Here is a 72,089-nt window from a genome sequence, read left to right as displayed (position 1 = left end):
GCCTAATAGTGGCGTGGGCTGTCGTTGGGTATAGTCGCTCAGAACTATAATGACTTCTATATCTTACTAAGTGATATTCCTTTAAATCACAAAAGCTGTTAATACGGACAATGTGTTCATTCTGCATTTTGTGTCAAAATTCTTCAAAGATGTTTCTGATCACGTTTAGTTCAAATCAAAGAAAATATGGTTGATCAGCACCCGGTTAAAGGGAATAACGAAATGAAATTTTTAGCATTTTCTGCTTATGTTTAAAAAGGAATAAATCCCAGAATCTGATACACCCTGGCCGCCCCTTGTTAGATTGGAAATATCGATTTGGCAAAAAAATAAAAAAGAAAAAGAATTTTTGAGACAGTAAGAAGGGCCGGTGACCATTCAACTCAAATTTTGGCGCAGGGCATAAAAGTGGGGTATAATTGACGGCCTTATGCATAGTCGCTGATGTGAGACCCAAACTTGCGTAATCTTCTCTAATCCTCACGTCCCTTGCGACGCTCTATGACGCACTGGTTTATCTGGAAAGTGGTCAGGCCCTGCTGACCCATACACCCACTTACTATGTGCCCCTTTGTTTTAGGCTACCGGGTAAACACTTGACCAGTACATTCCATTGTGTTGACAACCAATACAGCGGAATAGATCATAGTTCATTCATGAAATAATTATCATGACTGCTATAAAATCTACAAGAACTTTCCCCATTACCAAACTCTCATAAATGTCCAGCAAATGTGTTCGAAAATAACAATAAATCTTTTCACTTTATGTAAATAATCAAGATTATAAAATGTTCACAAAGTTCTTACAAGTTATATCCACGCGAAAGGGAGAGAGAGAAAGAGAGAGGGAGGGAGAGGCATATCCACCCCAAGACATATCCACGCGAGAGAGAGATAGAGAAAGAGAGAGGGAGGGAGAGGGCGGGGGGGGGGGAGGAGGAGTCTTGTCCACGGATATGATACATGTACTATAGCTTTGCCAGTCCCCTTGCCACCTGGCAAGGGGGTATCCATCTAATCATACTTCAGATCTTGTTCAGCCCAAATCTTCCTCGATGAATGCAGCTCCGATTGCGAGCAGATTAGGGAGTATCAAGTGTTCTTCGAGTATACCTCTATAATACTATATACGCATCTTTACATTCATCGTGTAAAATACATCCTGGCTAAGTTGGACTTTCCTTCGTGTCTTCGTAATCATTATTATCATTTTGTCTATGAAAACATCTATTATATCTCTGTGTAACATACAGTGTTACATTCTGGTTACAGCTTAGCACTCGCCTAAAATACACGCTCACCACAACAACAACGATTAAAATAAGAGTCTTACACTTAGAACTCAAATGACTTCTATGATCTATTTGTATCAAGTGATGCATTCCTTTAAATCATACGGACAATCTGTTCATTCTGTATTTCGTGTCAAATCGTTCAAAGATGTTTCTGATAATGTTTGGTTAAAATCAAACAAAGCATGTGTAATCGGCGCCGTTTAAAGGGATTAATCAGATGAAATTTCGGCATTTTTGTTTTGCATTTCTTTAATCGTTTCCTTTAAAGAAATATATCTTGTACTCTAATACCTCGTGGCTGCCCCTAGTTCTATTGGATAAACATGTACTTCAAAGATGATTTTGGGGGAAAAATGTGAAGATTAGAGAAAATATGAAAGGTTGGCGGCCACTCAAACTCAGAAATGAGTTTGGGTGCTGGGGCCAAAAGTGGCGTATATTCCCTTTCCGTGTAGAGAGCTCGAATGACTTCCCTATCTTACCAAGTGATAATTACCTTTAAATCATAAACGCTGTTAATACGGACAATATGTTCACTCTGTATTACGTGTTATATTCATGAGAGATTCTTCAGATAATATGGATCAAGTTAAAAAAGCATCAATAGTTGGTGTAAGGTTTAAAGGGATGAATCAAAATAAGTTTGGGCATTTATTGCGTTTGTTGATTTTTTCTCTTTAATAAATCTTACAAACTGATACAACATGGCCGCCTCTAGTTTTTGGGTGTTCTTGAAAGATGATTTTTGCAAAATATAGCGAAGATTGGGAAAATATGAAAGGTCGGCGGCTGGGACTTAAAGTGGTGTATGTTGGCCTTGCGTATAGTCGCTGAGAAGACGTTAATAAAATGATTTCTCTGTCTATACTGAGTGATACATTCTTTTAAATCATAAAAAAAAACGGACAACATTTTCACGTCAAAGATGATTTTGGCAAAAATTGTGCAGATTCGTAAAAATATATAGGGTCGGCGGCGATTCAAACTCCGAAATGGGTTTGCGCGCTGTTACAGAGAGTGACGTATAATAAGTCCAGCAAAGTCGCTTGGAATTAGCATGACTTCCTTAACTTTCAAAGTCATGTATTCCTTTAAATCTAAGAAGCAGTTACCGGGGACAACTTTTCCAACCTCTATTGCAGTGTGCTTTTTATGAGATTTTTTATTCTATCTTTCCAGAGACTAAGACATTTCATGATATTGTTGAATGCACACTATTTTGTATCATGCATATCATACGTGCGGTCACTCCAAAAATGTTTACACAGAGAATTTAAGTTTTCTTGGTTACACCCGCTCTGTGAATAATGGTGAATTGAATTGATGTTTGGCCGTTTTTAATTGGACAATACTTTGTTTTATCAATAATGATTGACAGTATATAACCTGAACCATATTAGAAAAAATAATCCGTTTTAATTTACTTACTACGGACAGTGTGAGTGTCTATGAGATAAATGGCGTTCATTAATTATATGAGTGAATATGTATGAATATGTAGATACATTTATATATTATCGTGCGTGTGTTTTTGTATATACACTCTCAATCTATACATTGCGGTCATGAATAATTACTATATTACTATAAAAGTATGAGCGCAGAGCTGTGTCCTTCTTTTATTGTTGCTTTTCCGCTGGTGTCACTAATCTCTTTGTTTGAGTGTCTGTGTGTGCGCGCGTGGGTGTGGAAGTTGCCAGTGTTATCACGCTATAAAGTCCCATGCCGTAATATATGCTGCACTGGGTAAGTGTATTTTTGATTTGATTTGATTTGATTTATTCTCTGTATGCCATTGTTCCAAATACATGTACAACAATTTTCTGCAATTTCATAAACACAGTACAAAATAACTGTAGTATACTTTCAACAATTATCATTTTGATCAGTTATACAATATATCTGTTATAATTACATGAGTAACATCTTAATTTGCATACAGAACGATTGCCAAGAATAAGCAAAGTTTAATTGTTTGGCAACCGATAACGAATATCATTACAATGAAGAAAAACAAGAGGGTCCAACAGGATGGTCGTGGAGTGAGGGTTAGACAGAGAGAGAGAGAGAGAGGGGGGGGGAAGGAGAGAAGAGTGGAAGGGGAGGAGATGATAAAGACCTCCCGATACTACTCTCGCCCGATCAACTCGACATAGTTTGATATTTTAGACACATACATACATGCACATATTTATACTAATAAGTTGCAGTGATGTATTCACATAATAAGTGTTGCTGGTGTCATGTTAAGGTAAGAAAGTAAGAAAACAAAAACAATCATCTACGAAGCTTCAAATTCTACGTGCCCTTTCAGGGCATGACGTTTACAGAATCATGCATATAAAAATATGATTCTTGATGAAATTACCTATTTAGGCTGTAATTGGCTGAAGGTCCAAGACGTGAAATAATCACTGCTATGGATGGCCCTAAAACGTCTGTGTTATTATTTCCTTTATTTCTCATACGATATTATAGGAGTTCAAAAATGGAGACAGGATGAATAACTGAGAAGCATTCTTTTACAAAGATCACCCTTTTATCACTTTGAATCTTTCGCACAAGCATTGCCTGTAGTATTATTTACAAAGATCACCCTTATTGCAATTCGCAACATATATATATATATATATATATATATATATATATATATATATATATGTTGCAAATTCACGTATTGGCTCCATATATATATATATATATATATATATATATATATATATATATATATATACAATTGGTGATTCTATCCTTCTATGAAGAGTGCTCGATATCCTCAAAGGAAGAGCTTTAGACAGAAGTATTGGAACAAGTTCACTCGGTTGACAGCAGGTTCATCCGTATTTTATTGCTACTCGGAGTTTCATGCCACCTTCAGTTAGGGGCAATCATCAAGCAATACTTCTATATATATATATATATATATATATATATATATATATAGGCGAAATATTGCATTACCGGTTTATTCTTCGTTGTGTATATATATATATATATATATATATATATATATATATATATATATATAGGCGAAATATTGCATTACCGGTTTATTCTTCGTTGTGTATATATATATATATATATATATAATATATACATATATATATGCATACATATACATATACACGAACCTCAATCACGTTTATTGTCTCCCTGACAAGAAAAAAAAAAAAAAACCCTCCACATCTTATGACTTCTTGGTAAATAATTGCAATGTAACATTTTTTTTTCTGCTCATTTTTCGCGGTATACACCGAGTTTTTTCCTATTGTTCTCTCTCGCACCTTCTTGACCTTGGTGATAGCATTGCACACGCTACCCTCATCGTCATGTGTCATCGTTGTGGATGCATCACCCTGCATCCTCCTTGATAACCTTTTATTTTAGGACCACTTTTTCACACTTTGTTTTGGATATCCCATTTCATATCCAAGTATCATAGAGTAAACTTTGAATTCCTCTTAGAGAAATTATTGTATAGTCATGAATATTTCATATAGGTGGTTTCTAATTATCTCATAAAAAGAAAAAAAAAAAACCTGAAAGCCCGTCACAGCCAAAACTTTACCATTATCTTTAGTGGAATATTTCTGTTTTAATTCAATTATAACATTGTTATTGCATATAGATACATCATATCAAGCTTCCTCTTGAAAGTTACTATGTGCGTTTGTGTATGTGTGTGTGTGGAGGGGGTTGATGTATAGGACAATAATTTTCTATTTAAACAGAATGGGTATCAATACAAAATGTAGTCTATCGGTATACTTGTATTTATGCAGTCGGTATGATGATGTTTTGAAATGTATGTAGCCCCTGTTTAGTGCAGCATAAAAGTATTATTTGTACCTTTAAGAATATGAAAGTAACTAACGTGTACTAATGTGTACAAGTGTGCCAGCTTTAGAGTGAAAGTCAGCTACTGAACAGTAAATGGACATTCCAGTGTGGCTACTCATGTTCTGGTCAGTCTCAGTGGACTATGCACATTAGAGTGCTCAGTGCGGTTCCCATGGCAATGCACAGATGATATATGCCTGACTGGACCATGGGATGGTGAGTCACTGCACCACTCCCCTTCTCTCTCTCTCTCTCTCTTTTCCCATTTCTCTCTTCATCTCAAGTAACTTTTTTGTCTGTTTCCTAGAAACAAAGAGAACAGAACAAAGCTTATCTCTTACTCTGAAGTTGGAATATTCCATTTTAACTAAAAGTTTGAAAGAACAATTTAATTCAGTTTTTTTTTTTTTATAGTAATAATGGTCTTAGGAAATTTATTCTGCTACGATTGATAGTAGATGAAGAATCATACATATCTATATGAGTTCGGTTGAATGACTGATTTGCTTTATCTCAACACCCAATAACCCCTCAGGCTACAGTATTAACCCCCATCGAACTAGCAAGATGGTACAGCCATCCCCATCTTGCATCAGCCAAGCCATTCCTCGTCATTTTTCTGCTTTTGCCTCTTGGAGGAAGAGGATGCTCTTTCAACTCGCTTAGAAAGTGTTTCTTCACCACCATCTATTTCAGGTAAGCAAATCGTATTGAATGAGATTGTCATGATATCCGAATTTAATACTATATATTCATATACCATATATATCAGATTATGTTGTATAAGATATAGGATATTTGGATGAATTTTGGTGATGTCAACCATCACAACGTGATAGTTAAGTATCTGTTGAGTAATATAACACTGGAATGCTATCTCTAGTATATCAAGCCAGGACTACATACTCCCATAGTCATTTTAATTTTGTACATTCTGTTCAGCTTGGCTATGATGCGGGTGATGCAATGATTTATACTGGAATTGCATGACTTTCAAATGAAAGTCACACAACTTTTTGGATAAGCCAAATCAAGTGGTATTTTGAGGTCAACCAGATAGCCAAGAGCTATCTATCTGCGGCAGCAATACTGCACAAAGCTCTCAATGCATTTCTCTAAAACTTTGCTGATCAGATTATACATTTTGTCATATCTACGTTTGCATGCTTTCCATGTTACAGAATGATTACTTAATGGATTCATTGATGAGAATTGATGATTTGATATATGACCTTTTTTTTTTGGGGGGGGGAGTACAATGAGTTATGATGTATTGCGTTAATAGGTTATAGTCTCTCTTTCTGCTTTTTCCTCTTGGAGGAAGAGAATGCTAGTCCAACCCACTTAGAAAAGTTTCTTCAGCCAATTGGACTACGAGGAGGATATAGCCCTCGTGAGATCGAATTGGCTGAAGCACAAATTAATCAAATACTGAAATCCTCAGAGTATGGAAAGTAATGGATTTATAGAAATAATTGTGTATTATATATTGTGTATGACACACAACAAGAATTCGGATATGTCGTTGAGATAATGCTTTGTAAATATTCTGTTTTATAATCAACGATAAAAGGATATTATATATTTCATATAAATTGATAGCTATTGGTTACATTATATTGAAGTAGACTTTATCTGGTATGATTGGTTCTGGTGCGTATGTGTGAATGTAGTGGTGTGTATGTGCAACTTTGAATGTGATGTGTATGTAAATTCTCTGTAGACCGAAATGTGGGTATATGGGGGTATTGAAATGTTTGTTCATAATAATAATTACGTACACACAAGTTTGCCCAAACAAGATCCTTCCACTATCTCTGTGCTTGATGAAAGATCCTCCAAAGATCCACCAATAAAGTTTCACTGCTACCATTACGATGTGGAGTTTGATAATGTAGAAATTTTAAAGATTCGTGTTTTTTCCCCTTTGTAATCACAAACCTAAAAACGATTTAATTTTGCAAAATTCACTTTGCGAGAATGCCCTCCGCATAGTTATGTCCCTCAAATTCATTTCTATGCATTCATCTTTAGAGAATATCGTCCAACGATCGAAATAGGTCTTTCAAGATTAAAAACCAGCCATTCAATTATATTCCGAGAAACGCGAATTGATTTCTCAGCATCGAAATATTTCTTTTGTAGAAAATCATGCCCATTTAGAGCATTCCGTTTTCTGTATCTGCATTCGACTTTTTTTTAGGTCATTTGAAGTAGCGACTGTCTTACAAAGTTTTTTTTTTAGTACCACACGTTTTCAAATTTTCGTGCATAAGATGTAAATATTCGTGCATTCAAAATAAGAAATTCCCTCAGATCGGACTGTCTGCACATTCAATTTCACTTCAGGGAATTTATTTCAAAATCATACATTCGTTCATCCACTTTTACGGATATCATTGATTTTATGTGCATAGAATCTGATATTCGTTTAGTCTCTTTGTCTCTGCATATAATTGTATTTCCCCTATCTAGCTATGCCGTTGTATTTTTACAGGTTATCCCTTTCAGGTAAAAAAAAATATATATATATATATATATATTTACAAAGGGGTTCTGCATAAAACAATAAAAAATGCATAAAGTTGCATACAAGAGTACAGTAGGTCCGAAACAATAGATGATTTGCCGGTGTGAGGATCCAAAGATCTAAAAATGGTATGTGCACCCCCCCCCCCTCCCCCATCCTGTCTGAGACGCCTGTGCAAGATACAAAGGCCTACTTGCCTTATTTTAGTCGTTTTTGTGTTTTTATTCAAGTTTTTTTTTTTTTTCACATGACACCACTGCTCTTATACATATCACATATACATATCTATACAGGTCAGTTTTTCTTCTTGAAATCGTAACGGCTGTATATATAATATTTATGAGACGTACTTCTCCTCTCAAAATACTTCGATTATGCGTTGCCTGTTCTCTTTCCAAGTGCGTCTACCACGTTAAGATCTGCCACGAATAGCGTTTGGTGTATATAGGGCTGTAGTTATTGACAGTTAAACTTGAATACTTGAAACATGTCTTGTATTCCTATATATTCATACACTCGGAATATCTGTGACTATTATAGGCACTCAGTTTTAATATGTATGCACGTGCATACTGCAAATTTCAATAACGAAACAAAGACAAAGGTAATTGGCTTCTGAATTAAAATGTCCACTGTAGCTTGCTCAGCATTATGCTTCTTATTTGAATTAGAATGATCTGTTGAATTTTGTTTTGCAGGAATAATAATTCGAAAGATTGAATTTTTTTTTTCGTATGTACTTTCCTTAAATCGCTTGCTATTAGTCTAACCTCAGGATGGCGCATTTGAAAAATTTCTTGCGGGAAAACAAATCAAATAGGCCTACAAGAACATGAACTCGAAAGCTCGTTTATGAAAGTGGACGTTCTTTAGCTTCGGTTGAGTCCTGTAAAGATATTTTTGCAAAGATAAGAAAATTTAATGAGATGAAATGAAATGAATGTTGAAACATTAAATCTAGTGCTCCTAAACTAAATATGCTTGATATCTTTAAAGACAAGTATAGGATTGAGTGAATGCAGCATTATCAGTAGATCACCTCATTGAACGTGTGAGGAAAATCAGAAAATTTGTTCGTAAGTAATGCATGATTGAAGTTTGACTGCTGCCACCTGTGGTTGAGAAGTCTTGCACACGTGTGTCACATGCGTACAACATGTACAACGACAAAAGAACTTTCAAAACGTTCAAAACTTTCAAACGTTTGCGAAATATTGCACCGGTTTATCTTCAACAGTTGATAGCTGAATACCTACCCTCCCGGAACTTGCGGTCTAACAACAAATCACTTTTGATAGCTCCTCCTGTAAATACACAATCTTATGGTTTCAGATCATTTTAGTCAGCATCTCCTAAAAGTTGTAACATTTTACCTGAATACATAAGACAAACAACTCGGTAGACACTAATCCAAATCCATGTTAAAGACTTATTTGTTTTTTGAGTATAGTTCTATGACTATGACTCATGTCTTACCATCTCTGAAACTGTACCTTCTTCTTCTTTCTTTCTTTCTCCTTCTTCCTTTCTATTTTTCCCATGTGCATATGCACATTTCATGTGATAATGCACTATATAGATGCTGTGAATTATTATTTTATTAACTTATTCTTATAACTGTAGAAACGGCAATAAATTCTGATGACAAATTTACGGGGCGATCTTTTAAATCGAAAATTTGAGCGCTTTTAGCCTTGAATTGAATGACAAAATTACGCAAAATTTAGCGAGAAAAGCTATCATTTTCTGTAATGGCTGATATCTCAGCTGCTGTCTGCACTGTAATAAGACCCAACTAAACCTCTCCTAAATAACTTATATGATGGAATTTTTTACTTTAAGTCCAGCCTTTGTGTATCACTATATATGGTGCTTGTAACGTCGATCTTCACTCAAAAAATAAAGCCGAGATGTCATGAATATGACAAATGAGAAATCATCCAGCAAACTCGAAACATCTATGTAAAGATTATTTCCAGCGCTCTAAGAGCTGAACTGTATCTGTATCATAGATATGTTTTATAGATTCAATGAGCTTTGCATTTTCGTCACCCGATGGAGTTGGTCAGTGTTCTTATTAATGGTAGGAACAACGTGAAACAGTAGGGAAATATTATGTAATTAATGGAATTTTACACTATTCAAAACAGACTTTTTAATTGCAAATTCAATTCAAAGTTTTGTTTTGTTATGTTTTGTTTTTTCAACAAGAACATAATGTAATACATAAGAATTACCTAAGATATACACCAAAAAGTGCTTTATTCTATTACGTTCTATGGCAGCGGGGAAAAAATAAGCAAAACTATGTAAAATGAAAAGAGGCTGAACAATACATACCTTTTAGTAATTGTGTGCATAAGAAAGTCTCGACAGTGCATATCGTCTGATTCTCTGAAGTGGCGAGTCCCCCATCCTATGTTATTTCTTCTATTCAACAACACTTTCACTTCATCACTATTCTGTTTTTTTTCTTTTTTTTTAATCTGATATTATCTAAAAAGTTTTCAGTAAAGTCTACCATCTTATTTGTGACGATGATTTAATTGATACATATAATTATTTTCCTACAAGTAAAAACGCACTTCCTCGATATATTTAATGCTTATAAAGAACATGGCGACTACCTGGATGATGAGCTCTGGTCAACGATGTGGAAGTGTCTCAGCGATTGGGGAACTTGATGCTAAGCGAGGGACTGGGAGGCTCAGCGAGGCAGAGTCTTGGACATTAGGTTTCAGCGGAAAACCAACCTTGGCAATCACACCAAAACCTGATTCCGACCAGCCAAGGCAGCCAGTATGCATTATTTTCATTCTTGATCGCTTAGTTCTACTCCTTGCTTTACAAATTGTTGTTTTATGTTTGGTGTCCTTCTCTTCAAAATTTGAACGCACAAAGGTCTAATGTGAAGAGCACGCATGTTCTTTATCAGAATGGATAACCTGCCTGTTTACTTGCTAATTTTCACCAGGTTGCTTTCATCTTCGGAGACAAGCAATTGAGACCCATCGTTCAGAAGCAAGTGAACCTGCCACAAGAGCCTATCCATACTGTTGTCAGTAGCACACCAAGTGGTACATGTCGGGACATCAATGATGAGCTCACCAATTTCTGCTGGCGTCGCTCTCCGGACATCATCGTCATCGCGGCCGGTACCAACAACATAGAAGAAAGGGAACCTTCGCTTGAAATAGCATGCCAGGAGTTCAGATGTCTTCTTTCGACAGCCAAATCTATAGCACCAAAGGTATGAGCTTTCTGATCTATTTGTAAAGAGAGCTGAGGCATTATCATATCACGGCTGATGTTAAATATCAGTCACCCCCTTACCCCCCCCCCCCCACAAACACACATGCACACACCTCCTTGTTTGTTTGTTTGTTTGTTTTTTTTGCGGCACAGAGCAAGGAATACAATTCCATGATATTAAACAGATAAAAGCACATTCGGATTTGGTTAATCAGGCATTGTCAGGTAAAAATATCAAGGGACACATTAACCGACCTAGAGAAGATTAATTTAAGTGAGCAATGTGACTAGATTTAATCACGACATGCATACTGTACTATTTTGAGTATCCTTGTGTTTTCAGTACTTCTTCGACACTACCTAGCTCATCGGTGCGGGGTGCATAGTTACCATTCTTCTTTTTCATCCATGACATATTTTTTTTTTACAACTCTAAATGGGTATTCCAAAATTTCTAGCAGAATTAGGCGTACTTTTCTTCCCCCTCCCTTTTTTACTACCAACACAGGTCCTGGCAACGAGCATTCCACCACGACTTGATAGAAGCAATCATCTGGTAGCCAGGTACAATGAAGCCTTTTCTACAATATGCCGCGAAGAAAGTGTTGCTTGGGTAGACATCACTCCTCGCTTCCCGCTAGAAAGGAAAGTTCTTTGGGCGTCGGACGGGGTGCAGCTGAGTGAATGTTCTGGTCTACCTCTGCTCATCAAAGTGGTATACCAGATGCTGATCAATTCTATGTGGCCCGAGCCATCGCAGAATACCCAACCATCGCTGATGAACATGCCGCCGTCAACGTCATTTTTATCATCGAAGGAATGGCCGAAACTGAATAGGTCATTACCAAAAGACCCGCATGCACAACCAACACGTACTTCTTCGACACTACCTAGCTCATCGTTGAGAACATGGCCAAAACCGATGAAGCCAAAACTGGCAACGGCAAAACTAGCATCGGTGAGGACGCAGCGGAAATCTGTATTACAAATTGCAATGTGCTTTCAGTACGAAAATATAATTATATTTTCTATGAAATATGTCACAGAAAAGGTATAACGTTCATATGTATTGAAATATTAAGGATTGTTGAAATCACAAGTATTAATATTTGTTTTCTGACCCATTCCACGCGTTCTACGTGTACACAGAAGATCGATATTTAATTGTGATCAAAATAAAAATGTTCTTTGATAGGAATGACACGCTTTGGACCTACTAATGTTACTTCATTCTTTTTTCCCCAATTTTTCTCTAATTATTCGGTGTAACAAAGACGGCCACTTATTGGTCCATGAGCTCTGGCCAACGATGTGGAAGTGTCTCAGCGATTGGGGAACTTGATGCTAAGCGAGGGACTGGGAGGCTCAGCGAGGCAGAGTCTTGGACATTAGGTTTCAGCGGAAAACCAACCTTGGCAATCACACCAAAACCTGATTCCGACCAGCCAAGGCAGCCAGTATGCATTATTTTCATTCTTGATCGCTTAGTTCTACTCCTTGCTTTACAAATTGTTGTTTTATGTTTGGTGTCCTTCTCTTCAAAATTTGAACGCACAAAGGTCTAATGTGAAGAGCACGCATGTTCTTTATCAGAATGGATAACCTGCCTGTTTACTTGCTAATTTTCACCAGGTTGCTTTCATCTTCGGAGACAAGCAATTGAGACCCATCGTTCAGAAGCAAGTGAACCTGCCACAAGAGCCTATCCATACTGTTGTCAGTAGCACACCAAGTGGTACATGTCGGGACATCAATGATGAGCTCACCAATTTCTGCTGGCGTCGCTCTCCGGACATCATCGTCATCGCGGCCGGTACCAACAACATAGAAGAAAGGGAACCTTCGCTTGAAATAGCATGCCAGGAGTTCAGATGTCTTCTTTCGACAGCCAAATCTACAGCACCAAAGGTATGAGCTTTCTGATCTATTTGTGAAGAGAGCTGAGGCATTATCATATCACGGCTGATGTTAAATATCAGGCACCCCCTTACCCCCCCCCCCCCCACACACACACACACACATGCACACACCTCCTTGTTTGTTTGTTTTTTTTGCGGCACAGAGCAAGGAATTCAATTCCATGATATTAAACAGATAAAAGCACATTCGGCATTGGTTAATCAGGCATTGTCAGGTAAAAATATCAAGGGACACATTAACCGACCTAGAGAAGATTAATTTAAGTGAGCAATGTGACTAGATTTAATCACGACATGCATACTGTACTATTTTGAGTATCCTTGTGTTTTCAGTTGCATTCTGTAGTATAGTTACCATTCTTCTTGTTCATCCATGACATATTTTTTTTTTACAGCTCTAAATGGGTATTCCAAAATTTCTACCAGAATTAGGCGTACTTTTCTTCCCCCTTCCCTTTTTTACTACCAACACAGGTCCTGGCAACGAGCATTCCACCACGACTTGATAGAAGCAATCATCTGGTAGCCAGGTACAATGAAGCCTTTTCTACAATATGCCGCAAAGAAAGTGTTGCTTGGGTAGACATCACTCCTCGCTTCCCGCTAGAAAGGAAAGTTCTTTGGGCGTCGGACGGGGTGCAGCTGAGTGAATGTTCTGGTCTACCTCTGCTCATCAAAGTGGTATACCAGATGCTGATCAATTCTATGTGGCCCGAGCCATCGCAGAATACCCAACCATCGCTGATGAACATGCCGCCGTCAACGTCATTTTTATCATCGAAGGAATGGCCGAAACTGAATAGGTCATTACCAAAAGACCCGCAGGCACAACCAACACGTACTTCTTCGACACTACCTAGCTCATCGGTGAGAACATGGCCAAAACCGATGAAGCCAAAACTGGCAACGGCAAAACTAGCATCGGTGAGGACGCAGCGGAAATCTGTATTACAAATTGCAATGTGGTTTCAGTACGAAAATATAATTATATTTTCTATGAAATATGTCACAGAAAAGGTATAACGTTCATATGTATTGAAATATTAAGGATTGTTGAAATCACAAGTATTAATATTTGTTTTCTGACCCATTCCACGCGTTCTACGTGTACACAGAAGATCGATATTTAATTGTGATCAAAATAAAAATGTTCTTTGATAGGAATGACACGCTTTGGACCTACTAATGTTACTTCATTCTTTTCCCCCAATTTTTTCTCTAATTATTCGGTGTAACAAAGACGACGACAAAGTGGTCCATGAGCTCTGGCCAACGATGTGGAAGTGTCTCAGCGATTGGGGAACTTGATGCTAAGCGAGGGACTGGGAGGCTCAGCGAGGCAGAGTCTTGGACATTAGGTTTCAGCGGAAAACCAACCTTGGCAATCACACCAAATCCTGATTCCGACCAGCCAAGGCAGCCAGTATGCATTATTTTCATTCTTGATCGCTTAGTTCTACTCCTTGCTTTACAAATTGTTGTTTTATGTTTAGTGTCCTTCTCTTCAAAATTTGAACGCACAAAGGTCTAATCTTCTGTGTTTTAATACTGTCATGGTATACCCTACTGTAAAGTTATGTAAAGTTGTTGTGTTTCTACTGTCTTGTTCTGTCCTGTCTTGTTCTCTCCTGTCTTTGTAAAAAAAAAAAAAAAGTTCAATGTATTCACAAGAATCCTTTGAGTGGTTCACAATTTACAAGCATGCTTTTCAGTGAACCTCTCAGTTCTTTCTTTCTTTTTTTCCCTCCAAACATAACTTTGTATTTTGCCGATATGCATGTATAATTTCGTATTTGTTAAACATTATCTACCACGTAAAGTCGAATACATGCCTATGTTATATCTTCTGATTCATTTCGTGTTATGTTTGACGAAAAAGAAAGAAGGAATGAAATAAATGAAATGAAATGAAAAATGTGAAGAGCACGCATGTTCTTTATCAGAATGGATAACCTGCCTGTTTACTTGCTAATTTTCACCAGGTTGCTTTCATCTTCGGAGACAAGCAATTGAGACCCATCGTTCAGAAGCAAGTGAACCTGCCACAAGAGCCTATCCATACTGTTGTCAGTAGCACACCAAGTGGTACATGTCGGGACATCAATGATGAGCTCACCAATTTCTGCTGGCGTCGCTCTCCGGACATCATCGTCATCGCGGCCGGTACCAACAACATAGAAGAAAGGGAACCTTCGCTTGAAATAGCATGCCAGGAGTTCAGATGTCTTCTTTCGACAGCCAAATCTACAGCACCAAAGGTATGAGCTTTCTGATCTATTTGTGAAGAGAGCTGAGGCATTATCATATCACGGCTGATGTTAAATATCAGGCACCCCCTTACCCCCCCCCCCCCCCCACACACACATGCACACACCTCCTTGTTTGTTTGTTTTTTTGCGGCACAGAGCAAGGAATACAATTCCATGATATTAAACAGATAAAAGCACATTCGGCATTGGTTAATCAGGCATTGTCAGGTAAAAATATCAAGGGACACATTAACCGACCTAGAGAAGATTAATTTAAGTGAGCAATGTGACTAGATTTAATCACGACATGCATACTGTACTATTTTGAGTATCCTTGTGTTTTCAGTTGCATTCTGTAGTATAGTTACCATTCTTCTTGTTCATCCATGACATATTTTTTTACAGCTCTACGTAAATGGGTATTCCAAAATTTCTAGCAGAATTAGGCGTACTTTTCTTCCCCCTTCCCTTTTTTTTACTACCAACACAGGTCCTGGCAACGAGCATTCCACCACGACTTGATAGAAGCAATCATCTGGTAGCCAGGTACAATGAAGCCTTTTCTACAATATGCCGCGAAGAAAGTGTTGCTTGGGTAGACATCACTCCTCGCTTCCCGCTAGAAAGGAAAGTTCTTTGGGCGTCGGACGGGGTGCAGCTGAGTGAATGTTCTGGTCTACCTCTGCTCATCAAAGTGGTATACCAGATGCTGATCAATTCTATGTGGCCCGAGCCATCGCAGAATACCCAACCATCGCTGATGAACATGCCGCCGTCAACGTCATTTTTATCATCGAAGGAATGGCCGAAACTGAATAGGTCATTACCAAAAGAACCGCATGCACAACCAACACGTACTTCTTCGACACTACCTAGCTCATCGGTGAGAACATGGCCAAAACCGATGAAGCCAAAACTGGCAACGGCAAAACTAGCATCGGTGAGGACGCAGCGGAAATCTGTATTACAAATTGCAATGTGCTTTCAGTACGAAAATATAATTAAATTTTCTATGAAATATGTCACAGAAAAGGTATAACGTTCATATGTATTGAAATATTAAGGATGGTTGAAATCACAAGTATAAATATTTGTTTTCTGACCCATTCCACGCGTTCTACGTGTACACAGAAGATCGATATTTAATTGTGATCAAAATAAAAATGTTCTTTGATAGGAATGACACGCTTTGGACCTACTAATGTTACTTCATTCTTTTCCCCCCATTTTTTCTCTAATTATTCGGTGTAACAAAGACGACGACAAAGTGGTCCATGAGCTCTGGCCAACGATGTGGAAGTGTCTCAGCGATTGGGGAACTTGATGCTAAGCGAGGGACTGGGAGGCTCAGCGAGGCAGAGTCTTGGACATTAGGTTTCAGCGGAAAACCAACCTTGGCAATCACACCAAAACCTGATTCCGACCAGCCAAGGCAGCCAGTATGCATTATTTTCATTCTTGATCGCTTAGTTCTACTCCTTTCTTTACAAATTGTTGTTTTATGTTTGGTGTCCTTCTCTTCAAAATTTGAACGCACAAAGGTCTAATGTGAAGAGCACGCATGTTCTTTATCAGAATGGATAACCTGCCTGTTTACTTGCTAATTTTCACCAGGTTGCTTTCATCTTCGGAGACAAGCAATTGAGACCCATCGTTCAGAAGCAAGTGAACCTGCCACAAGAGCCTATCCATACTGTTGTCAGTAGCACACCAAGTGGTACATGTCGGGACATCAATGATGAGCTCACCAATTTCTGCTGGCGTCGCTCTCCGGACATCATCGTCATCGCGGCCGGTACCAACAACATAGAAGAAAGGGAACCTTCGCTTGAAATAGCATGCCAGGAGTTCAGATGTCTTCTTTCGACAGCCAAATCTACAGCACCAAAGGTATGAGGTTTCTGATCTATTTGTGAAGAGAGCTGAGGCATTATCAAATCACGGCTGATGTTAAATATCAGTCAACCCCTTACCCCCCCCCCACACACACACACACATGCACACACCTCCTTGTTTGTTTGTTTTTTGCGGCACAGAGCAAGGAATACAATTCCATGATATTAAACAGATAAAAGCACATTCGGCATTGGTTAATCAGGCATTGTCAGGTAAAAATATCAAGGGACACATTAACCGACATAGAGAAGATTAATTTAAGTGAGCAATGTGACTAGATTTATTCACGACATGCATACTGTACTGTTTTGAGTATCCTTGTGTTTTCAGTTGCATTCTGTAGTATAGTTACCATTCTTCTTGTTCATCCGTGACATATTTTTTTTTTCACAGCTCTACGTAAATGGGTATTCCAAAATTTTTAACAGAATTAGGCGTACTTTTCTTCCCCCTTCCCTTTTTTTACTACCAACACAGGTCCTGGCAACGAGCATTCCACCACGACTTGATAGAAGCAATCATCTGGTAGCCAGGTACAATGAAGCCTTTTCTACAATATGCCGCGAAGAAAGTGTTGCTTGGGTAGACATCACTCCTCGCTTCCCGCTAGAAAGGAAAGTTCTTTGGGCGTCGGACGGGGTGCAGCTGAGTGAATGTTCTGGTCTACCTCTGCTCATCAAAGTGGTATACCAGATGCTGATCAATTCTATGTGGCCCGAGCCATCGCAGAATACCCAACCATCGCTGATGAACATGCCGCCGTCAACGTCATTTTTATCATCGAAGGAATGGCCGAAACTGAATAGGTCATTACCAAAAGAACCGCATGCACAACCAACACGTACTTCTTCGACACTACCTAGCTCATCGGTGAGAACATGGCCAAAACCGATGAAGCCAAAACTGGCGACGGCAAAACTAGCATCGGTGAGGACGCAGCGGAAATCTGTATTACAAATTGCAATGTGCTTTCAGTACGAAAATATAATTATATTTTCTATGAAATATGTCACAGAAAAGGTATAACGTTCATATGTATTGAAATATTAAGGATTGTTGAAATCACAAGTATTAATATTTGTTTTCTGACCCATTCCACGCGTTCTACGTGTACACAGAAGATCGATATTTAATTGTGATCAAAATAAAAATGTTCTTTGATAGGAATGACACGCTTTGGACCTACTAATGTTACTTCATTCTTTTCCCCCCATTTTTTCTCTAATTATTCGGTGTAACAAAGACGACGACAAAGTGGTCCATGAGCTCTGGCCAACGATGTGGAAGTGTCTCAGCGATTGGGGAACTTGATGCTAAGCGAGGGACTGGGAGGCTCAGCGAGGCAGAGTCTTGGACATTAGGTTTCAGCGGAAAACCAACCTTGGCAATCACACCAAAACCTGATTCCGACCAGCCAAGGCAGCCAGTATGCATTATTTTCATTCTTGATCGCTTAGTTCTACTCCTTGCTTTACAAATTGTTGTTTTATGTTTGGTGTCCTTCTCTTCAAAATTTGAACGCACAAAGGTCTAATGTGAAGAGCACGCATGTTCTTTATCAGAATGGATAACCTGCCTGTTTACTTGCTAATTTTCACCAGGTTGCTTTCATCTTCGGAGACAAGCAATTGAGACCCATCGTTCAGAAGCAAGTGAACCTGCCACAAGAGCCTATCCATACTGTTGTCAGTAGCACACCAAGTGGTACATGTCGGGACATCAATGATGAGCTCACCAATTTCTGCTGGCGTCGCTCTCCGGACATCATCGTCATCGCGGCCGGTACCAACAACATAGAAGAAAAGGAACCTTCGCTTGAAATAGCATGCCAGGAGTTCAGATGTCTTCTTTCGACAGCCAAGTCTACAGCACCAAAGGTATGAGCTTTCTGATCTATTTGTGAAGAGAACTGAGGCAGTATCTATCACGGCTGATGTTAAATATCAGTCACCCCCTTACCCCCCCCCCCCCACACACACACACACACATGCACACACCTCCTTGTTTTTTTGTTTTTTGCTTTTGTTTTGTTTTTTTTTTTGCGGCACAGAGCAAGGAATTCAATTCCATGATATTAAACAGATAAAAGCACATTCGGCATTGGTTAATCAGGCATTGCCAGGTAAAAATATCAAAGGACACATTAACCGACCTAGAGAACATTAATTTAAGTGAGCAATGTGACTAGATTTAATCACGACATGCATACTGTACTATTCTGAGTATCCTTGTGTTTTCAGTTGCATTCTGTAGTATAGTTACCATTCTTCTTGTTCATCCATGACATTTTTTTTTTACAGCTCTAAATGGGTATTCCAAAATTTCTAGCAGAATTAGGCGTACTTTTCTTCCCCCCTCCCTTTTTTACTACCAACACAGGTCCTGGCAACGAGCATTCCACCACGACTTGATAGAAGCAATCATCTGGTAGCCAGGTTCAATGAAGCCTTTTCTACAATATGCCGCGAAGAAAGTGTTGCTTGGGTAGACATCACTCCTCGCTTCCCGCTAGAAAGGAAAGTTCTTTGGGCGTCGGACGGGGTGCAGCTGAGTGAATGTTCTGGTCTACCTCTGCTCATCAAAGTGGTATACCAGATACTGATCAATTCTATGTGGACCGAGCCATCGCAGAGTACCCAACCATCGCCGATGAGCATGCCGCCGTCAACGTCATTTTTATCATCGAAGGAATGGCCGAAACTGAATAGGTCATTACCAAAAGAACCGCATGCACAACCAACACTTACATCTCCTACAATACCCCGTTCACTAGACAGGACATCTCCATCGCAGGTGAAGTTGCGGCACGCACGAAAGAAAGCGTCATCTTCAGTGAAACAACCAACGAGAAACTGCATCTCAACTCAATCTCAGGCGACAGCATCACCAAGAAATTACGATTCCACTGAAGTTAATTTTGTCCTGGACGAACTAATGTAAGTGCTAACAACTGATAAGATATTAGTAAAAAAAAATTAAATGGTTAAAACGTTTTCTTAATTCTCTATACAAATACTGTATCTCCGCTTCTCACTTCATTGATGAATATACAATTGGTTGACAAAACAATACGTCATGAGTTTTTTTTTTCGGGGGCGGGGATGCTTGGCTTGCCGAGTTATGTTCTGTAATTGCATCAAATTTTAGAGATGGTAAACATTAGAATAAACTTTGAGTGAATGATTCAAAGATGACGAATATTTGGCCCCTCTTCATAAAAAGTAAATTGATTCTAAAATTATTTTGTTCTTACTCCTGTTGCAGTCTATGTAGTTCAGAAGTTAATAAAATCTTGCCCCTGATAAGAATGGGCATTTAATAGATGAACGAATTTTCGGATTCTTTGGACTCCAGCCCTTCAATTGAATGATAACCCGTAAATCAAGAAATGCTAGGAGTGACATGACTTCAAAAACATTTGGCAATGTTACCTATGGCATGACAGTTTGTAAAATATGTGTGATCCTGTTAACACTTGTCAATAAAAATCAATGGTGCTATAACGGTTCGGTATTGTTAGGTGTAGTACTCTTTGGGAGAGTCCTCGAAACACACCACAGACTCTCTGTGTGTCTTGTTACCATCGGGGGTTTTACTTCTACGAGTTCCAACCCCTCCTTCCCCTCTCCTCATTCCCTCAAGCTTCTCTTACATTTTTCGACCCTAATTCTGTGTGGACATTCAAATGCAGGCTTTTGTTATTTTTCTGAGTGTTAAATGTTTTGATATCTAACAGTCACAACAATTTCATTTCAAGCTGTTAATAAAAGTCTGTCAAATGCAGTAGACCTATAATTAAGTGATGCACTCAACAAGATTCTAAAGTTTTATTCTAGAATAACTGATTGGTTACTGATTATTGTATCTTATAGCAACCATGAATTCCTCGTGGGACCAACAGCATGCGGGCATTCTTCCTGCTGGACGGCTCGGAGAATAAACAGTAGACAGGCAGGCTGGTACTACAGCGACAGGCTGCTAAATCTGAAATCCAACTGTATCCGTGGGGTATGTTCACTTTAGTAATGATTGTCATTAAAAAACAAAAAATCTTACATGTGGTTATTATAATACCATATCAGCAATCCTCGATCAATGCTTATCGTTGAGAAAGAGGGAGTGACTGTTTTCATCTTCCGAACGTTAAAGGGGATGGCTAGTAACTGACCAGTGGGAATCAATGTGAATGCTGTGGATGATCGTTCCAATCCTTAATTGTGCGATTCATTTAAGAGTACACTTATCTATTGTTATTTGAAAATTATTTGCGTCAGAATGGTCTCATATTCAAGTAATGTGCAGTTTAATGTTTCCAAGCTAGCATGCCTGTACAGTGACGGGGCATTAAACTGCCAATTACTTGAATATGAGACCGTTCTGAAGTAAATAATTTTCACACAACAATAGATACATATTGTACTCTTAAATGAATTCCGCAACGACTGGACAATCATCCCCCAGCATTCCCACTGATTACCACTGATTAGTTACTAGCCATCCCCTGTTAGTACATGACCTGGATTATAACCGTTAAATGCATATACAATATTCATAAGTAAAATATTTGAGGTATTTTAATTAGGTCGAATTTAAGAGTACAAGATTCTATAAAATTATAATTCCACGAGATTTGGTATCTTAACGAAACTTGTTTTTTGAGAGAAATATTAGAAGCACAGACTAAAGATGTTGTTTTTGTTAATATAGCTCATCGATTATACAGTAAATTTAGCACGCTGTGATTATATCACAATTCGAATTCAATTCTATTCAATTTTCTAGTTTAGATACTTAATTAGTAGCATGCATGATTATGATATTGGCCTTCTGTAGCATCATTTTATCAATATCTACATATATGTAGTAAGCTATTACATTTCAAAGTGCACAATTTTATAATACATTTTATCCTTCATTCGTTAATGAGCATAACAATAATGCTGATAATTAGTATTAATATGATAATAAGAATAGCAACATTTGTTTTATTCAGATGACTAGGTCCGTCGAAGATACTGCCCATCACTTCTCGGGAGGCAAGCCACAATTACGATGCCGTAAAAATAAACAGATTGATAAGGGTGAGTTGCATTGTACACTTGGTTTGTTCACCTTTTGAGGACGTGTACAGAAAATTCTTTGGAAAGAGGGAATTCCATCGCAGAAATAAAACAAAAAATAATAATGTCTTTGAAGAGGACCGATATAACTTAAGCAAATAGCTTTGAAATCACTCCTGAAAGGAACAGATTGAAGCATTTTATGACTTTTCGACACAATGTTTTTTGACTCATTCATGCGAACACTCACTCAGTGGGTTTACTTTTTCATGTCTGAAGGGCTGATTTAAGTGAGCACGAGTACAATCGGAGGACGCGAATCTCTAGAAAAATGCGTTGACCTATTAGCCCTAAATAGGCCCAGAGTGGGCGGCTCGGAGCCCCCCCCCCCCCCCCCCGTGCTCCCTCGACGTTGCGCGATGTATCGCCATGGCATAAAGCTATATATCACAGCAACGTTTCATGACTTTTTTTTCCTTAAGTCTCCCGCATCTTTTGACACCAAATTTGCCACACTTGGGCACGCGGTTCCATAGTTACGCATAGATCTATTATGTAGCCTACATACATGACAGACCTGAAATTGCAAAAAAAAAAACGTGAATTTATGCACAATTTTAATGTAAACTGTCATGTGCTTAAGGACAAATTCCATAAAAAGCATGTTTATTTGGGGTTTAATTGATTACAATGAATAATAATTACATGCTTTCATGTTTTCAATGCTGCGGACAAATTTCCTCGAAGAAACAATGAAAAAAAGTCAAAAACAAAGAAAAAGATGAGAAATCAAAAACAAAATACGTACAAAATTTTTCAGATTTGCACTTTTCTCTTACATTTGCTAAGGACAGAAGAAAGAATAGTTACACAAAAACTGTGCCTGCTATGATCTTTCACATATTAATTAATGTATAGCTAATAGTTTAGTTTGATTTTATGCATCACTTTGCACAAATTAGCATAATCTAGCATAAATGATTTCTTGGAAAATCAACTTTACGTCACAGGCAATGTATTTGCCGATTTTTGTTACGAACGCGCGGTGGACGGCCAAGATCTGGAGTGGGGCCTGGGAGCCCCCCCCCCCCCCCCGGCTCTGCATCTACCTAAATAGCTCGGCCTAATATAGTTATTATTCATTCGCAGTTTGTACATACACACTGGAGTTCTCACAACGTAGGCCTACGTACGTGAAGGTATCATAATTACATTCAGATTCAGATTCAGATCTGACCATCATTATTATGTACTTCAATCATTCAATTGTACCACTGTAATCCACTGTAATTAAAAAGTGCCCTGTGTTACACCCCTGCTAAGGGTTTGATTAGATTCGACACTGGCTGTCGGGGCAACCAAGGAGGTGGATACAGTGTATGATCAGGTCATCGTTACTTTGATTTCTATAAGTTTAGAGCCCATGATACTTTTATAATGGCCTAATTTGAAACGTACTGAATAATTGACATGAATGACATCGATGAAGAACAATCTATTGGTTTGTCCTTTACTATTTTCTATGGAGGAAATGAGATCAACAAGGTAGCAAGATATCGAATATAAGATAAAAGCGTAAAATGGCACATACATTATGATGCAGGATGAGTAAGACTTAATTATGACTATTTCTTCTTTTTCATGTAACGAATATTAAACAATTATTCAATCAATTATATTCTCTTACTTTTTGTCAACAGGCTCAAGGCAATACGGTGGAGGAAAGACAGACAATACAAATTACGAGCACATCGCTGGTATCATATACCTATTTATAGAGGTAAAGCCAACTCCAGCATGTTTATCTGAAAATCAAACAATACTTAACAAAATTTTACATAGATTACACTGGGGTGTAAGCAAGAGACAAAGGCAGCGCTTGAGGAAAATGTGGGTAGAAAATAGAGGAAATATTCAGAAGTTGGTAGCAAATTATTTCAAACAAAATGACGAAATGCAAGTTGAAAATCAAGCCATGGACTCTGCACATGTTGATGATATACGCCATGTAAAATCACGTCAAAACCTTGAACATACGCACAATGCACACACGACAGATGATATTGATATTGGTGATGAAACACTACCCAGGCGTTTAGATGAAAGTAAAAATGTAAAAAGTATGTCACGCAGTGGTAGTCACAATGCAGACACGGGGAAACAAGGAAAGCAATATTCGCTCCGAAAGGATCGGAAACGCAAGAAGTTTTCAAGTTCGTGGTTATTAGATCCACAGAGAAAAGAATCCGCCAAAGTTTACTGTATTTGCAGAAAGACATATCGCGCTGTGCATGCCCGAAAAATGATAGAGTGTATGGAATGTCACGAATGGTATCACCATGACTGCATTGGTATTGCACTTACAGTAAATTATGAAAATTGGACTTTTAAGTGCGGCTTGGAAAGCACACAAGGAGGAATTTGCAATGGTGGAATTAGAGTATTGCGTAAAGACGAACCCACAAACGATACCACTGAAACTCAAAATGTGAGAAAAAATGATGATGATGATCATCATCATATTCTCGATGAAAAACACTGTAGATTCAATGATGAAGACAATGTGCAAGACCCTAGACATAATTCAGATCAATTATCTTTAGATGAAAAATCACGTAACAAAAACAATTTTGTTTTGTTAAACGATTCTACTACTGAGAAAGATGATATGGAAGAGTCTGACTATGGTAATGGTAATGGAAAAAACATTGATTGTGATCCCCACGTTAATATGCCCCTTGGTAGTGACAATCGGGAAACTATAGACGAAAAGCATGACAAAATTAATCAACAACAAAACTACACTAACCCCCCGTTCACAACCGTAAAACATGATTCATCTGCAATTAGCTCGGATAAGCAAGTCGAGGCGTTATCCTCAGGTCAGTTTTATTCATATGATCTTCAGCGTGAAACATTGTTTTTTAATGTTGACCGCTCAGAATGGAGTGAACTCAGAAAACATCAAAAAGGTCGTTATTTTGGAAGAGAATGGGTCAATGTGTTTTCTAGGGGAATTCGATCTATCAATCCTCTGTGTTGTATTCAGTTTAAATCCCATAAAGTAAGAGAAATCGGAAATTTGTCAGTTAGAGGAAAGTTGTTTTATTGTAAAGGTTATTGTAATTTCACAGACTGCAGTGTTACATGCAAAGTAGTAATCAACTCTGAGGAAAATCTTTTAGCCGAGGTAAACTTCCAAGGTCGCCCATGTCATTCAAAGGCTGAAGTAAAAGCACGGTACGTCCGTAATTCAGAAAGATGTAAGTTAGGGGGAACGCTGCAATATAAACCGCCTCGACGAGAATTTTTAGACAGACTGTCACGTTTAACCCAACAACAATTTGAAAGTGGTGTTCGTGACAATGCCCCTAGTAAAACGGTTTTACAAAAAATTGGATCCGAATATCGTGATTCTTTACGCCCTGCAAATTCTGAAGTACAGGGTTTGATAGAGATAATTAAAAAAGAAGCTTCTTCCAAAGGGGATGAAGAAATTGTAATAAGGTATTTCTCAATTCATCCGTCATATTTAATGTTATGGACAGACTGGTCTCTCAAAGTCTTTCACGATTTATGTCAATATGACATCATTTATCTAGATGCTACGGGATCTGTAATTTCTAAAAAAGGTCATGTTTTAATTGAGGGACAATATCTCCTTTACAATATTGTTGCAAGGCACCCTGTTAAAGGAAAAACCCCACTTGCTTTAGCGACATTAGTTAGTAGTCGCCAGACTGCTCCAATAATCTCATTCTTTTTATCGTCATTTCGGCACGACGAAGCCAAAATGTTTGGCTACAACAACAGAAAAATACCGTCTTTGATTATGATAGACGGGAGCAGAACATTACTTCTTGCTGTATTGCAAGCGTTTAATGTAGAGACACCGAAAACATATATGGAACGCTGCTTCAGAATTTTAACTGGTAGCGCGAAGCCAACAGATTCCGGCTTAGCAACAATCCATGTCTGTGCAAGCCATTTGATGAAACGAGCATCACATGTATGCCTAGCAAAATACAGAAAAAACTACAAAATTGGAATGTTTTGGATCGGGGGCCTTTTGCGATGTCAAAATCTTCATCAGCTAACTAAAGTGATAAAATCAATTGCTGTCATAACTCTTAGTAAAAATGAATCAGACAATGTACTATATAACTATAACAAATTACAGACATTTTTGAGCAAACCTAATGATAACGAATTGTTTATTGCGCATGAAGACCTAAATGCAGATGAAACCTCTAGGACAGATCAATGTGACGTTGGAGTAGAATCGTTGTTTTCATATAATATAGATGACATGCAATCTCCCTTCATGTCATTGTTTGAAAAATGCTTCAGAGAAGTTGATCATCACGTTGAACTTTCTGATGACACTGAGCAGTCATGTCCTAAACCGAACCGTTACTACAGCCCATCATTTTTAGAGTCTTTGAAAAAACAGTTTCTGGTTACAGTTCACTTATGGTCAAGTTTAATGCTTGGCGATCTAAGTAGACATGGTCAACAAACGCAGTTATTTTACTCAAATTATTCAGCTTTACGAAGAACCATTTTGAGCAGGGGTGGAGATAAACAGAGTATATATCTTGACAATCGAACGCAAGGTACAATTGAAAAGAATATGCAAGAAACCAAAAGAATTCTTTTAAACAACAAGAGACTGAGACGTTTGGATGAGTTCGTCACTTTGTACAAAAATGACGTCCTTCCCATCCAACGTGAATTTCACGACAACATGAAAGGCATGAGAAAGACCCGTAAAAGAACTATTCAGCCAGTACCAATAGAAACTTGGGCAAAACGTTCACGCAAGTCAAATGCAAATATTTCTGGCGAGTACACCAGCCCTATAAAATCCCAGATCCCTTTCAAATTCTCCAAAACTGGATCAGCACAGGTAGAAATTATTTCACCGAAGAGTAATGAAACCAATTTTTCTCATTCAGAAAAAGAACACGTTTCAACTTTTGTGAGATCGCATTCAACCACTGGCCAATCGAGGGGTATAGAAAATGTTAAGAACAATTGCTGGTTTATCGCAACTTTGCAGGCGATAAATGCTTTTATAAACACAGACCATATAAGAAGGGATGATGTGAGTGATATACATGTGCAAGTTTTGAATTTAATAGATAAACTGAACGACAGGCAAACTTTCATTCCTCTTTCTAGCAGTGATATTCATGAAACATTGATGAACACGCGACGTACACTTAAATTCGGACGTGATTCTCAAGAAGATGCATCAGAATTTATCCTGATTGTAATGATACCACTCTTTCTTGCTAGTGACCGTTACAACTGCACTGTAAAATTCAACAAAATTCAACGATGTGGCTCTTGTCATCACGATGTTGTGGAAGAGACTGAAACAAATATGTTATGGGCAACAGCCACTGATTCCAATACAAATAAGAATTTAACAGCTTGTATAAGGGCTGCATACGAAAATTTCAGGAATTTATTGTGTTGTTCCAAATGTAACTCACCTAATATCAAGGAAGAAATAACATGTACATCATTGCCACAAATACTAATAATTCACATAAACCGATTCGCTATTGAAGTAGCAACATCCAGGGTAGGAAGACATGTTAATATCACAGACTGTTTAGATATGACAGCATTGTGTCAAGAATCTCTCGTAGAAAGTGGTACTACATACAAGTTGAGGAGTGTCATTACTCATACAGGAGACGATATGATGAGGGGTCATTATGTTGCCTACGACAGGGCCCTTCTCATTGAGTATAATGACAAAAATGTCAGGGACGTTACCTCTTATGAATTTAGGGCTTTGGTCAATGAGAACGCATATATTCTGTTCTATGAGAGAGTGTCTGTAGAAGAATCAACAAAAGTGGGAAAAATCAATCAATCTAACCAAGAAAAACAAACATGTGAAAGAAAAAATGTAATTTTGATACCTGTTGTTGACGTTGCACGAAGCATAAAGGGAATCAAGGAACCTAAGTTTTTCAAAGACATTGCCTTAGATGTAAATAGGTACGGTTTCTCGAATTTAACTGGGAGTGATGTGATGTGCATATTAAAAAGTCCTGATCCTACAGTAATGCAAATGTTACATAGAGAAGCAAATGGACGTTTGAGTGACTTGGTTCTCGATGCGTATATCTCAGTCATCGTAAGAACATGTAACTTTCAAAGGAATAAGACTGTATTTGGAATGTATCCTATGGAAATGAAATCATTTCCATTCAAGACCAGAAGGCTGCAATGGAAGCAACACGAATTCAAAATTGCGCAACAAAATATGTTTCACAAAGGTAAAATTGTGCAATATGTGCTTCTTCCAATCATCAAAGACGACCATTTTAGGTTATTTATTCTTGATTACAAAGATTCGGTGGTACGATTGCTTGATCCCTTAGGGCTGGGAGAGCAAACGAACGATATAGCTTTTTTGTGTAACGTTCAAAGTTTCCTTCAAGAAGGCACGCGAAATAAATCTTGGGCAGAAGTCCCATCCTTGACAAGAGACAGTGAAAGACATGCACGAGTCATACCTATGGATTGCCCGGGGCAATCAGATGCAATAAGCTGCGGTGTGTTCGTCTGCATGTATGCCAAGTATTTTTGCACCGGGAGAAACATGAGAGAAATTGAAGGAAAATCCTTGGAAAATTTTCGGCATGAGGTGATTAACACACTTATAACATACTTGATAAGAAGGTCTCAACTTTTGAAACACATCTACAAAGAGACATGCATGATAATGTGCGTATAGGCATTGTTTGCTGTGAGACACTGGACATAGGAGTTGGTGATGAAGAGGTAGAGGAATAACTGCTTTCCAACAGTAAGCTTATACTGTATCTATGTGCAAGTTTGGCCTGTGCTTTCCTGTTTATAACGGACTTGGTGACTTCTCGACAAGGAATCAGGTGCATATACACAATGCCTGTGAGAACAATCACTAATAACCATGAGATCTTAAACTTCCCAATGATCTAGTGGCGCAGGACAACTTACAACACGAATAGAATACACTAGTAGTGTCATGATAAGTCATGAACAATTACGGACGGAGAGCATGCTTCTGATAACTTAATCCCATCGCGGTTTACATTGATCAAGATGTATAATATAGTGACCCATCATGAAGTAAAGTAAGATTGCAAACGTCCGAATTACACATTATCCTAATTCCAGCCCATGCACAGAAGATGGGAGGGAGCGCATTACAACCCCGTGTGTATCAGCGACGTAAAATGTCCTAGGACCGGTATTCTCCTTGTTGATTATTCAATCATTAATTACAGTCATTATGCCTCGTGCACAGTAATTATTTTTTCCTTTTTAGTCACTTCGCTGTAACCATTTCACATGTCCAGCGTTATGTCTTTTAGAACCGCTAAATCCACAACTTGCAATAAACAACCAAGTTGTTATTCTCTTAGAAATTACATAATGAGAACGCAGACATGGTAGAGTAAACACACTTGATTGTAGCAATTATTATTCCAGATGCTCCGAAATTTAGATACAGTAGCTGAGAACCTTTAGCCTAAATAGTGTCCATTGAAGAGGGGTTATTTATCTAGCTTCACGCATTATTCAAACACAGATTTTTAGCTACGGACTACTATAAATGCCCTACACGTTGTATTTCACTGTTCTCGAAGTCCGTTTGTTGAGACAAATACATTACTTTTATCATCTTTTTACCTGTTTGCCATCATCAGTATAGTGACCTACATGACAAGAGATGTAATCCGACCAATTAAACTTTAATTAAACAGATTCGGGTAAAAATGTCAGAGGTAATAATGTCAGAGGTAAAAATTTCAGAGGTAAAAATATCAGACTTAAAAATGTCAGCGGTAAAAATGTCAGAGGAAAAAATGTCAGAAGTAAAAATGTCAGAGATAAATATGTCAGAAGTAAAAATGTCAGAGGTAAAAACATCAGAAGTATAAATGTCAGAGGTAAAATGTCAGAATTCTGCTTTCGTTCAGGCTAGTATACAGTCATTATTGTTAATTTTTTTAACTGTTTAGTGTGAAGAAGTGAATGAGGCATAGTGTAAGCAAACCGCTAATTTTCCACCTGTTCTTTGTTATTTTCTCAAATTCATGCAGGTTCCGTATTTATCTCGAAAGGCCCGATCACGACATAAATGTAAACTAAAAAATAAAATACAAAACGAAAGCAAACAAACTACAGTAGATGTACCAGCAGACATAACTAAGCTCTTACAAAATATTTTATTGCAAGGTTCAAGTATCACATGGCGGAAAAAACAAATATCTCGCAGTTCAATGAACACTTTGTGGTCAGTTTGAAAAAAGGTGCTCGGGTCTATTATACATTATTTGTAGTACATGGTATTTTGAAATGCTAGGCAGGATAGGACTTGGTAGATAGTTGCTTATTTCATGAGGATCACCTTTTGGAGAACAGGGGTGACTTTTGCAATTTTGCCACCCTTCACATGACACGTGCAATAAAACCTTTCCGAGTGTTTTCTCGCGCAGGTACCTATTTCGTTTTAATACCAATTAGAAGCACTCTTATCTCATTTGTCATAATAACCAGATGGATATGTTTCTAATATACCATGCAGAAAGGGGCCAGGTGTAAGTAAGGAAGTGAGGAAAACGAGAGAACTATTTTGTACATGTACGTCCTGATCCTAAAGGAATGCAGTTTACATTCTGGACAATTTATACGTGCACCATCATGTCCATTTTAAATAGTTTAGGTTTGAAACGCAGAGGGTATCCGCGAGAATGATAAAGAAAAATGAAGAAAAGTGTAGGGAAGACCAGGGAGAAATGGAACATTTTTGCATCATCAGGAAAGATTCCTTGTAACTTTGTCAAACTAAATCATGATAATGATTATGTACTATAGATTCTGAAGTTCATAGTATTCAGTGATACCCCTATATATATTATACATTTTCGTGTTATTAATGATTTCTTAAACCCTTGATTTAGCGGGAAATAGGACATCCCTGGGAGAAATTGGACATTAAGAGGGAAGAAATGAAACAATCATGCACAAAAAGAATCCCTATAAGATTTATCACAAAGTATACTGGTGATAAAACAAACTGGTTTTAATTATGATATAAGACAAAAAAATTGATAATTTGTGAACATATATATATATATATATATATATATTTTTTTTTTTTTTTTTTGGGGGGGAGACGTATTGGGATAGAATAATAAGTTGTTGAAGATGCCTGTATATTATTTTTGACAAAAAAAGAAACGAGGTGGAAATGGTATGTTTGTTTGTAAATTGGTTATAAATACAATTTTTGTTTTAACTTACCTGCAGAACTGTATAGTGGCTAATTATGTCCATTTTGAGGTGTACCGAGGCTCATCTTTTTACTGATATAATTATTGGATTGTTGACTGGCCAAGCATTTTTCAAGTTACAAGAGTGCCCCATATTTCTTCCCGGTCTTTAAGGCACGAAAAAGCGTGTTTCGAGAAGGGTGTCAGAAATATGAAGAAAATATCTCTGGCACTATTATCACGTCCTCTTACATTTCTACGTCCAAATTTTTACCAAGGACATTTTTATCTCTGGTATTTTGACCACTGACATTTCGACCACTCACAACTTTACGTCAGACATACTTACCTCTGAATTTTTTACCTCTGACATTTTTAAGTCTGACATTTTTACCTCTGACATTTTTCCTTCCGACATTTTTACATCTGACATTCTTACCTCTGACATTTTTCCTTCCGACATTTTTACATCTGACATTCTTACCTCTGACATTTTTACCTGGCACCTTTTTCTCATAGTGGATCGTGAAAGCCTGTCATCGTACAGGATCTACATAAAAGGCTATTCACGATAAGATGTACTATATGAGGAACCACAAAAGCATAATTTGTAAGCAAGGGTTCCACTAGTTTGAATTACATGCAAAATAAGGAAATAATGGAAGGCATAAAGCATCATGACACACTAGTCAGGTATAGGGAATACTACTTGAAATACCAACATGCAATTTGCATGCAACATGTATGGGAATTCAGTTCAACGGCTTTTTTGGTTCAAAATACAGTGTGCATACAATCTCATTTGCTTTCTTCTACGTTACTGTTATTTAACAAAGATCTGTGCGTAGGATATGGGAAATCATCCACAAACAGTAGAGTATTATTCTTGTATAATTATAGATGAATGTCTTCTATGTAAAATCATTATTGACAGCAATCTACATAATCTGTCAAGATGTGTTTGTTTAGGTCCAATTATATCCACTAACTGAAACATGAACCTAAATGGCCGTGCGTTTTAATTTGCTTCGCAAATTGAAATAAGCAAAAAAAAAAAATAATAATAACAATAAATTAAAAATAAATTCCGATAATCTGTGGTGTGGCTGATGCATAAATACACGGGCATCTTATCTCTATACATTAAAGTCCGTGATGACTGTCTAGAATAGACAGACCATTCTACTTCTTGCGACTCAAAAATTCGAGGTCGTCCAACTAGACCGACACCCACGAGTTTGACATTAAAAACAGGTCCATGAGTCATACAGCTCACGAGTCATACAGCCCATGAGTTCGACATTAAACAGGCAAATAAAGCCCAAGAGTTCGACGCTAGGTAAAAACAGCCCACGAGTTCGACAGATACAACACGGCGCGTAATATGTCGGTCTCGTGGGCCTTGTTGGCTTTAGTGTCGAACTCATGGGCTGTATGAATTGTGAGCTGTATGACTCGTGAGTTGTAGGACTCGTGGGCTGTTTGACTTGTGGGCTGTATGACTCCTCGTGGGTGTCGGTCACGTGACGTGCACCTCAAAATTCAGACATCCATCCAGTCCAGCTGCATAGGTACTAGAAGGAAAACCAAAAACAAACAAACAAACTACCAAAGCATTTCTACATTTAAATGGCCCGGATAAAGGACAAGCTCACCTTCATAGACACGTGGGTTGTGTGGATGCAGCAACATTAGTAGAATACATCATTAAGAAATTGAGGAAAATCGGACAATCCGTTTAAAGGACAAGCTCACCTTCATAGACATGTGGATTGAGTGAATGCAACAATATTAATAAAACACATCAGCAAGAGTTTGAGGAAAATCAGACAATCCGTTTAAAGGACCAGCTTACCTTCATAGACATGTGGGTTGAGTGCAGCTGAATGCAGCAATATTAGTAGAACACATCAGTGAGAGTTTGAGCAAAATCGGACAATCCGTTCAAAAGTTATGAATTTCTGTAGTTTCTGTTCACTCAAGGCAAGATGAGAAGACTACCATAGCTTGTGCTGTCAGATGAGTACAACGATATAAAGAAAGAATAAAGTTAATTCAACATATTTTCACTTTTCTCCCATAACAAAAGAATACTTGACTTCTCTCTTTCAGAAGGCAGGGGAAATAATATTAACCTTAACATAAATGTCAGTAACAAGTCGAAGAAATGTGCACTTTATTCAAAAAGTGAAGTTTTGTAAAATTCTCTTTTTATTTTCTTCATATGGTTGTACGCCTATGACATCATAGACTGTAGTAGTCTTCTCATCCAGCAGTGACTACGCAGATACTTTAAAAATTAATAACTTTTGAACGGATTGTCCGATTTTCCCCAAACTTTCACTGATGTGTTCTACTAATATTGCTGTATTCACTCAATCCACATGTATATGAAGTTGGATTTGTCCTTTAAAAGTTGTGAATTTTTGAAGTTTCTGCTTAGTCACTGCTGGATGAGAAGATTACTAGAGCTTGTGATGTCACATGAGTACAGCAATATAAAGAAAATATGGAAAATTCAAAATATTTTCACTTTTCTCGCATAATAAAAGGACACTTGACTTCCCTCTTTCACAAGGCAAGGGGAACAATATTACTCTTAACATAGTCAAAGACGAGTCGAGGAAATGTGAACTCTTTTCAAAAAGTAAAAAAGTGACATTCTCTTTATATTTTCCTTATATCGTTGTACGCATGTGACATCATACACTCTTCTAGTCTTCTCATTCAGCAGTGACTGTGCAGATACTTTAAAAATTCATAACTTTTGAACGGATTGTCGAATTTGCAAAATACTTTTACTGATGTGTTCGAATAATATTGCTGCATTCACTCAATCCACATGTATATGAAGGTGGATTTGTCCTTTAAGCATGTCTGCAGGTAAGATCCTCAGGTCAGTTTTATTCATATGATCTTCAGCGTGAAACATTGTTTTTTAATGTTGACCGCTCAGAATGGAGTGAACTCAGAAAACATCAAAAAGGTCGTTATTTTGGAAGAGAATGGGTCAATGTGTTTTCTAGGGGAATTCGATCTATCAATCCTCTGTGTTGTATTCAGTTTAAATCCCCTAAAGTAAGAGAAATCGGGCATTTATAAATTAGAGGAAAGTTGTTTTATTGTAAAGGACATTGTAATATATCACAGACTGAAGTGTTACATGCAAAGCAGTGATTAACTCTGATAAAAAATCCTTTAGCTTATCTAAACAAGAAAGTGAAAGTGGTGTACGTGACAATGCCTATGATAAGACGGCTTTACAGAAAATTGAATCTGAATATTGTAATACATTATGCCCTGCAAACTCTGACGTACAAGGTTTAATTGAGATAATAAGAAAAAGAAGCTTCGTTGAAAGATAGAAAGAATCTGTAATCAGGTATTGCTCAATTCATCCAACATATTTGATGTTATGGACTGACTGGTCTATCGAGGTCTTAAACAATTTATGCCACATGACATTTTTTACCTGAATGCTATACAGAATCTGAAATTTCTGAAAGAGATCATATTTTCATTTGAGGGACAATATCTCCCTTTCAATATTGTTGCAAGGCATCCTGTGAAAGGGGAAACCCCACTTGCTTAAGCGACAGTACTTAGTAGTCGCCAGACCGCTCCAATAATCTCGTTCTTTTTATCGTCATTTCGTCACGACGAAGCCAAAATAGTTGGCTACAACAGAAAAACACATTCTATAATTGTAATAAACAGGAGCAGAACGTTGCTTCTTCCTGTATTCAGTTTTGATTCAACAAGGTGCAAGAAATCGTGAATTTGTATAGGTAGAGAAAAGTTCTATTACTGTAAAGGATATTGTTATTTCACAGACTACAATGTTACATGCAAAGAAGTGATTTGATAACTCTGAGAAAAATCCTTCAGCTGAGTTACACTTCTAAGGTCGCCCATGTTACGCAAAGGCAAGGAGAAAGCACGTTTCGTCCGTAATTCAGAGAGATGTAAGTTCGGGAGAATGCTGCAATATAAACCGCCACGAAGAATTTTTTTTTTTTTTGGACAGATTTTCACTCTTATCCAAACAAGAATTTGAAAGTGGTGTACGTGACAATGCCTATAATAAGACGGTTTTGCAGAAAATTGGATCTGCATATCGTGAGTCATTACGCCCTGCAAACTCTAAGTACAGTGTTTAATTCAGATAATAACAAAATGAAGCTTCGTCCGATTGGAAAGAATGAATTGTAATAAGTTTTGCTCAATTCAGCCATCATGTTTGATGTTATGGACTTACTGGTCTATACCAAGGTATTTCACGATTTATGCCAATATGACATCATTTACCTAGATGGTACGGAATCTGCAATTTCCCAAAAGAGGTCTTTTTTTTTTTTTTTTGTAATTGAAGGACAATATCTCCTTTACAATATTGAGTGATATTGTTGCAAGGCATCTTCTGAAAGGGAAAATCCCACTTGCTTTAGCGACATTAGTTAGTAGTCGCCAGATCGCTCGAATAATCTCGTTCTTCTTATCGTCATTTCGTCAAGAAGAAGCCAAGATATTTACTTAAAACAGAAAAACACATTCTATAACTTTGATAAACAGGAGCAGAACGTTACTCCTTGCTGTATCACACCCATTTAGTGTGGAAACACCGAAAACATACATGGAACGCAGCTTCAGAATTTTAACTGGTATAGTGCGAAGCCAACAGATTCCGGCTTAGCAACAATCCATGTCTGTGCAAGTCATTAGAAATGAAACGAGCATCGCATGTATGCTTAGCAAAATACAAAGAGAACTACAAAATTGGACCTTATCCTACCTTCATCCCATTCATTACCGTAAAACATGATTCATCTGCAATTAGCTCGGATAAGCAAGTCGAGGCGTTATCCTCAGGTCAGTTTTATTCATGATTATGATCTTCAGCGTGAAACATTGTTTTTTAATGTTGACCGCTCAGAATGGAGTGAACTCAGAAAACATCAAAAAGGTCGTTATTTTGGAAGAGAATGGGTCAATGTATTTTCTAGGGGAATTCGATCTGTCAATCCTCTGTGTTGTATTCAGTTTATATCCCATAAAGTAAGAGAAATCGGGCATTTATAAATTAGAGGAAAGTTGTTTTATTGTAAAGGACATTGTAATATATCACAGACTGAATTGTTACATGAAAAGCAGTGATTAACTCTGATAAAAAATCCTTTAGCTGAGTTACACTTCTATAAGGTCGAAAATGTTACGTAAAGGCAAGGTGAAAGCACGTTACGTGCGTAATTCAGATAGATGTATATAAGTTAGGGAGAATGCTACAATATAAACCGTCTCGACGAAAATTCTTTGACAGATTTTCACGCTTATCCAAACAAGAAATTGAAAGTGGTGTACGTGACAATGCCTATGATAAGACGGCTTTACAGAAAATTGAATCTGAATATTGTAATACATTATGCCCTGCAAACTCTGACGTACAAGGTTTAATTGAGATAATAAGAAAAAGAAGCTTCGTTGAAAGATAGAAAGAATCTGTAATCAGGTATTGCTCAATTCAGCCATCATATTTGATGTTATGGACTGACTGGTCTATCGAGGTCTTAAACAATTTATGCCACATGACATTATTAACCTGAATGCTATACAGAATCTGAAATTTCTAAAAGAGATCATTTTTTAATTGAGGGACAATATCTCCCTTACAATGTTGTTGCAAGACGGTTTTACAGAAAATTGAATATGAAAATTGCGAGTCATTACGCCTGCAAACTCTGAAGGAGAAGGTCTAATGGAGATAATATATTAACAAAAAGAAGCTTCATCCGATGGGAAAGAAGAAACTGTAAAAATAGTAATTCATTAGAGAAATGAGACTGTATACGGACAACTCACTGTGGATCCAATGTTTTTCCCTAACTGTAACATCCAAAAGAATAATACGTTGTAGCAGTGCGTACACTTTGAGGGTAAAAATAGTCCAACCTGCTTTACCTGGTAAGGTATTCATTTCCCAATTTTCTTTTTCTTTTCAATATGCATTCTTGTTTATACATCGAAGTACTTTAATACTCTCAACCATGGGTGGTGAAATTGATATTCATTAATGAAGAAGAAATCTCAACAGGTAATTTTCATTCTTATTTGTGTAATGTATGCTGACTTGTGTTAGGGCCAAGGTTTTCATGTTTAAGCAATATTTTCCCTATATTTTGTGTGTGTGTGCATGCGTCTCTTCTGTCCTTTATTTCAACTCTAATTGTTTGTTTTACTCTTTTCTATGGAGAAGAGGGGTTGCTGTCAGTGCTCTTAATCCAACGACAGTTTTTTTTTTCTTGTAAAATTTCGCACACTGCATGGTTTACCATTAACAGCACATCCCATTATTGTAACTAAAGGAGAAATCTCCAAATATCCACATTTTCCTCAAGTGTATAAAAAATTATGTCATAGAGGCGTCTGCAAGTTCATCTCGTCTCGTTTGTGTTTACATAAGTTGTTACGTAACATCTCGGTGTTTGCTGTCTGTAAGTCGGGCAAGTTTGACGTTGAAGTGAGAATATGTATTTCAAACAATTCTAACAATGAATCGATTCTTTTCAAAACCTTTGAAACATGAAACCAACACTGTTTTATGATTGACCAACCTATTTTAATCTCGTGGTTTCACTCCCGTTATTGTTCAGGCAGTTAGGCGCGTCGCATTGTGACCGCGTCCTTTAGGGAATATGCTACGTTCACATAATTTTTTTTTCTTTATATGTTTCATTGATTTCAACTATTGACATACAAACATAAATTATTTCTTATTATGGTATACAAATAACACAAACAAGAAAAACAAATTTTGCGAGAAAAGAAAAAAAAATAAAAGGCAGCAAAGTAGAGGCACATTTGACCTATAGCCCTCCATCAAGGGGAGAGGGGGACTAAAAATACGCGGTAGTTCACAACAAAAATAAGAGATGATTTCGATTCGCCACAGAAAGAGGGGAAAGAGGCAAACTCACTTAGAATTAAAGTTCGTGATAGACTTGAAGAAATCACGATGGTGTTGATTTACAGTTTTATCTCATTTAAGAGAATCGAGGCGTACGGTGCAAAGTATGTACATGTAGGTGTAAATGGCTTTGATGAAAGCACAGTGGAGTTCACGATGGTTTTCAGAATGTCGCTGCAACATGCTCAATTCTTGAGCAACATCCGCAACTCGTGTGCAACATTTTAAAGAATTAGCAATAAGCTCTAAATAAGATGCATTCAAAGAAATACAAAACATGAGAAACATCAAACTATCTGGTACTTAGACTGTTAGATATTCGTGTTTAAAACAAGAGAGAGAATATCTAATGTAAGCAGCACAAAGAGAGATAAGCCGCAAAATATTGTGCTACGTGCTCGTGGTGTGCACTCCTTGCACATACAATTACTGCAACATTCACATATTCCGAGTTTGCAACATGCTCAAATTTCAACTTCTGTGCCACTCAAAAGCATACCACAAAATGGACAATTTACCAAACAGAGAAAGAGAGATACCATTTTTTTCCTTACTCATATGTCAAAAATGTCCTTGTTGTGACAGTCTATTTTGGGAATAATTTCTCCTCGAGTTGGTTGAATAAAATCTAAATACAGTCTAAGTGAAATGATACCTTATACTGCCATTGGTGAGGAACCTGATGAAATGAGTAAATAGTAATGAATTTTGATTCAATAATGTATCATTGATTATCTTGCGCTATGATTGCATTTTTAATGCAAAATCACAAACCATGTGAGTCTATGCCTTGCAAGAAAGAGACTAGTGATGTTGCTAGTATTTGCTGTGGTGTTCCAGTAAAACATTTTGAGTGCCGTAATATATCTAAGATAATAAACTTTTCAATAGAGACTGATTAAATTGTCTCCATCAACAGCTTACTGTGTAAGTAGATTAATATGACATGCATGATATCTGGATAAGCCAATGAAAAACGTATTGTTATGACTGTGTTTATCTGACAAGATGATACAGCAATGTCCTTCCTGATGTTCTTTAGTGTTACATTCGATACGTGCATTCCAAATAAGCATAACAAGAGTGTATTTAAATTGAGAAAATACTATGAACTGTTTTAAACAAATACGTTATATTTCCCCTTTAGAATACGCAGTGTCCTAATCTATGACTGGTTTCAAGCTACCTGTACGTCTAACGTTTTTTTTTTTTTTTTTTTTTTTTGTAATTGTATAGTTAATACAGTCCCATTCATTGGATCCGAAAGAAATTGGTTTTGGTGTTCCCAAGAGAATCCTTACTAAAATGTACTAGAAACGCTCTGTTCTTTTATTGATGATATCAAGAACCTCGGCAATGCAACTGATACTGATGTAGTACAAGGTACCTATATACTGCTCATGATGTACTCTCATGTGACAAAGTAATTCGCAGTGTATAGTTAAAGTGAACATATGGCTCCATATATCAATGGAAAATCTAATGATATTAGTGCAATTATATGTTATTCAGAAATTCATTCTCATATTCAAATTGTGTTGGTGTTTTGTGTGTTTTCAAGCAAATTTCTTCCAGTACATGATGATAAAAGATAATCGTTTAAGTATGCATGAACAGGTTCAGAGTAAAAGTTAAAAGAATGTATTCTGACAAGAATAAAACAACCTTTGTTATCATACTGAAAGAGTCTGGTACTGTTTGCTACCAATTTGGAAACCGTTGGTACTGTTTGTCATCTTTTACTGTGACATGTATGGTACCTTGTAAGAGTGCTATTTATTTCATTTTCATTCTCATTCTAATTATGTTCAGTGTGACCTTACCTGATGGCTGTTATTCAACGTTATCTTTCCTTCCGCCTATTACCTGCGCATACTGTCCCATGTATTTTTCGTATAAAGTGAATGTTCGCGTCCCTGACATGGTCAATGTTTATTGTGTCTGTCTCAGCGCCCCCCCCCCCCCCACACACACACACCATCTCTGCTTCTCTCTTTCTCTCTCCCTCTCTCTCTCCATCCCTCTTTCTCTGGTCTTGCGCTTGCCCAATCTTCTTGATTTCGTATATTATTGCATTTTAAACTCATGTTTTTTTAAGAGCACATTTGCAGCAAACTGTTTACATTTAGAGATGTGATGCTGATAAATGATCACAATTTGTACGTAAGCCTACTCATAATAAATATTTTCTGGAAATAAAATGTTATTCGACGTAATTATTCAACACATGTGTTCTGTGTCGTAGCTCATTGTAGTCTAGTTACAAAATTTCATGATTGTTGAAAGCTTTATCAGACAGATAGATCAATAAAAACGGATTTTATTGTTTGAAAGAGAGTGTTTATCATCATACGGTTCATTCGGGAGGAAAGAAACGTCGATCCTATACCTCTCAGGAGCAACATACTTTATGCTTCCGTCTTTCCTCTGTCATCTTGTTCTTGTATATACCATTTCTGAATTGAAGTAGGGGTGAACACGTTGTACCAAATGATAAGATATATTTCTTTAAAGGGAAATATTAAACAAAGGCCGAAAATGCCCAAATTTCATCTGATTATTCCCTTTAACCGGACGCTGACTATTAATGTTTCAATTGACTTCAACCAAAGATTATCATTCACACATGTGATGAATATGAAATGAAATAAAGAGTCGAACATGTTATCTGTATAAACGACCATTATGATTTAAAGGAATATATCACTCCATAGGGATGAGAAGTCATAATACGAGAGTTTTCGGTTTAAATATAAACCCAGCCTCAATACACTCCACTCTGTCCCAGCGCCCGAAACTTATTTCTGACTTCGAATGGCCGCCGACCCTTCATGTTTTCGTCAACCTTTACAAATTTTTACCAAAATCATCTTTGAACTATTTCCAATCGAATTAGGGGTGGACACGTGGTATCAGATTAGAAAATGTATTTGTTTAAAGGGAAAGATTAAGCAAAGGCCGAAAATGCCCAAATTTCATCTGATTAGTCCCTTTAAATGGGTGCGAACTGTTAATATTTCATCAGATTTAAACGAAATATCACCAGAAACACGTGTCGTGATTTTGTCATGAAATACAGAGTAAACATGATAACTGTATAAACAGCTTTTCATGATTTAAGGAATATATCACTCGACAGGGTAGAAAAATACATTTCAGATTTCAGTGACTATGTAATTATCCAAACCCAGTATGCACCCATTTGAGTCCCAGCGCCCAAATTCATTTCTGACTTCGAATGGCCGCCGTCCCTTCATATTTTCGGCAACCTTTACACATTTTTACTAAAATCATCTTTGAACTATCTCCGATCGAATTCGGGGTGGACACTTGGCATCAGATTAGAAAATATATTTGTTTAAAGGGGATGATTAAGCAAAGACCGAAAATGCCCGAATTTCATCTGATCATTCCCTTTAACCGGGTGCGGACTTTTAATGTTTCATCAGACTTAAACGAGAGATCACCAGAAACACGTGTGGTGAATTTGTCTAGAAATACAAAGTAAACATGATATCTGTATGAACGACTTTTCATGATTTAAAGGAATATATCACTCGATAGGGTGAAGAGGTCATTGCAGATTTCAGTGACTATATCCAGACACAGCATACGCCCCTCTTAGCCCCAGCGCCCAAACTTATTTCTGAATTTGAATGGCCGCCGACCCTTCATGCTTTAGGCAACCTTTACAAATGTTTTACTAAAACCATCTTTGAACTATCTCCTATCGAATTAGGGGTGGACACGTGGTATCAGATTAGAAGATATATTTGTTTAAAGGGCAAGATTAAACAAATACCGAAAATGCCCAAATTTCATCTGATGATTCCATTTAACCGTGTGCGGACAGTTAATATTTCATTAGACTTGAACGAAAGATCACCAGAAACACGTGTCGTGAATTTGTCTAGAAATACAAAGTAAACATGATATCTGTATTAACGACTTTTCCTGATTTAAAGGAATAATCACTCGATAGGGTAAAGAAGTCATTCCAGATTTCAGTGACTATATCCACACCCTGTACCCTCCCCTTTTAGCCCCAGCGCCCAAACTAATTTCTGACTTTGAATGGCCGCCGACCCTTCATATTTTCGACAACCTTTACAAATTTTTACCAAAATTATCTTTGAACTATCTCCGATCGATTGAGGGGTGGACACGTGGTATCAGATTAGAAGATATATTTCTTTAAAGGGAAAAATTAAACAAAGGCCGAAAATGCCCAAATTTAATCTGATTATTCCCTTTAACCAGGCGCGGACTATTAATGTTTCATCAGACTTAAACGAAAGATCACCAGAAACACGTGTCGTGAATTTGTCTAGAAATACAGATAAAACATGATATCTGTCTTAACGACTTTTCATGATTTAAAGGAAAATATCACTCGATATAAGGTAAAGAAGTCATTGCAGATTTCAGTGACTATATCCAGACTCCGTATCCACCTCTTTTAGCCCCAGCGCCCAAACTCATTTCTGACTTTTAACGGCTGCCGATCCTTCATATTTTCAGCAACCTTTACAAATTCTTACCAAAACCATCTTTCAACTATATCCCATCGAATTAGGGGTGGACAGGTGGTATCAAATTAGAATATATATTTGCTTAAAGGGAAAGATTAAACACAGGCCAAAAATGCCAATATTTCATCTGATCATTCCCTTTAACCGGGTGCGGTCTTTTAATGTTTCATCAGACTTAAACGAGAGATCACCAGAAACACGTGGGGTGAATTTGTCTAGAAATACAAAGTAAACATGATATCTGTATTAACGACTTTTCGTGATTTAAAGGAATATATCACTCGATAGGGTAAAGAGGTCAGGTCATTGCAGATTTCAGTGGCTATATCCAGACACTGCATACGCCTTTTTTAGCCCCAGCGCCCAAACTTATTTCTGAATTTGAATGGCTGCCGACCCTTCATGTTTTAGGCAACCTTTACAAATGTTTTACTAAAACCATCTTTGAACTATCTCCTATCGAATTAGGGGTGGACACGTGGTATCAGATTAGAAGATATATTTGTTTAAAGGGCAAGATTAAAGATTAAACAAATACCGAAAATGCCCAAATTTCATCTGATGATTCCATTTAACCGTGTGCGGACAGTAAACATGATATCTGTATTTACGACTTTTCATGATTTAAAGGAATATATCACTCGATAGGGTAAAGAGGTCATTCCAGATTTCAGTGACTATATCCAGACACAACATACGCCTTTTTTAGCCCCAGCGCCCAAACTTCTTTCTGAATTTGAATGGCCGCCGACCCTTCATATTTTCTGCAATCTTTACAAATTTTTACCAAAACCATCTTTGAACTATCTCCTATCGAATTAGGGGTGGATACGTGGTACCAGATTAGAAGATATATTTGTTTAAAGGGCAAGATTAAACAAAGACCGAAAATGCCCAAATTTCATCTGAATATTCCCTTTACTAGGAGCGGACTGTTAATGTTTCATTAGACTTAAACAAAAGATCGCCAGAAATATGTGTCGTCAATTTGTCACGAAACACAGAGTAAACGTGATATCTGTATTAACGAACTTATGATTTGAATGAATATATCACCAGATATGGTAAAGAATTTATTGCAGATTTCAGTGACCATATCCAGACCCTGTATCCACCCCGTTTAACCCCAGCGCCCAAACTCATTTTTGACTTTGAATGGCCGCCGACCCTTCTATTTTCGGAAACCTTTAGAAACATTCACTAAAACCATCTTTAAACTCTCTCCAATTGAATTAGGGGTGGACACGTGGTATCTGATTAGAAGATATACTTATTTAAAGGGAAAGATCAAACAAAGGCCGAAAATGCCCAAATTTCATCTGATTATTCCCTTTAACCGGGTGCGGACTATTAATGTTTCAGCAGACTTAAACGAGAGATCACCAGAATCACCTGTCGTAAATTTGTCTAGAAATACAAAGTAAACATGATATCTGCATTAACGACTTTTCATGATTTAAAGGAATATTATCACTCGATAGGGTAAAGAAATCATTGCAGATTTCAGTGACATCCCTTATGTTATCCCCAGCGCCCAAACTCATTTCTGACTTTGAATGGCCGCCGACCCTTCATATTTTCGGCAATCTTTATAAATTTTTGCCAAAACCATCTTTGAAGTATATCCGATCAAACTAGGGGTGGACCCATGGTATCGGATTATGAGATACATTTCTTTAAAGGGAAGGATTAAGCAAAGGCACAAAATGCCAAAATTTCTTCTGACTATTCCCTTTAAACGGGCGCTGCTAATTCATTCTTCCTTTGATTTCAACCAAATATTATCAGAAACACATGTCGTAAATTTGTCACGAAGTACAGAGTGAACACGTTATCAGCATAAACGACTTTTATGATATAAAGGAATATAACTCATTAGGGTTGAGAAGTCATTCAGCGACTATCCAGACCCAATATACTAGTACGCCAAACTCATTTCTGACTTGTAAGATGGCAGCCGACCCTTGGTCATTTTTGCCATCTTTCAAGCTTTCCGGATTAAACTAGGGGCGGCCACCTCGTATCAGATCTCAAACTATATATATTTAAAGGGAAATATCATACAAAGGCAGAAAATGCATGAATTTTATCTGAGTTTGAGTGGCCGCCGACCCTTTAATTCTCCAATCTTCAAAAATGTTTGTCAAAATCATATTAAAATAGTTCCCATAAGCCAAGTTGTATCAGGTTATTAGATATATTTCTTTGAAGGGAAAGAATAAACCAAGGCAGAAAATACCTTGATTTATCTGATTATTCCCTTTAAACCTTTGAATGGCATCCAACTCTTGATATTTTGGTAAATCTTCACAAACTTGTGACAAAAATCATCTTACAAATAATAGGTATCGATTTAGGGGCGAAAATAATCTGATTTCATCTAATCATTTCCTTGAAATGTATGCCTAGTATTCATGGTTTCTATAATCTTAATAACTTGTTAGAAATACCCTTCTTGTATTTGTGCTACATAGTTGCAGAAGGTGACCCATGATTAATTGGTTCGAAACTTTAACTGAATAACCTGCTATCGATTCCTTACAAAAAAAAAAAGTAAATGAAAAGCCGTGACAGACGTCCTAGAGAGTACAGATGAGGAGAACGCGAGTGATTTTGTGCCGTACAGGGCGAGTTTGGACTCCACACGGTATCGTCACGGAGGCGTAGTATCGATAACACGAGGTATCGAGAGCACGGTTTGGGCGCTGAGTTTGGGCGCTGGCTTCAGCTTGGTTCTCTAAGCTATGTACACTTCTCTGCTGATCGATGCCGGATAGTGACAACACTGTGCTGAATTTCCAGAATGGCTTCTCCGGCGGAACGCGAGCAGGTACCGATGAACATGATGCCTGACGTTACACAGAATTGTATTTTAAATTGAAATAATTGTTGCAGTCCACTTGGGCTTATCAATTCTTGAAACTTATTCACTACGAAAACACTATAAACGCCAATTCATAGTCGAGCTTTTGCGAGTGGCCTGGTACACGATGTCATCGCAGCGCAGGCTCGTCGGGCCGCGGCGGGACGGTTTGGTAGGACCAACCGTCATGAAAGGGCGACGAAACGAGTAGCTAGCTGTATAGATGATAGCCTATGTCAGATGTGGTATAGGCCCCTTGGTGTCTTCGTGATGGGCTCCTTATCTGACGTTTGGACATGTAATAATAGTATGGCTGCCGGCTGACCATACATGTCCCAACGTCAGGGAAGAAGCCCACCGTGAAAGAGACAGGATACCACTCTAGAGTCTATTAGTATTACCATCGGCATCGGTCTCGATCTGTCTAGTCGGTATACTTGGGTGACCCGCACCTCGTCATAGTTAATGTTTGCCCATAATTGAATCACATTTCGCCACTGAAATTCTTTGAAATCCAACTCACATACAGGAAAAATGCTGAAAATTCCAATGGAATCACAAGTTCACTGATCGATATTGAAAATTTGCAGCTATCGTCGTCAAAGGCGAACGATGCGAAAAAGTTGCGCGCTAAGGAAGGGGCCCGCAACTCGTCACCCGCTCTCCCATAGACTTAGCACGTGTGCGGGTAACCGTGATGTTCCCATAGACGTACACGTAAAAGATGCGTGCGGGTGACATATAACACGTATTCCTATAGCCCTACTAACATTTCAGATTTTCGCGAAAAACTGTTCGGTTTTCACCACAATTTGCTTGGTTGTGGTAGCCCTGCCAAGTTTCAAGCGTACAGAACACAGTCCCGGGCATACATTTTTGTTCAGTGCGCTCAAAACGATTTTAAGCGGGGTGACGGTATTCGGGCCCCTGACGAGGTGCGGGCACCTGGGTATACTTAGCCCGACCAGACGCTGTTACGCTATGCGAAAACAGCGTCTGACGAGCGCGGCATGCAGCCTCAAAGTGAGGAACCTCAACACAACTACAAAACTTAGGAAAATGTATACTTTTCTCCTTTAAACAGAATACTTTACTCACGTTAAATGCATGTTTCTATTACAGAAGAATAGTTCGCCACACTGGGTCCATGGAGACCACTTGCGATAAGTCCGTGGAACAAATAAATGACACTTTCTGGCGCAATTCCTGACCGTCGGTACGTCGCGACGTACCATGTACAGCGACTGGGCTGTGTATAGTTAGGCCTGGCGTGAAAGATTGTGTACCGTGTGGACATGCTGGATATGATGATCAATTTCGGTAAGTTTCATTGCGTACATTTGAATACTGATAGCATCAGATGTAGACTAAATATTGAAAAATATACTCGTTGAGTTTGAGGTGACAAAAATGATGTTAAGTATCAAAATTCAAAGCTATCGTAATACGATTACGTCGCTCTCCTAGTGGTTGGTGGTCGCGCGCGTACAGCCCTGTCGCGACGTACCATGTACAGCGACTGGGCTGTGTATAGTTAGTCGGTACTGTTAATTAACTGTATTCGTAGTATAGAGTGTCTACTAGCCATCAAACAGGCCTACCAGGCGCTCCTAGGCGCAGGCCAATCGTCACATTTTCATCATCTTGAAATTGCATTGTCAGATTTTCACCACATTTTGGCAGAGATATATATTGGCAGGGTAATAAATAACTATACACAGCCCAGTCGCTGTACATGGTACGTCGCGATAGCGTAACAGTGTCTGGTCGGGCTAGGTGATAAATTATGTATCTGTGTTATGTATACTCGAGTGAGCATGAGACCCCTATGTCTCAGTGTCAAGGTTGTTACCCACGCCAATGAAAATCGGCAGGGTTTAAGGGTTCCGTATGTTTGTTTGTGTGTTTGTGTACAAGATGACGAGAACGGGTGAACGGATTTGCACCAAATGTTCAGGGAATGTTTGGATAGTGACAGGAAAGAATCTATTAGATTTTGGTGATAATCAGTTGACCCCTGCAAATTTTGTGTGACCTTGTAGTTTTGACCCCATACCGGGGTGACCACTCCGAACATTTTTCTGTTTCTTACTTTGCACATTTTCCGCTACCATACGAAAACAGAGCTCCCAGATGACGGACTTCGCTGCTCAAATGTTTGCAAGAATTCCGAAATTGATGTTTATTTGAGGGACTAGTCCTCTGAATAAATTTGTGAAATTTTTCGAAAGTTTGCTTTCCGTTGTCACAAAATAGCCCGTATTTGGTGATTTTTCATATTAATATTGATTCTTTTTTTCGTTGGAGGAACATTCCTCAGTCACAGAAATATTTTGCTCGGTCCCAGTCACACTGCAGTGGGTATATGCCTCTATTTCGTAGTGCACTATCTCACTGGGCAAAATTTGAAGTCTTGGGCGAAATTTGGACACAGCACCATGTACAATATCAAGATCACTGCTTCACATTCTTTTTCATTGTAGAGTGTTTTGGTGGAAGTGACGTAAGTTCAAACTTCGGCAATTTTGTTCTTGAACAAAAACAATTTTGTTCTGAGAAACTAACAGAATTTTCAGGAAATGTTCGGATAGTGACAGGGAAGACTCGATTAGATTTTGGTGATGATCAATTGACCCCTGCAAATTCTATGTGACCTTGTAGTTTTGACCCTATTGCAACTACTCTGTATAGTGCCTCTAAGGCGTGGGTCTGCCGCCTTTGACGGCCCCTCTAGTTTTTATTGTTTCATATGGCATTTTATTTCAGAACTGTGTCACACATTCTATAGCTCTATTTAAGTTGTACTGTGAAGGTACTCTTTAATATACGCATATGTTCATCAGAGAGGTACACCAAACAAAGTGCCCAAAACAAGGTAGGGCCTGAAGACCTAGACAAACATGTGATATCAGAAATAGAGCCTGCTGAGGGCAGATACCAGGCAAGGTGAAATGGAAGATGAGAGAGAATGTGGAAAGAATATCAGGAGAGAGCTGTAGTGGTATGATGCATTCATGAGTCTGTCAAAGTTTTTGTAGTCACTTTAACCTACATGTGCAGGTAGCAAACTCCTGCATAGACTACTTTATTTGATAACCAACTGACTGGAAGGATAAACAAAGTTATTAATTTCCATGATTCAGGTCTGACAAAACTGAGAGTTAACTGAAAGAGAGTGGGAATTTTAAATGATGCTGGGCAATTTTTGCTTGTCTACCACAAGGTTGCATGGCAAGTGAGTTTTATCTGTGAGGATAGGTCACCAATGAACTTTGAAATGTTTTAAAGTTTTATAATTATAATGTGTCTGTATCATTATTCTGTAGTTTGAGAAAGATGGCTTTCTGGTTGTGGACAATTTTCTCACCAAAGAGGAGGTTGCTGCCCTACGAGCAGAGTGTCACGATTTGGTTGAGAAGATGAACCCGAAGGAACACACAAAGTGCACCTTTGACACCACCGCTAATGCTCAGGTAAGGGTGATTTACACATTTGTTTGATAGGCAGATGCGTATACCATTACACAAAGCATGAATGCTTCAGGTAACCCCTTGCCAAACCCAGTGTTTGCAGGATTTTTATTTTTTATTTTTCTAATTGGTTGTGGAGGTTGATATTTCATGTAACAAAACACTAAACAAAACACAATCTCTTTTCTTTTTGAGCCTAGGTTTTTGTTTTGTTTTTGTTTTGTGTTTGAATGAGAATCTTTTGAATTCTGGTAAATTGTCATTAAGCTAGGTAGTGCTACCTGTGCATGTTCCAGTCTTTTCCAGTCTTGGTGCCCAACATTTGGTATGTGATTTACCTTGCTGTCAGCAGAATTTTTCCATATCCAGCTTCATTATAATTCTTTGGGTAATTGTGGTCGATTTGATCAAGAGCAATCATAAAAAGATAGAATTATGAACTGTATACTTCTGCACGAACTGAAATTTAATGAAATTTTCAGTGTATATAAGTGTATCGGTACCCTGAAAGTTAACTGTGACATGGAAAAGCATTGTTCTAATGATGTTCTCTGAAAATGTGAGGATGAGATGCTTTTTACAAGAAGAATATTCCAAATTAAACAAAAAGTGTATTTATCTCGAGTTAAGACTAGTCGACAAGCACTCTTGATAGGCATTGATCACACAGAGTGGATCACTTGAGTACGTATGTGCGCTATGGCTTGGCCAGCTGTAGCTGCATACCATACACCTACCCTATTGGCCAAGGGCTGGTTCAGGGGAACATTTCATGAAGCGATTTGTCTGATATTTTTATCTGACATATTTGCTCTCAGCCAATCAGATGCAAGGATTTCAGTAGCTTGTAACAGTTTGTCAAAAAAAAAAAAAATCTTGCAAACCGTTTCATGAAATGCATGCCAGGTGCACAATACATTACAGGCTGCTGGGCATATTTCTATGCATTTGCTACACAACTTAGAAACTGAGGAGCATCGCAGAGGCACTGTTCGATGTTTATCAAATACACTAGAATAATATGCTATAAGCTTTATTGTACTGTTTCTTACTTGAACAAACATTGTAGTTATGCATGTATTCAGAGGGCAAAATCTGTATCAATTCCATAAGGGCCAAGTAATGGTTGTGTGTGTGTGTGTGTGTGTGTGTTATTTTTGTAAATTATAGGAAACAGTGACGAGCATATTTGGGTTACCTTTTAGGTGCTCTTCTAAGTCGCAACATCAGTTTTCAGGTATTGATACACTTTTAATACGAGGTCATAGATTTTAACATTCTGTAAAGATGTGGAATAGAATTACTGAATTACTCGTATCAGAGAATTATTACCCTTTCAGGTTATTACATGTACCTTTCCAGTGTGAACTTTAAAGGGACTGTACAGTACTGGTTGAGGTGGGGATTCATGTTTTGAACATTCCTAAGTGAGATAATGAGAAACCTCATATGAAATATGAAAGAGCATGTAATTTTAAGAAGGATTTGACGTTTATTTGATGAAAATTGGTTTTCAAATGGCTGAGATATAAAAAAAACAAATGGTGATTATAATAAAAGGCGACAGGCCACGCCTTTTATTAGGATCTCTTTGTTTCACCTTGTTTTTGGATATCTCAGCCATTTCAAAACCGATTTTCATCAAATAAACTTTTGATACCTCTTAGAATGGCATGCTCTTTGACAACTCATAGAGTGGTTCTGAATATCTCGTAAAACGTCAAAAGCTAAGTCCTCACCTCAACCAGAATTGCACACACCCTTTAAATGTATTTGTATTTTTAGACCAAATGTAATGTACGATCCCCATATTTTGGTGTGTATCACTGATTTTATTTCTTATGCCTCCGCCACGAAGTTACGAAGTGGTGCCGGAGGCATTATATTTTCGGGTTGTCCGTCCGTCCGTCTGTAATGAATTTTGTGGACAGCGTAACTAAAAAACCTTTTGAGGTATCCTAATGAAACTTGGCATGTATGTGTATTAGGGGGTGAAGTTGTGCCTATCAACTTTTGGGTGCACATGCTCAGGGTCAAAGGTCAAAAGGTCAAGGTCAAATGCTTAAAATTTCACTATCTCCTCCATATCTATGCAATGCCTGAAGATATTTTCTTTAAACTTAATGTATCCATGTATTACCCAATTAAGATTCTCTGGTGAAAGTTTGGGTCATGAGGTCAAAGTTTAAGGGTCAAAAGGTCAAGTAAAAATGTTGAAATATCACTTTTTTCTCCGTATCTTGGAAATTGTTCAAGGTATCTTCATGGAACATAGTATATAAGCATGTACTGACAGGCAGTGGTTATCTAGGGAATTTAGGGTTCATGGGGTCAAAGGTCAGGGGTCAAAGGTCAAGGGCAATACTTCAAAATTTTACTATTTCCCTTATGTATGCAATGCCAGCAGGATCATTATTTTAAAACTTGGTGTATGCATGTATAACCCAATAGAGATTATCTGGGATTTTTTTTTTTTGCCAAGAAGGTCAAAGGTCAAAAGGTCAAAAGATCAAGTGAAAGTGCTGAACTTGCTTCTTTCTCCATATCTCGGAAGTGGCTCAAGTTATCTTGAAACTTAGTACGTATTTATGTTCTGCCTGACAGTGATTCTCTTATAAATCTTAGGGTCAAAGGCCAGATGAAAATGATAACAATTTACTGTTCAATACAGAAATTGCACTTTTTCTCCATACCTTGAAAATTCTCAATGCATAAACTTATGAAAGGGTCAAAGTCAAGTTAAAGTTCTTAAATCCCCAAATACATGCTCTCCTATTCATCCACATAAACATAGGTCAAGGAAGGTGAACATTCAACACATTTGTGACAAACATGTCATTTCAATATTTTGCCAATTTTGTGCAAATGTAATCACACATTGTCCACATGTACTGTAGACCTATTAGAAGAATCATGCGTTATGGCGGAGGCATACCAGTCGCCATAGCGATATTTCTATTTCTTTTTGGTAAAAATAGTATTTTCTTCCATTTCATTGTTTTGTAGGCAAGGAACAACTACTTTCTCACCAGTGGGGATAAAATCCGGTTCTTCTTTGAAAAAGAGGCTCTTGATGAAGAAGGTAATGCTGTGAAATGCTGTTTCAAGAAAGTGTTACAGTTCAACTTTATGTGCATAAATTCATTTTAGATGCTTCAAACTAAAAGTAACACTGTTAGTGTTATAACCTAAAATGAACACCTAATTTACTTTTTTTTTAAAAGAGAATGATATCCAAATATATATGTGGATTGAATAAATGTTGCAATATTAATGGAACATGTCATTGAGTTTGAGGAAAATCAGATAATTTATTCAAAAGTTGTGAATTTTTGAAGTTTTGCTGCTGCCATAGCTGGATGAGAAGACTACGACAGTTCTTAATGTTACTGCAGAACAATGATACAGAAAATACACAGAGAATTATACAAAGTTTCATTTATTATGAAATACACACATTGCCTCAACTTGTTACTGACATGAAAGGTGATATTGTTTCCCCTGCTTTCTGGAAGAGGTCAGTCAAGTCCTCTTTCATAATGCTCAAAAAGTTAAAGTATGTTGAATTCTCTTTGTTTTTTGTTATATCACCCTGCAGTTACGTCACAAACTGTTGTGATTTGCGGCACCAAAAGGATTTGTTTGTTTCATTTTCCATCCAAAAAGATGGCTGGATAGCCCATAATCAGCTATTAAACTACATGTACCTGTAGCTGGTTTTTTATGGAGTCCAGTTGGATATAAGGCCAACCACTTCACCGGTTTATGCACCATACTCTTTGTGATGATAAATGAAGCCAGATTTATTGTGTGCATGAGTTATGACTCTTTACTCAGGACCTCCATTTTATGTCCTATCTAAGGTACAGAATGCTTTTCCTCTTACTAAATACTAGAGGAGACGGTATGATTACACACAGCAACATTGCTCAGCTAGACTAAGAAATCGAGCACAGGTCATTTGGTTTGGGGGCAGATGCGATATTGACTGAGCCAAACCACCACTAAATTCCCAATTTTTGAATTGTCCGATTTTCATCAAACTTCACTGCTGTGTTCTACTAATACAACGTTGCTGCATTAGCTCAATCCACATGGGTTTTATTCTCTAGACTTTATATAATGCCAGAGCAGTTGTAAAATGAGCATATCTTAGTATCAATAACAAACTACCTGTACATCAATTGCAGCAAAAGAGTAAGGGAACAACACACAAATGCATACACTACATTTCTAAAACTGCATTTCTTTGTAAAAATATGAGTCAGTGTAAGGCATCTGTCACTCTCTGCCAAACATTGCCTAAAAGCGGAGTTGTTTGAAAAATATAAAATTGAAGCCTGTTAAAGGAAGTTGAGGAAATTGTGACAGTGGTATGCAATATTACATGATTTTACTATTCAAACAGCTACAGTTTCCTTAGCATGTAACTCCCAATGCCAGGAAGAGCTGTATCAGATGGATAACTCCCTATTTATTATTAAGTCATTCATACTTTTCTTAATGAAAGTATAAGAAAATGTGCTATTCTTGTGTGTGTACAAATGCTGTCATGAATATGAAGACTGTCTCAACAGTTGATTATTTGAAAAGGGACCAGATTTACTGGCAAATGTTAAAGTTATACTTTCAGAGGATATGCCACTGTTTTTGCTTGTCTTTGAAATGTAATTACTAGGCATGACTGTTTATCTAAATTAGGAGAATTATGAACAGTGGATGTTTTCAGTTTCATTCTGCGTTTAACATTTTGATGAAATGTATGTGTGTTTATTAATTCTTATCGAGACAGACAAGAACATGAAAAATTGCTGACAATATGTATGAATCAACAGTTACGGTTCCTCAAAGATTAACAAATTCACTCAAAAGTATTACAATCACAATGAAGCATAGCAAGGTAATTACATTCACTCTTCCAGGAAACCTTACTGTTGACAAGCATAACAGTCTGAATAAGATTGGACATGCCCTTCATGAACTGTGCCCAACATTTAAGAAGATTACGCATGCAAAGAAGGTCCAGGTAAGATTAAATCTAACATTTTCCAGATATAATTAGAATAATGGTACATGGTTAAGCTGACAGTGAAATAAGTTGGAAGTATTCCTGGTAGTATTCTTAGTTTTTTGTCATATATGCATAGTGGATGACAAACACATCCATGTGCTCATAAATTCTATAGAAGGGAGTCAACCTTTCCCTCTCTGCCCCCTTACTTGTCTCTCCTCCTTTTTTTGCAAGGACAATATTTAGAATTAAATGAATGGAGATCACATAACATAGCTAGTTTTGAGAGAGTTTTAATAGTCAAACAGAAACCAAACAGGAAAACTGTAATTGTTGATGCATTTGGAACTTGTCTGTCATGTTGTATGCTCTTACCATATTAGCAGTCTTATGTTGAAGAAATGTGAATGTGATGTATGATGGTGAAAAGAAATAATATAGTAGTGAAAAGAGTAGAATAGTATCTAAAGAGTAGACTCAGAAATTCAAACTCCCACAAGTATAAGTGCATGATTCTAGTATCAATGACTATAAACAGAAGAAAAATGGCAACGTTCATAGAAATAAGAATTACGAAAACAAAGGAACCCTATCAGAACAAGGTTGTTAGGTTCGGCTAATTTTGCCATGGTATATCTGAACCCTCGTGACATCTGTACATTTGGAACACACCCATAAATGTACAATGTATAAGGCTAATTCCATGAAGTTGGGGCAGTGTCCATGTAGCATCGTGATATTTTAAAAATATATTTCAGCATAACTCGATATTAATTATGCTATACATTTATTGTTTGTAGGCTTTACATTTGCATTGAGGCCACACATTTTCCTGGAAATTTTGTGCCATTCAGACTCAATTTTGATGAAGTTATTCAACAATATGTAACAGTGTCCTGTAGCATCGTGATATTTTAAAATTTGGTCCTGAGAGACAAATTATGGCAATTAGCTTGACCAAATTTGATGCAATATGCATTTACAAGATATGAATGAGATAGCTAAATATCTCAAATTTCCTGTACACAGTTTTAATTTTAAAAGAAAATTACAAAATGTATCACGATGCTATGTGGTGTCCTTTTTTGTTACATTTGGTGGACACCGCGTAGCATAGTGACTCATGTAATTTTCTTGTAAAAGTAAAACTGTGGAAAGGAGAGTTAAGATATGTAGCTATCTGACTAATCTAGTAATTATGCATATATCAAATTTTGGTCAAGCTAATTGCATTAATTTGTCTTTTAGGTCCAGATTTTAACTATCACGATGCTACATGGACACGTCACGATGCTACACGACACCATTACATATTGTTTTAATAACTTCATCAAAATTGAGTCTGAATGGCACAAAATTTCCAGGAAAATGTATGGTCTCAATACAAATGTAAAGCCTATAAACAATGTATAGCATAATTAGTATTGAGTTATGCTAAAATGTAACACTTTGTGCCCCAACTTCATGGAATTACCCATAAACATACACATGTTTAGCAGGGATGAGATTGCATGTATACACTTGTACATAAAACAACACAGAAGTAATGACCATGAAAACAGGAAATGCACAGGAAAATGTTGTAAGTGTTCTAGTGAATTATTATCAATGCTTGTCACATGGTTTAGATTTTACAATGATCATGTCGCAGACTGAAGCTGCCTTTTGTTATGCCCTCACATCTCTCTCATGCATGCTAGCTATGGTGTACATGTATTTGATTGAATGATCTCTGTTTGACTGTAGAATACTATTTCCTTGATTTTTCAATAGACATATCCTCAAAATTTGACAAGCTTTAATTACAGATTTTGTTTGAGATTCCTCTAATATTGTATAAAATGTCACTTATAAGTTGCAAGTGACGTACATGACAAGTGTAGAGTACATGTATTCGCATTGGAGACACAGTAATTAAGTCACTGTTACTTTACCACATGAAAAGACATATTTGCCTCCATAAGACTCAATTTGGAAAAAAAAAATTGTGGCTGCAGGGACTTGGTTTGTAATGTTAAAAAGTTGAAAGTGACCAAAGAAAATCACCATCATTTGGCACAAATTTATATGCTGTGCTTATGCTAGAATCTTGTAAAGGACAAAACGTGAGACTTTTGCTCATTCAACAAAGGGGAATGCAACAAGAACAAAGAGAAAATTCATGCAATGTCTGCAGTAATGCAAGCACTTCGGATAAATTCAGGAAAATTCGGTTAAGGTTTTACAGACATCATAAAATGGACCAATCTAACAGCAGCAGACAATGTGTCACAGCTAAAACACAAATCATAAGTGCATTCATTGCTACTGAAGAAGAGGTTAACTTACTGTGAATTATGCTAACTGTGATATTTTTTATACAAAAGGTGGCACAGAATGCTACTTTACCAGTGCCCAGCTGAGAAACTATCACTGGAAAGACATATTTAAGATGTTGGAATGCAAGGGCCATTGCATTTTCGAGTTTGAAAAGCCTGTTTAACAATGGCGAATGCAAATGAACAGCAAACTACCCGGCGTGACAGTGCGGCTGAATGCATAACTCAAACAGTAGCAGGGCCAAGCGTATGCTGACAACGACTTTTGCCAAAGTGTTCAGGGCGGACAAGTGCAATACAGACATAGAATATTACTTTCTATTTGGAAGATTGTCATTACTGTTGATGTTTTTAAAGCGGATCATTTAAATGACACGAAAAAGTGTTAGATCCACTTTGCATTGGCATAGCATTTATCCCAGCTAAATATCAATAAAACGCTCACCAAGGATATTAGTTACACCTTTGAACCTGTGCATTGTCTATAGGATGTAGTCTGCTGTTGAGTTTCGGTAGGTTTTCGAAATGGAAAGGAGAATGGTATTCTCGCTTTATGTTGCACAAATCTTTTCCGCAAGGTCAGGAATTGTAATAACTGGGGCTGGCTTAAACTCTAGTTGCAATTTCATGAAATATTATTCATGCTTTAATATCTTTGCATGGCCAGTTTAAGCTTTGGCATTAATTGTATAAGGAGAGATAAACTGCGATAAGTCAGTCACATCGCATTATGGGGTAGGAATGTAAGTTTAAGTTGGATATTTCCTAGTCTGATGCCATTTGGTATTGACAGACTAAATATAAAGTAGTCATGGCATTCACAAAGTACCACAACCTATAGTTTTTATTAGGTTCATAATTAATGTCAGCATGTTGGTGGTGTATTCAAGTGGTTTTATATCTCAATGATTTAATTCCTCTCTTATATTGCATATCACTGTTCCAGGAAATTGCCAAAAATTTGTCCTTCGAGAAACCTCTCATTGTACAGAGTATGTACATCTTCAAGCCTCCCCACTTTGGAGGAGAAGGTAACACATCAGTTTTGCTAGTTTCATTTTGTTAGTAACTTATTGTACCAGCAGCTGGTTGACTTTATTGATATATTTGTCACATTCTAAATTGTGAATGGATATTGAAGAGCTTGTCTTCTACATAGAAAACAGAAATTGCATATCTCTTGCTGATGAATGTGTTCATTAAACTCTTCAATGTGATCAAACTTTACTCTCAAGAAAATTAGTATAATCACATGATGTGTTTTATATAAATTGTAATATTTTACATGATATATTTCTGATGTATAATCATAAATATCTGAGCAGTCATGAAAATTAACAACATTGCATTGTCTAAGACATGATCACACTTTTTACAAGAGGTACAATTTGTAGTGTATTGCTGTAGCTTGTTTCTCTTGAGTTGTGTTATGCCCTATTTCATTAATGCCTCCAGGGCAAAGAGCTTTGTGAGGAGAAACTCTTCGTGGCGGAGGCTTAAAAATCTGTGACAGATAAAGTTGGGTAAAGTTGCTGGTGGTTTGTAATACACTGTATATTTTGAGAGAAGCAAGCACATCTAAAGTTATGTGGGCCTGTAATGCAGCATTGTGGTAGATGCACTAATTCTATGTCTTTCTAAACTTACAGTAACACCTCATCAGGATGGCATATTTCTGTTCACCACTCCCCTTAAACTGATCGGCTATTGGATTGCCCTTGAGGATGCAGAAATAGACAATGGTTGTCTGCACTTCATTCCAGGTTCAAATTCAAGTGAGTTCATTTGTACAAAGGCAAAACCAGGGTAATAGTATCTCAGTTTCCTACTTTGATGAGCTAAAGTGATTGCTGATAAACATGTATACATGTACTTTATTCTGAATGTTCAGGTCTATGAGTAAATACTGTTCTACGATGTATGCAGGAACGTGAGAAGAGTACATATAGTTTTCAAGCTTTTATCCCGATATCGTGACAATGTAAACGAAAAAATATGAAAGTCTTGTATCACTTTTACGTGTATTGTATGTGTGACATACTGTTGTGGAATACCTATCAAAGGACATAACTTTATGGACTTCAAAATATGTATGTACTTGTAAATAGATTCCTGATCTCTTTATGCTATAGTAATGATATATTCACTTAATTTGTCTTGTTCTGGAATCAATTCAGGTTGTATTGTTCAATAACAAATTTCCACTGTTTAAGCAGCAGCTTAATTGTGAGGGAAATGACTGAATAGAAGCATGAAGGACAAGGATGAGACTTTTTGCATGGCTCAAAGACACTGCATCCACATTTGTTCTTTTCCCATAAAACAGGAGACATTACCACAAGGATGGTACGTAATGCAGATGGAACCTGCACAGAGTTCACAGGGGATCCTTATCCATTGGAGGTACCAGAGAACGAATTTGTTCCCGTTCCAGTTAAAGCAGGTAAAATGTTTTTCCTTTATATGGGGATATGATCTCGATTGTTCAAATGGGCACCATGCCCCAGTGGTCCTCTAGAGGGGCCCAAACCCCCAAATTAAGGAATCTTTAAAAATCTTCTCTAGAACCAGAATAGGGATGGACCAAATTGGGCAAAGCCAACAAATAATCTTTCGAGATCTTCTGTATAACTCCCCCCATAAATCACCACCATATCCCCTAGAGGCCCTCAAAACAAGCTTGCTTTGTTCTTCCTAGGTAAAAGTCTGTAAGAATGCATGAACTTTCGATACTCGGGAGAGCACTAGACCCCCTGAGCTTCTTTTTTTCTTATGCAAGACAGCTTTCACCATGCAGCCCCTCGCCTCACAAAGTTTATTCACCTACATTTAGACCACAGAAATCTATTTGAAGATGAGGAGTACAGTAGGGGGAAAAACCCAGGGTGAATCTTAAATCATCTTGTTGGTAATGAGGAGGATAGTGTTGTATCAATGCATTTTGGAACAATTTTTATCATAGCATATACTGGTTATCTTTTTTGGTAGGATCACTGATTCTCATTGATGCAAGGGTTGTCCACAAGAGTGCCAAGAACACCTCGGACAGGTCCAGACACATCTACACATTCCATGTTGCAGAGTCTGAGAGCACTGAATGGAGTCCACAGAACTGGTGAGTTCCTGCTCATTGTGATTGATGTATGTTGTGCTGTGGATGAATGGTATTTTTTTTTCTATCCAGATCGATAACTCTTTGAAGGAATTTAGAATAGCCTGTAAATAGAGGCAGATATGACCTTGCACGAATTTACAATTAAAAAAGAAATGTGCAAACCTCAAAGAGAAACTCCAAAATAAGTTTACAGAGAAGTCGGCAGTTCTGCTGTCTAGATAGTAGTTATGTCAGTCTGTGCTTTTTAAAGATGTAGAGTGTGTTAAGACCTTTGCATGTATTACCACTGCATCTTCTACACAAATACTTTTGGCATTCCGGCTCCATTTGGTGCAGAGGTTCAATGAAAGTCATAGTGCACACCACTACAAGTTTAGAACATTTCCTACTGTTTCCACACCATTGCCAAATTTACCCTGTGAATTTGTTCTTAGAAGACAGAACAGATGTGGTAGTTATGTAACTACAGGGGAATCCTGTTATAACGAGATCACATACAACGAGAATCCGCTTATAACGAAATAAATCGTCCGGTCCCAAATAAATTTGCGTGTTAGTCAATGGGGATTCGGAGTTCCGGTTAATATTGCAAGATAATTTTTTTGGCCTAAAAACAAAGAAAAACAAAGACGAATTTGTCCGGATGTAACGACATTTTTTTTTCTTGGAAACTGAACGAAACAATGGGGAAAAAAATCACACACAATTTTAAAACCAGAAAAGGTCAATTCTTCGTGAATTGTCTGAATTATCCTTGCGTGCAAGCAGAGACTAAGATCTGCCAGTGCCAAAAAGAATGCAATGAAGGTGGCACGCCGCAAGTTCATAAAGTTCTCTTTCCGAGGGCCATAATGGAACGGCATCGGAATATTTAGAAGCTGTAGCTTTCGCTAAAGAATATGCCTAAATGTTGTCACAAACGCTACAATTCAAATTAGCGTTCTTAAATGGTGCACATTTATTTTTGTATCCGAAATGTTAAGTTGACCTTTCCGAAGATGCGTAAAGGGAGTATCTAATTGTGAGCGGGAAATGTTTACGAACGTAGCGAATTGTAGTAAAGTTTCTGGAGAAATTTTGAACATGTTCAAAATTTCTTTGCAATAAGAAAAACTGGTTGCAAAAATGAAAACTATTTGATTGCAACTGTTACCGAACCCTGACGGAATTTAAAGTTTGCTATTATTCGAGGGGCAAATCATTTGTATAGGGCCCCATTTTCTCTCTCTCTCCTTTCGTTCTTTAAAACAACAACAACAACTATTATTCGATACTTTTGCAGACATTAGCCGCTCAGTTAGATACCCCATTTACGTAACTTTGATTATGAGAGAAATTGAATTAGATGTCAAAATCAAAGTATAGTGAGGTCGTAAGCTAGAATATGAATTAACTCAACTTTAGCTAATAGAAATACTATTTCAGTTCACCAGTTACCAGGTACTGGTTTTTGTTTTCGTAAACGGCATGCACCCGTCAACCTCGTCGGGTAAAGCATTCACGCAAAGCACGCATTCAACCTAGTGCTTCACAACAAGCTGGCAGCACATGGCGCTCTGGCAGTAAAAGTCATCACGCATTTCGCGCATCGCACTTTACAGTAATAGCGAGAGAAAATAGAATGTTGGGCATGGTGTCCTTGAAAGAAATTAAAAATGAGAGTATGAATTGTGATGTAAACTTTCACCATAATAGTGATTTATATCAATAATTTGTCATAGAATGAAAGATAAATTCGGACTTTAGTCACAGCTTTCATCCATGCGAGTTACGCTAAACGCAGCGTTGCTAGTGCGATGACCTTACATATAGTTGCGTAAATTTTCCTTCATCTCTCTCTTCTCAGATGTGCAGAATGATTAGCATGCGGATAACAAAAAGCAGGCCCCATTTACAACATGATTATATGATATCAAATCTGAAACATTTGATAACAATTAAGCGTCGAGGAAAAAAAAAGATTGTAAATCGCGAGAATGCTCTCGCATTTTTGCGTCGCATTTCCTGTTTTTCTGTTCATCAAAATGTAGTCGTCATATTATTCGATGCATGTAACTCAATTTTAACAGAGCATGTTTATATAAAGTGTATTTTCCACAAGTGTTCGGATACAACGAGAATCCGGATATAACAAGAAAAATCACCCGGAACCGACGATCTCGTTATAACGGGATTCCCATGTATCACTATTAGTTCACTATCAACGACTTCTATGTGTTCAGGACCCTGACTTAGAATAGTTAATTGGACTTAAAAGGGGGACACAAAGAAAGGATATAGAAACCTGAGGATTGCCCATATTATAATTCAGTTTCTACTCTGTACTTACAATGCACTATTTGTGTTCCTTTCCATACCTCCATATCTTTCCAGGTTGCTACCTACCCCAGAGATGCCATTCCCAGAATTATACTCCAGTGATTAGAAGGCAGTTGTTGCAGGCCATTTGCAGAGTTATTTATGCATAATTTGATGCCTGGGAGTGTACCAAAGTCAGGAACACATTGACAGCTGTAAAGGCAGTTTGGTAGTAAATGCTTGATATGTAGTTTTCCAACTCAGCCAAATATTTGTACTTTTATTAATGGGCCATTCCATCAACACCTACGGTGTCAGGGACAGTTTCACTCCTCATTACTTATTAAAGACCTATCCTTGTGTTTTGCTACCTGTTAAATCATCAAACTTAAGCCCTCAAATTGTTGTTCAGGGTGCTCAACAACTTTAAATCCGAGCATGTTGCAAGCTGTGAATGTGAAAATATTGTGGAAATTGTAAGTGCACGGAGTGCACATCATGAGCATGTAGTGCACAATATTTTACAGCTTATCTCTCCTTGTGCGCTTTTCATTTAATGTTCTCATGTTTTGGGCACACATTTTTAAGTTCCAGGCAGTTTTATGTTTCTCAAGATGTGCACATGTTTTTCACATGTTTGAATACTTTTTATTTTGAGCATAAAAGTTGCAAATTCTTGAGGATGTTGCATAGCATGTTGCTGGCTTTTGAGGATGTTGCACCAGAATTTGAACAGATTGCAGCACATGCTCAAACCCCTCGTGCACCACCCTGGTGTCTGTTGCTTTGGTTGTTGCTATCTTTAGTGTCATTACCTTAGTAGTGAGGCAGTTCGGTGACAAGGTCCCCAACAGTGGCAATATGTACATATCCTTGGCAAATCGTGAAAATGAAGAAGTTGTAATTACTAGATTTACTTTTGAAAATATTAGTGCTTTTTTAATGAGAATATAAAATGAGAAAATAATCTTGGAGTAGATCCATGAAACAAGAAAATGAAATCAGTGAAAGAAGCAAGCATAATATCAAAACCTTTTAGAAGTATGGCCATCAGCACATTCTGAATATGCTTACTTGAGTTATCAACAATGGCATGCCACTTGTTTGTTTGCAAGCCTATAATATTACTCATCTTTTTAGAGGAGTATTTCATCAGGTATCTTTCAAGAATGCAGTTTTAAAACAGGGAAAGCCTAGTCTTGCTTAGATTGTATCATACTGTAAAAGTGGATATTTTCGCGGGACTAATTTTTCGCGCTAGGCCGGGTCAGAAGAGTTTCGCGTGTTTTTAATTCCGTGGAATCAAGACATCACGCACAGGAACGTATGGCAAGCAAAAATATTCGTGTGTTTTTATTTTCGCGCTAGTTGCTGGTTGCGCGAAATGCGCGAAAATTTCAACACCGCAAAAATTTCCACTTTTACAGTAATATATTTGTTTATTTGATCATGTGTTGAAGAAGAAGAAAACACTATTTAAAAAGTAATGTGGCAGCTGTGTCATTACAACACGTTTTGTAAGAATGGGGAAACCAATCTTAAGATGATTGACATACATGTTGTAATGTCACACACATGAGAAAAAAACTCTGCTGTAATCATTTAATTCAGATTCTGCAAGAGTTCTCAAGACTTTAGTCCAATTCATACATAGATGTTTGTAAGAATGTTATTATCATATTACTGACACTTCCGTATATACAGTGTATGTTGCAGTATTTTGTATCCAGTGCATACAGTTGAACCTCTCGTATCCGGACAAGTCGGGACCGGGGCTCATCCGGATAAGGGATTTGGCCGGATACGGGAGACTCAATGCTTTATACATGTACATATACATACACATGTACTGATGTAGCCCATTGTAGTACCACATGTAGTAATGTGTATACTGCAACCTTTTCATTGTTACACTCAGTAACAGACCCCAAAATAGAGGTGTATGTTAATGTTGGAAGTAATATGTAATTCATGTGTGTTTGTGTAGGAGTTCTCAAGGAGTTGGGAATCCCCCTTTCCTCCCGTAATTATTTTTTTAAAAAAAAATCATGGCAAGATTGCGTCCGTATAATAGAGAGATCCGGATAAAGGGAGGCCGGATAAGAGAGGTTCAACTGTAATTCATAATGATGGCATGTATATGTTCAAGAAATATGTTGATGCTATCTGCAACTTGTGAAAATTTTCTTCTTCATGATTTAATGATGTCTGAAATCATGAGATATGTATAGAATAATTGCTATTTTCAGGTAGTTAGTGTAGGTGTGCATTGAATGAATCCACTGTTAAAGCACATACAGTATCTCTACAGACAGACTACGACAGCTACTCACATCACAACATCAGCTAAAATTTGCTGTACAGAGTTAATCCAGAATGAAATTCTGAGTGAAACTTGAATGTGGCTATGGTTTCAAAAATCAAGTGATAAAACTTGCTTTCAGAATTTACCATGATGTAAACCATTTTTAGACTAGAGTGCAGGTCTGTCAGTTACATTGTATGTAAAATTTGCTCAGTTCAACCTGAATTCAGAAATTGCTCTAGATAGTTATCTTCATTAAACTTCTTACACATACATGTACTGCATGAACATAATTTTCTTGGGAGGTTTTTAGGTCATTAGGATGAAGGTCAAAGGTCAGGTAAATTATGCTACTTAATGGTGAGATTACACTATTTTCCCCCATTCAGAGATGTGCCTTGAAAATGACCTAATGTATACACTTAATTATTAACTTGTGTACCTGTATCTGGATATATAGTGAATAAGTAGGGAAAGATTTGAGCCATGGGGTCAAAGGTCAAAAGAAAATGCTGAAATTTTCCTTTTTATCTATATTGTGAAAATGGCTCAAAGTGTTGTCATGAAAATTGGTGGATTTATACAGATAGTGATTATTTTCCAATCATATGAAGCCATTGTCTCACATTGGCAAGATGTTCTGTACACCTCTTGGGAGAAAATGTGAAATAGTGGAGGCATACTAATCACCATAGCAACATTTCTGTTTTTTGTTTGTTTGTTTGTTTGTTCTTCACTATTATAAAATAGATGTTTGGACTTTAAACATGATATGACATCAATCTTATGATATGACTGTGCAGCTGATAACTATTAAGTCATGCCTTTTTTAAACAGGTCTAGGTTGATTTCAAGACTCGTGCCTGATTACATGACAAGGGGTAATCTTATGGATCAGTGTTCTTACAAGTTGTTATGTGTGCTTATCCTTGTATGTGCAGAGTGAATAAAGTTGACAGGATATGATTATACAATAATTCAGATGTCTTTTAAAAGTCTTTACTCCTTTAGAAGTGTGTAGGCAGAGTCTATGAAATGGGGCCCAGAACACCATGACGCTGATTCATTTGCATAAATATTTAAAACTGTTGTGTAATTTTAAAAAATAATTAAAAAAAAACGCAAAATTATCTTGAAATTATCAATTTAGCTGTATGTGATTTCATTCATATACACGTAACTAAACATTCTAAAAACAATTTTAGCAAGTTGTACGTGTGTAGCAGCACAAGGATTCATTCTTTCATTTTCTCACCACCAAGAATTTTTTTTTGTCCATTCTCTGACCATATCCGCTCGATTGTGGTCACTCCGCGAATATTCTACACTGACAGGGTGAGGGAGAGTCCGCTAATATTCTACACTGACAAAGTGAGGGAGCTAGAGCCCGCTAATATTCGACACTGAAAGTAACCTGCAACCATGGGCGTAAATCCCGGAGGGATGGGGGATGCATCCCCCCCCCCCCCCCCCCCCCGAAATGGAGGAGGGGGGATGGCCTGTACAATCTTCCCCCTCCCTGAAATTTGAGGGGGAAAAATGGAGGAAGCAGAAATGTGATTGTATCAATTTTGGCATATAGCATGACGTTCGTACGCCCGCCTTCAGACAGGTAACAGAGCTGAACAGTATTCTATCTTGTAGGATAATGTATACATAATTTTCTCAAGCGCTCGCTCGCTCGCGAAGAAAGTAATATCGACATAAGGTATGGTCCCGGACGTTGACAACGTCAAATAGTATAGGCCTACATGTAAACATGCTATGACGCGAGCAACTCGGGACCATCTGGAAATTATGTACGAAAACAAACAAACAAACAAACAGTATGTAACAAAAACTATACCGCCATAATTGAACCCCCCCCCCCCTCTCAATTTCCTGAACTGAATCATTCCTGAAATGATGACTCAGTAATGATGACTCAGTTAGGATACATCTATGAGCATACCCATCAGGGATGATCAGGGGTGTCGAATCTATCTGGGGGGGGGGGGGGGGGCAAGGGGCATTTGCCCCGCCCCTACGGAAATGTTGGGGGCAGACAAAAGTTTGTCCCTCAACCAATTCCCGAGATAGGACAAATCTCGAACTTTCTGCATGGAAAATTGTCCAGATACCGCCAGAACTATGCACCGGACCGTTGAATTGCAATCATAAACATGCAAAAGCTCCGCTACTGGGTCCCTTTCGATAGACTTTGTACACTACATGAGATTGACGTATTTCCTTATATTTTATCAAGGAGTGTGCAGCAGATCTTTCACTTACAAAAGCTCCCTCATATGCGGAGGTGTTGATGGGGGGGGGGGGGGGGATGGTTCCCCCATAAAGGTATTGGGGACAAACATATCATTTTGCTCCTCCTCGTAACTCCCGAGATGTGGAAATGTTCTTACTTTTTTGATAGAAAACTGTCTAAATATTTCACCCAAAGATAGCTGAATTTCAATTAAGAGGGGGATAGGCCTAACCCCTTCCATACCCTCCCCGTTCAGTCCTTTCTACTTAATACACTTTAGAGTGACAGATTTTAAAATGTTTCATCTTAAGTGTGCACCAGGTCTGTTACTTCAGTTTAAAAAAAATGCAAAAGTTCCGTGGGTGGGAGGAGATATCTAGATACTTTTAATTAACGGAGGGTTCCCCCCCCCCCCAAAAAAAAAAAGAGAAAACAAGGCAAGTGCCATAATGTGTCTCGCCCATTCGCGTACAAGAAAATTGTACGCGAATGGGATATAACAGATAAAAAAAGAGATATAACAGATAAAAAGAGATATAAAGGGGTAAAAATTTATGGCAAAAAAGAAACGTGCCATGAAAACTTAACATTGGGCCCTTAAAGTTCGTTGACCAATGCTTGTGACTATTGACCTTGTGGTGACCATCCACTCCCCTAGGGACATCTACCATCCAAGTTTAGTCACACATGGAGTTATGGATCAAAAGTTATGACCCATAATAGAAACATGCCATAAAAACTTAACATTGGGCTCTAAAAGTTCGTTGACCCACTCTTGTGACCTTTGACCTTGTGGTGATCATCCACTCCCCAAGGGACATCTACCATCCAAGTTTAGTCTCAAATGGACCTATGCATGGATCAAAAGTTATGACCCATATTAGAAACGTGCCATAAAAACTTAACATTGGGCTCTAAAAGTTCATTGACCAATGCTTGTGACATTGACCTTGTGGCGACCATCCACTCCCCAAGGGACATCTACCATCCAAATTTGGTCACAAATGGAGTTATGGATCAAAAGTTATGACCCATAATAGAAACGCGCCATAAAAACTTAACATTGGGCCCTAAAGTTCATCGACCCCTGCCTGTGAGCTTTGACCTTGAGGTGACCTTCATGTATAGTAAAAACTTTGGTAAACTTTGTATGACCCCTCTTTCCTCGAAGTTTGATTGCAATTGAAGCCCAGAGTAAAGAGTTATTGAAGTTTTTGTAGCGTTACGAACAGACGACGGACGGACGGACGACAGACGGACGGACGACGGACGGACAGACGCCGCAGGCGATCCCTATATCTCCCCGCAACTCCGGTGGGCTCGACAGAAATAGTATACATTTCTGGGATTGAAATTTTCCAAGATTACATCATAAATGTGTTTACGAGATATTTTCATCTGAATTCTAAAAATGCAAAAACACCCTCGTATGCAGGGGCGTCGATCCTGGAGGACGGGGGGCGCGGACGGGGGGTGGGGGGAGGGGCAAACATATCATTTTGATCCCCAATGATTCCCAAAATGTGGAAAATTTTCTTGCGTTTTTTGATAGAAAACTGTCCAAATATCTTATCCAAAGTGTGCACCAGATTGCAGAATTTCAATTCTGAAAATGAAAAAAAAAAAAAAATCTGTCTCGCGTGGGAGGGGGATATACCCCTCCCCCTTTCGGTTCTTTTCCTTTTTTTTCTTTTTAGATTGACAGATTCCTAAATGTTTTATCTTAAGTGTGACCAGGGCACCGTGTTATTAAAAGATAAAATCAATTTTAAATTTCCTTACCACACAGGCTGCCATAGACTTACAGTTGAAATCAACTTTATAATCAATTTTAACTCTTCATAAAACAGGGCCCAGGTCTGTCACTTCAGTTACAAAAAAAGAACACAAAATATCCACCGCGGGTGGGATTGGATATCTTCTTTCAATCAACCCTTTCCCCTCTTTGTTTCCCATTAAAAACTTAGGTACACTTCGGGGATTGACAGCTTTCCGAATTTTCCCATCAAAACTTTTCATTTGTATATGTATTCTAAGAATACAAAAGCCCACTAGTATGCAGGGACGTCGATCCTGGAGGACTGGGGGGGGGGCAAACATGTCATTTTGTCCCCCAATAATTCCCGAAATGAGGAAAATTTCCTTGCGTTTTGTTCAAATATCTTATCCAAAGTGTACACCAGATTGCTGAGTTTCAATTCAATAAAATGCAAAATCTCTCGTGCTTGGGAGGGGGATACCCCCTCCCAACCCCCCCCCCCCCCCTCTGTGCCCCTTTCCCTAGCCTTAGCACACTTTTCAGATTTACAAAAAAAAATCTGAATATTATTCTGAGTGCACAAGAACCATCACTTATATTCCGAAAACTCGAAAGTTCCTTCATGTACAAGAGGAATATCCCCTTTTATTCAACCCTTTCCTCGCTCAATTCCCCCATCACAGATCAGTTTTTTTTTTTTATTAAATTTCCCAAAATATTCCATCTTTTTAATATGCGTATACGAGAAATCTCAATTTCAACTTTAAAAAGGCAAAAGCTCCCTCGTACGGGAAGGGTGGTGATAGCACCCGCCCACGCCTTCTCCCTGCTCGCCCGTCCCCGCCCCCATGTATACAAGTAGACTGTGGCTACACTTTGAACATAGACAGTTTTCCAAATATGCCACAAAATGTGTGCACCAAAACGTTTAAATGCAATTAGAAAATACAGAATCTCCCTCGTGTTATAGGAAGTGGGAATAGGGCTATATGCCCTCCCACCTTCTCTGATTGACAAATTTCCAGATATTCCAACAAAAGTGTGCATCAGATTGTTTAATTTCAGTTCTAAAACTGGAAAAAAAGCTCCCTCGAATATGGGAGACGTATCTTGCCACCCTCCCATTGCTTGGTCCCCTCGACAATTTCCGAATTTACCACAAAAAGTGTGCTTCAGATCGCTTTATTTCAATTCTAATAACGCAAAAGCTCCGTCGATTGGGAGGGGGAATCCCCCTCCCCCTAAGCTCTACCTCACTAGACTTTGTACATAATAACACACAGATGATGCACACTGGGAATAAGAGCTAAATTCCATGATTTTAACACTTCCTGAAAAAGCCCTATTTATTTCTTCAATTATTTTTTTTTTTTTGGGGGGGGGGGGGGGGCGTATTGCATCAAAAGTTTGCACCAGATCGCTGAATTTCATGTCTGAAAATGCAAAATCACCTTCGTGTCGGAGGAGAAATGCCCCTTTCTACACCCTCGTGTGCTTGCTTTTGCTTAACAGACGGCGTTCATGATAATTATTCATTGTAAAAATTAATACAATGAGTTTATTTAAATAATACCATTTTCGAGGAAAATTGTTCATTGTAATCTACATCAAAATATTCTGCTACCTTACACAAGTGGGACTGTTTCAAGTCGATAAAACACGCAAACATGCATCAAATTGCACCATTTACAACATCAAAATGCAAAAAGTTCTCACCGTGGGAGGGGGACACCCTCTTCCACATCCTCCCCCCCCCCCCCTCGCTCCACTCGCTCTGGTTCGGTCGCGTTCATGATATTAAGTGTAAGAATTAATACAAGAAGTTTATTTAAATGATACCTTTTTTTGCCAAATTGTTTTTAATAATCGACATCAAAATATAAATGCTGCCTTAAACAAGTGAGACTGTTTCAAGTCGACAAAACACGCAAAAAAAAAAAAAACCGCATCAAATTGCACCATTTACAACATCAAAATGCGAAAAGTTCTCATCGTGGGAAGGGGAACATCCCCTCCCACACCCTCCCCCCCCCCTCCCTCGCTCCGCTCGCTCGGGTTCGGTCGCGTTCATGATATTAAGTGTAACAATTAATACAAGAAGTTTATTTAAATGATACCTTTTTATAGCCAAGTTGTTTTATAATAATCGACATCAAAATATATTGCTACCTTAAACAAGTGGAACTGTTTCAAGTCGACAAAACACGCAAAAACACGCATCAAATTCCACCATGTACAACATCAAAATGCAAAAAGTTCTCACGTGGGAGGGGGAACACCCCCTCCCACCGCTCCCCCCCCCCCCCCCCCTCCCTTGCTCGCTCCGCTCGCTCGGGTTCGGTCGCGTTCATGACATTCAGTGTAAGATATAATTAATACTAGAAGTTTATTTAAATGATACATTTTAGGCAAATTGTTCAATAATAATCTACATCAAAATATTCTGCTACCTTAAACAAGTGGGACTGTTTCAAGTCGACAAAACAAGCAAAAACACGCATCAAATTGCACCATATACAACATCAATGCAAAAAGTCCTCACCGTGGGAGGGGGAACATCCCTTCCCACACCCTCCCCCCCCCCCTCCTCGCTCCTCTCGCTCGGGTTCGGTCGCGTTCATGATATTAAGACTAGTGTAATAATTAATACAAAGAAGTTTATTCAAATGATACCTTTTTATAGCCAAATTGTTTTATAATAATCGACATCAAAATATATTGCTACCTTAAACAAGTGGAACTGTTTCAAGTCGACAAAACACGCAAAAACACGCATCAAATTCCACCATGTACAACATCAAAATGCAAAAAGTTCTCACCGTGGGAGGGGGAACACCCCTCCCACACCCTTCCCCCCCCCCCCCCCCCTCCCTTGCTCGCTCCGCTCACTCGGGTTCGGTCGCGTTCATGACATTCAGTGTAAGAATTAATACAAGAAGTTTCTTTAAATGATACAATTTTAGGCAAATTGTTCAATAATAATCTACATCAAAATATATTGCTACCTTAAACAAGTGGGAAATTCCCCTCCCACACCCTCCCCGCTCCCTCGCACAGATATTCCAACTCCACGTCCCTCCCCCACCCGCTATCATTAAAACGGAACAATGCCCCTGGGATGATTGCTTTATTGACTTAAATCAAGAAAATTGAAAAACACAATAGCTACAGGAAAGTATCTATACTACGTTATTACATACAAAGAAATGGAGATCCATATTACCATCTTATTGAATTTATTAAGGCATTATTCAGGGGCTGCGCTACGTTTTTGAAAGGGGGGGGGGTCAAAATCGCTTGTCAGTCAAGAAGAAAGAAAATCAAAAGACAAGAGAAACAACAACAACAAAAAGTCTTCATACTTTTTTAAGGTCTGATTTTCCGCTGAAAGTCGGCTGACAAGGAAAAGAAAGAAACAAACAAACAAACAAAACAAGAACAAAAAGTTTCATACTTTTGCTGCCACTTCCCTCCCACTTTATATTTCATGCAAAAGAGTGGGACATTCGATCCCTGTAAAGTGAGTGTGTGTGTGTGTGGGGGGGGGGGCGGGCACAAAGCTTCTCCCCCCCCCCCCCCCCCCCCCCAAGGCTGCGCCGGTCCGGTTATGGGCTTGTAATCGTGGTAATGGTGATTATCGCCGATCATCCCCCCCCCCACTCCTCGATCAGTACGGATTTACGCCGTTGCCTGCAACAGGATGATATGTCTCCTTATTAAAGTTGTTTTATTATGTCCCCAACCAACATCAACCATAAACAACTATCACAATATTTCACTCAAAGTTCTATTATAGTAGTTTTAAATGTATAGAAAAAATAGCAATTGATGGTGTATACCGCTCTTTCTCTATTGTTGTCATCAAACTTAAGGTCTAACATTGTG

The 72,089-nt window shown here is 37.9% G+C and overlaps 1 protein-coding gene across 1 annotated transcript; it reads left to right on the top strand.

The window, feature by feature from the left end:
* The first annotated feature begins 45,599 nt into the window (after window positions 1-45,599).
* On the top strand, window positions 45,600-65,169 carry LOC140240809 (phytanoyl-CoA dioxygenase domain-containing protein 1-like). The gene is made up of 9 exons (XM_072320582.1): window positions 45,600-45,653; window positions 49,013-49,159; window positions 52,163-52,238; window positions 54,079-54,182; window positions 57,432-57,516; window positions 58,135-58,260; window positions 58,812-58,928; window positions 59,474-59,600; window positions 61,974-65,169. Exons 1-9 carry the CDS (start codon window positions 45,627-45,629, stop codon window positions 62,023-62,025), a joined length of 861 nt encoding a protein of 286 aa, XP_072176683.1. The 5' UTR covers window positions 45,600-45,626; the 3' UTR covers window positions 62,026-65,169.
* The last annotated feature ends 6,920 nt before the right edge of the window (window positions 65,170-72,089 follow it).

The sequence above is a fragment of the Diadema setosum genome, chromosome 17, assembly GCF_964275005.1.
Source record: "Diadema setosum chromosome 17, eeDiaSeto1, whole genome shotgun sequence".
NCBI lineage: Eukaryota > Metazoa > Echinodermata > Echinoidea > Diadematoida > Diadematidae > Diadema > Diadema setosum.
The sequence above is the reverse complement of the archived record's forward strand: the minus strand, read 5'-3'. Positions and strand labels throughout refer to the sequence as shown.

Bases quoted from the DNA above. Each gene is read 5' to 3' on its own strand.
- LOC140240809 (XM_072320582.1), top strand. From the start codon at position 45,627: ATGGCTTCTCCGGCGGAACGCGAGCAG. The intron at 54,183-57,431 runs GTAAGATTAAAT...TCACTGTTCCAG, and splicing joins CGCATGCAAAGAAGGTCCAG to GAAATTGCCAAAAATTTGTC. The intron at 58,929-59,473 runs GTAAAATGTTTT...CTTTTTTGGTAG, and splicing joins TCCCGTTCCAGTTAAAGCAG to GATCACTGATTCTCATTGAT.